Source organism: Macaca mulatta, chromosome 20 (genome assembly GCF_049350105.2).
Source record: "Macaca mulatta isolate MMU2019108-1 chromosome 20, T2T-MMU8v2.0, whole genome shotgun sequence".
NCBI classification, from domain to species: Eukaryota; Metazoa; Chordata; class Mammalia; order Primates; family Cercopithecidae; genus Macaca; species Macaca mulatta.
This window is the reverse complement of record NC_133425.1, coordinates 27936279-28002751: the sequence shown is the minus strand read 5'-3', so window position 1 is coordinate 28002751 and position 66473 is coordinate 27936279. Positions and strand designations below refer to the sequence as shown.

Below are 66473 nucleotides of genomic sequence, written 5' to 3'. Positions count from 1 at the left end.
CACCTCTCACTGCCTTCTCTCTCTGTCTCTCTCTCTCTGAGTCTTTGTCTCTATTTATCTCTGCCTTTGAGTCTCTCTCTCTCTCCCTCTCCTGGGTGTCTCTGCATTTGGTTCTGGGTCTCTTCCCAGGGGAGCTGTTCCGGTGGAATGTTTCGGACCTAGGTGGCCTGGGCTGTGGCCTGAAGAACAGGTCCTCAGAGGGCCCCAGCTCCCCTTCTGGGAAACTCAACAGCTCCCAACTGTATGTGTGGGCCAAAGACAGACCTGAGATGTGGGAGGGAGAGCCTGTGTGTGGCCCACCGAGGGACAGCCTGAACCAGAGCCTGAGCCAGGGTAAGGTGATGATTGGGGAGATGCCAGGAAGTGGGGGTCCAGAGACGGAGGGGAGGGGAAACTGAAGAGGTGTGAGACCCTGAGGATCAGGCTTTCCTCGTCTTATCTCTCCCTGCCCCAGACCTCACCATGGCCCCGGGCTCCACACTCTGGCTGTCCTGTGGGGTACCCCCTGACTCTGTGTCCAGGGGCCCCCTCTCCTGGACCCATGTGCGCCCCAAGGGGCCTAAGTCCTCATTGTTGAGCCTAGAGCTGAAGGACGATCGCCCAGACAGAGATATGTGGGTAGTGGACACGGGTCTGTTGTTGACCCGGGCCACAGCTCAAGACGCTGGAAAGTATTATTGTCACCGTGGCAACTGGACCAAGTCATTCTACCTGGAGATCACTGCTCGGCCAGGTAGAGTTTCTCTCAACTGGGAGGCATCTGTGTGGGGTGTACTGGCAAGAAGTGAAAGCCAGTCAATCTTAGGTTCCCCCAACCTGAGGGCTACTCCCAGCCTCACCCCAAATCCCAACTTCCACACAAAACATTGACTCCAAGTCTTTTTTTTTTTTTTTTTGACGGAGTCTTGCTCTGTCGCCTAGGCTGGAGTGCAGTGGTGCCATCTCGTCTTGGCTCACTGCAACCTCCGCCTCCCAGGTTCAAGCGATTCTCCTGCCTCAGCCTCCTGAATAGCTGGGATTACAGGTGCCCACCACCATACCTGGCTAATTTTTTTTTTTTTTGAGAGGAGTCTTTCACTGTCACCCAGGCTGGAGTGCAATGGTGCAATCTCAGCTCACTGCAACTTTCGCCTTCCAAGTTCAAGTGATTCTCCTGCCTCAGCCTCCCGAGTAGCTGGGATTACAGGCGCTCGCCACCATGCCTGGCTAATTTTTTTGTATTTTTTTTTTGTATTTTTTTTTTTTTGAGACGGAGTCTCACTCTGTCCCCCTTGCTGGAGTGCAGTGGCCGGATCTCAGCTCACTGCAAGCTCCGCCTCCCGGGTTCAGGCCATTCTCCTGCCTCAGCCTCCCGAGTAGCTGGGACTACAGGCGCCCGCCACCTCGCCCGGCTAGTTTTTTTGTATTTTTTAGTAGAGACGGGGTTTCACTGTGTTAGCCAGGATGGTCTCGATCTCCTGACCTCGTGATCCACCCGTCTCGGCCTCCCAAAGTGCTGGGATTACAGGCTTGAGCCACCGCGCCCGGCCTGTATTTTTTTTTTGAGATGGAGTCTTGCTCTGTCGCCCAGGCTAGAGTGCAGTGGCCGGATCTCAGCTCACTGCAAGCTCCGCCTTCTGGGTTTACGCCATTCTCCTGCCTCAGCCTCCCGAGTAGCTGGGACTATAGGCACCCGCCACCTCACCCGGCTAGTTTTTTGTATTTTTTAGTAGAGACGGTGTTTCACCGTGTTAGCCAGGATGGTCTCGATCTCCTGACCTCATGATCTGCCCATCTTGGCCTCCCGAAGTGCTGGGATTACAGGCTTGAGCCACTGTGCCCGGCCAATTTTTTGTATTTTTAGTAGAGACGGGGTTTCATTATGTTGGCCAGGTTGGTCTCGAACTCCTGACCTCGTGATCCACCCGTCTCGGCCTCCCAAAGTGCTGGGATTACAGGCATGAGCCACAGGGCAGGGTCAGGCCTAATTTTTGTATTTTTAGTAGAGATGGGGTTTCTCCATGTTGGACCAGGCTGGTCTTGAACTCCTAACTTCAGGTGATCCGCCTGCCTTGGCCTCCCAAAGTACTGGGATTATAGGCGTGAGCCACCACACCTGGCCTAGACTTCAAGTCTTTCTTCCCTCGCTTCCAATACACTACTTTTCTGGGTCTTCACCTACCATTGCTTGTGCTTGCCCACCAGCTTGGGTGGAGTCTTCCTTCCTCTCCAACTCCTCACTCTTGGAGCCCTGGGCCCTCTTCTTATCCCTGTCTGCACGCTTTCCCATTTGACCTTGACTCCCAATGGCTTTTTGGGTCACTATGCCTTGGTGACTCTATTCCAGGCTCCATATTCAGCCGTCCCCTGTGCCATTTGATGTCCTATGGACACCTCAGGCTCAACAGATACAAAATCAAACTCAATGTCTTCCCCAAGTATAGTCTTCTTGGTGGCCCTGTGCAAGCAGAGGGCACCACCACCTGCTCCCTTGCCCAGGCTAAGAACCTGGGCATCCTTCCTTTTCCTCACCCTGTCCAGCAAACTGGTCACAGTGTTCTGCCAGTTCTCTCTCTTTCATACAATCCTATCATGCTATCCTAACCGCAATTTACAAACTCAACCCCAACTTTCACTCAAAACTTGATCCAAGCAATGTGCTGGATCCCAACTGTAACCTTGAAAACTCAACTCTGCCCTTCACTTTGACTGTGACTGTCCTTAATTGCAGCAGGAAACTGATCATTATGCTCTCCTCAATCCACACATTGCCTCTAAATACAGCCATGGTTTGTCTGTGATTTACTCAAAAGACACTGCCCCATGTCATGTGCCAGGCTCTGTGACAATCCCTGACCTCCTGGGACATGACTCCTTAGAGAGAGAGAGAGAAAGGCTCATAGTTTCTCATAGTTTGGGACTTTGAGTCTGTCTTTTTTTTTTTCTCTTGAGACAGAGTTTCGCTCTTGTTGCCCAGGCTGGAGTGCAGTGATCTCCGCTCACTGAAATCTCCACTCCCGGGTTCAAGCGATACTCCTGCCTCAGCCTCCCAAGTAGCTGGGATTACAGGCGCCCGCCACCATACCTAGCTAATTTTTTTGTATTTTTAGTAGAGACAGGGTTTCACCATGTTGGCCAGGCTGGTCTCGAACTCCTGACCTCAGGTGATCCACCCGCCTTGGCCTCCCAAAGTGCTGGGATTACAGGCGTGGACCACTGCACCTCGCCAAGTCTGTGTCTTGCCTCTGTGCCCCAGACTTGCGGTTCTTTGAGATCTCGGGATTGGAACGTAAGATGCCAGCCTGGGGTCCTCATCTCATAGCCCCTTCCCCCTAGCACTATGGCACTGGCTGCTGAGGATTGGTGGCTGGAAGGTCCCAGCTGTGACTTTGACTTATCTGATCTTCTGCCTGTGTTCCCTTGTGGGCATTCTTCAACTTCAAAGAGGTGAGTCATGTCCCCAGTGGGTCTGTCCAAACCCTACACCATCTTCCCCAGGATAAGCCGGCTTTGGCCAGTCTGACAACCATCTTTCTTTCCTCCCATCCCTCCCTGCAAGACCCCAGAATCCTGTTCCCCCCAGTCTTCCTCTAGCCTCCCTCAAACTTCCCAAGCCTCTTGCATTTTTTTTTTTTTTTTTTTTGAGACAGGGTCTCATTCTGTCACCCCAGCTGGAGTGCAGTGGCACAATCTGAGCTCACTGTAACCTCTGCCTCCCAGGCTCAAGTGATTCTTGGGCCTCAGCCTCCTGAGTTGCTGGGACTACAAGTGTGTGCCGCCGCGCCCAGCCGATTTTTTATATTTTTAGTAGAGACAGGGTTTCGCCACATTGCCCACGCTGGTCTTGAACTCCTGAGCTTAGGCAATTCGCTGGCCTCATCTTCCTAAAGTGCTGGGAATATAGGCGTGAGCTACAGCGCCTGGCTCCCTCAAACTTTTTTTTTTTTTTTTTTTTTTTTTGAGATGGAGTTTTTGCTCTGTTGCCCATGTTGGAGTGCAATGGCATGATCTCTGCTCACTGCAACCTCCACCTCCTGGGTTCAAGCGATTCTCTTGCCTCAGCCTCCCTAGTAGCTAGGATCACAGGCGCCCACCACCACGTCCGGCTAATTTTTATATTTTTAGTAAAGACGAAGTTTCACCATGTTGGCCAGGCTGGTCTCGAACTCTTGACTTCAAATGATCCGCCCACCTCGGCCTCCCAAAGTGCTGGGGTTACAGGCACTAGCCACCGCGCCCGTCCCCCTTGCAATTTGAACTCCTGTCTTCTCTGTTGAACCAAGTGACCTCCGCAGTACCTGGCCCCACAAATCCTCACCCTGCCAAGCAGCGCCTCCTCTGATCACTCCCTTTAACTCCCACCAGCCCTGGTCCTGAGGAGGAAAAGAAAGCGAATGACTGACCCCACCAGGAGGTAATGCAACCAGTGCACCCCTCGGTAACACCCTCCACCTTCACTTTATGCCTTGCACTTACTGTTTCCTCTGCCCAGGGGTTCTTTGCTCCGTCTCTACTGTTTCAAATACTGCCCAACCTCAAAGCCCAGCTCCAAAGCTACCTCCTCTGTGAAGACCTCCTTGGAAATGATCATCTCAGACTCCTCTATTGGCTGTCCCAGCACAAGTGATCACGTTTAATCTCTGAAGGCCTGGACAGAATCTTGAGTGGGTCCGCCATTCCATTCCAAGTCGGCCCTCACCGTGCACTTCCCCTTCTCCCGCCAGGTTCTTCAAAGTGACGCCTCCCCCAGGAAGCGGGCCCCAGAACCAGTATGGGAACGTGCTATCTCTCCCCACACCCACCTCAGGCCTCGGTAAGAGGCACCGCCCCTCCAGCCTATAGCTCCGCCCCAGATCCAGGGCTCCACCCACACTGTCCTCATCCCTCCAATCCGCTGTGCGCCATGCCTTCTGGAGCTCGGAACTCCGCCACCGGGGAGGGTAGTCCCGCCCATCTATGAGCCCCACCCCTAGAACAATGCCCCGCCTCCAGGGCTCAGAGCCACGCCCCCAGGACCCAGAGCCTGAAGTCCAAATCAGAAGCAGAACCTCGCCCCAGAACTGAAGGCCTTGGCCCTAGATTTAGATCCCGCCCTATGGTTCAAGGCCAGGTGCCTAGACTCAGAGTCCATTCGCAGAGCCCAAAGCATTCTCTCCCCGTGCCCCGCCGCGCGGACCCTTAGCCTTGACCGCCCCCATCTCTTCTGACCCCGTGTTACAACGCCCGCCCCTCTCGCCAGGACGCGCCCAGCGTTGGGCCGCAGGCCTGGGGGGCACCGCCCCGTCTTATGGAAATCCAAGCAGCGACGTCCAGGTGGATGGAGCCGTGGGGTCCCGGAGCCCTCCGGGAGCGGGTGAATGATTGGGGGAGGGAAGGGTCGTTCCCCACATAGAGGGGGTTGGAGCGGTCTGTGGCCCAAATAGTGGACTGGGGCCTGGAGGAGAGGGGGCGTAACTCGGTTCCCCATCCCCATCCCGAAACCCCTAGGCCCAGAAGAAGAGGAAGGGGAGGGCTATGAGGAGCCCGACAGTGAGGAGGGCTCCGAGTTCTATGAGAACGACTCCAACTTTGGGCAGGACCAGCTCTCCCAGGGTAAGGCTGCCCTCCTCCGTGGTCCCCCGCCTCTCTGCGGTGGCCTGTGGACTCCCATGGACACCCCTCCTTCTCCACCAGATGGCAGCGGCTACGAGAACCCTGAGGACGAGCCCCTGGGTCCTGAGGATGAAGACTCTTTCTCTAACGGTAACTTGGGGCCATTGTGGGACCTCAGAGACTTAGGTGTAATTGCAGCGCTGTGACACCCCTAGAAGGGGTCCCTGGAGTTCTCTCTCTTCTGCCACAGCTGAGTCTTACGAGAACGAGGATGAAGAGCTGACCCAGCCGGTCGCCAGGACAATGGGTGTGTGTGAGGATGGCAACAATCTAGGGGGGAGGTGGAGGACGCCAGGAGGCCAGGAGGAATAGTAACCTCCCTCTTCCCTTTCCAGACTTCCTGAGCCCCCATGGGTCAGCCTGGGACCCCAGCCGGGAAGCAACTTCCCTGGGTGAGAGATACTTTCGACCAGACTGCCTTACCCAGCTTGGGTGACCTGGCCTGAGCTCTGACACCAGACCCAACTTTGACCTGACCTTGACCCCAAACCCGAACCCAATACTGACCTTGGATTTGACTCCTCTCACCTCAATACTAAGCCCCATCCCCCATCCTGACCCCCAATATTTACCCCCTCCCTAACTATGAATATCAACACTGATCCTGATCCAGTATCAAGCTGGACTTGACCTCCACCTCACCTCAGCCCCTCAGTGCAGACCTCAACTTGGACCCCAGCTCACTCTGCAGCTTCTTCATGACTCTGACTCCTTCCAGTTTTTTCTTTTTTCTCTTTTTTTTGAATTGGAGTCTCGCTCTGTTGCCCAGGCTGTAGTGCAGTTGCCACCTCTGCCTCCCAGGTTCAAGCGATTCTCATGCCTCAGCCTCCTGAGTAGCTGGGATTACAGATGTTTGCCACCACACCTGGCTAATTTTTGTATCTTCAGTAGAGACAGGGTTTCACCATGTTGGCCAGACTGGTCTCAGACTCCTTATCTCTAATGATCTGCCCGCCTCGGCCTCCCGAAGTGCCGGGATTACAGGTGTGAGCCACCATGCCCAGCCCAGTTCTGTTCGTGACCCCTTCTCTAGCCATAATCTAACCCATATCTAGCCGTGACTCTACAGCTAACCGGGGCCCCAAACCCGATGCTGACCGAATCACCCCTTCCCAGCACAGCATAGGTGATGCCCCTCACCTTCCTCTGCCCCTCATTCTTCCTCCTTACCATAGGCTGTACTTCCCGTGCCCTAGCCTCCAATTCTCCATCCCCCGCCCAAGCAGGGTCCCAGTCCTATGAGGATATGAGAGGGCTCCTGTATGCAGCCCCCCAGCTCCGCACCATTCGGGGCCAGCCTGGACCCAATCATGAGGAAGGTGGGTGCTTCTGCCGCTGTCCCCTGCTGTCCCCTGGGCTGACTTTGCCTCCCAGCCTACTTCCAGTGCCACCCGTGTTCTCCTCCCTGGTCCTATCCAGATGCAGACTCTTACGAGAACATGGATAATCCCGATGGGCCAGACCCAGCCTGGGGAGGAGGCGGCCGCATGGGCACCTGGAGTGCCAGGTGATCCTCAGGTGGCCAGGTGAGCTGGGACTGCCCCTAGGGAAAGGGGGGAGGGAGGGAGATAGGCACGAATGACAGTGGCTGCTGGCTCTCAGGGAGGGAGAGGGAACAGGGCTCCTAGGGCCTGGTGGGCAAGGGGAGGGCTGCTGGACCCCTCCCCATCACTGTTTCTTCTTCATAGCCTGGATCTCTTCAAGTCCCCAAGATCCACACCTGACTCTGAAATCTGAAGACCTCGAGCAGATGATGCCAACCTCTGGAGCAATGTTGCTTAGGATGTATGCATGTGTGTAAGTGTGTGTGTGTGGGTATACATGCCAGTGACACTTTCAGTCCCTTTTGTATTCCTTAAATAAACTCAATGAGCTCTTCCAATCCTATGAAGTTGTGCCCTTGTGTGGGAAGGGAAGGAAAGGCGTCTTAAATCCCATGGAGGAGGGAGGGCTGCCTTCTGCATGCAAAGGGCCTTTTCCCGGTGCGGTGGCCCACACTTGTAATCCCAGCACTTTGGGAGGCCAAGCAGGTGGATCATTTGAGGTCAGGAGTTCGAGACCAGCCTGGCCAACCTGGTGAAACCCCGTCTCTACTAAAAATACAAAAATTAGCCAGGTGTGGTGGCGAACCTGTAGTCCCAGCTACTCAGGAGGCTGAGGTTGGAGAATCACTGGAACCTGGGAGGTGGAGGTTGCAGTGAGCGGAGATGGTGCCACTACACTTCAGCCTGGGCGACAGAGCGAGACTCCATCTCAACAAAAAAGAAAAAGAAGAAGAAAACAAAGGGGCTTTCCCTTTCCATGGCCTAGCCTTCACCTACTGCCCTCTTTTGCCCACTGCCAATGGATCCCTCACTATCAGCCCCCTCCTACCATCCAGCTACCCAATTATCATTCATTCAGCAGTTGCACGCTGGGTGCCCAGTGGAGGAAAAACAGCCCAGGAATTAGCAGTCTAGTTAGAAGATGCTATTCGTTGTCACTGAGTACTTACTTATTGAGCATCTATTATATATATATATATATATATATATATTTTTTTTTTTTTTTTTTTTTTTTTTTTTTTTGAGACAGACTCTCGCTTTGTTGCCCAGGCTGGAGTGCAGTGGTGCAATCATGGCTCACTGCAGCCTCGACCTCCCAGGCTCAAGAGTTTCTCTCACCTCAGTCTCCCAAGTAGCTGGGCTACAGGTGTGCACCACTACGCCCAGCTCTATCTTTTTTTTTTTTTTTTTGAGATGGAGTCGCGTATTGTCCCCTGGGCTGGAGTTCAGTGGTGCGATCTCAGCTCACTGCAACCTCCGCCTCCCAGGTTCAAGCAATTCTCCTGCCTCAGCCTCCCGAGTAGCTGGGGTTACAGGTGCCTGCCACCACGCCCAGCTAATTTTTCATATTTTTAGTAGAGATGGGGTTTCACTATGCTGGCCAGGCTGGTGTTGAATACCTGGGCTCCAGTGATCCTACCAACCTTGGACTCCCAAAGTGCTGAGATTACAGGCGCCCACTACCACACCCAGCTAATTTTGTATTTTTAGTAGAGACGGGGTTTCCCCATGCTGGCCAGGTTGGTCTCGAACTCCTGACCTCAGGTGATCCACCTGCCTCAGCCTCCTAAAGTTCTGGGATTACAGGTGTGAGCCACAGAGTGCCTGACCTTACTATGTTCTAAGTACTAATATCAATGAGCAAATTTTATCCTTACAATAACTTCACAAAGATATTAAACACCTATTATGTGCCAGGATTGTATTCAAATATTTTATGTACATTTTATGGATATGTTATGTATGTTTGTGTATATTCATTCATTTTCTCTTTACCAACCCTATGAGGTAGGTATACTATAAATATTATTTTCACTATTTCTTTTCTTTTTTTTTTTTTTGAGACAGGGTCTCACTGTGTCACCCAGGCTGGAGTGGGTGGTGCCATCTCGGCTTACTGCAACCTCTGCCTCCTGGGTTCAAGTGATTCTCCTGCCTCAGTCTCCCAAGTAGCTGGAATTACAGGCCTGCGCTACCACGCCTGGCTAATTTTTGTATTTTTAGAAGAGATGGAGTTTCTCTATGTTGGCCAGGCTGGTCTCGATCTCCTGGTCCCCAGTTAACAGCCCCTGCCTCGGCCTCCCACCCTGTTTTTTTTTTTTTTTTTTTTTTTTTTGAGACGGAGTCTGGCTCTGTCGCCCAGGCTAGAGTGCAGTGGTGTGATCTCGGCTCACTGCAAGCTCCGTCCCCCGGGTTCATGCCATTCTCCTGCCTCAGCCCCCCGAGTAGCTGGGACTACAGGCACCTGCCACCACGCCTGGCTAATTTTTTGTATTTTTAGTAGAGACGGGGTTTCACCATGTTAGCCAGGATGGTGTCGATCTCCTGACCTCGTGATCCACCCGCCTCAGCCTCCCAAAGTGCTGGGATTACAGGCGTGAGCCACCGCACCCGGCCCCCACCCTGTTTTTGTTGTCGAGATTTCTTCTTTATCTCAGCATGTAAAACTTACTTCATTTTTTTTTTTTTTTTTTTTTTTTTGAGACAGAGTCTTGCTCTGTCACCCAGGCTGGAGTGCAGTGGCATCGTCTCGGCTCACTGCAACCTCTGTCTCCCCTATTCAAGCGATTCTCCTGCGTCTGCCTCCTGAGTAGCTGGGATTATAGGCACGTGCCACCACACTTGGCTAATTTTTGTATGTTTAGTAGAGACGTGGTTTCACCATGTTGGCCAGGCTGGTGTGGAACTCCTGACCTCAGGTGATCCGCCCGCCTCAGCCTCCCAAAGTGTTGGGTACAGGCGTGAGCCACTGCGCCCGGCCTATCTTTTTTTTTTTTTTTTTTAAGACAGAGTCTTGTTCTGTCACCCAGGCTGGAGTGCAGTGGCTTGATCATAGCTCACTGCAACTCCTGGGCTCAAGCTATCTGCCTACCTTGGCCTCCCAGGGTGCTGGGATTACAGGCACCCAGCCCCTAAAACTTCTTTTATCTGTATTAACATTACTACGATGGGCCAGGCATTGTACCATTCTCACTGGTGGCGACTCATTTTATCTTTACCACCGTCCTATGAGGAAAGTACACTAAAATTATTATTATTTCCCAGCTCAGGAGACTGGAGCACAGATAAATTAAATACATCAATTGCTAACTGACTTCAGGCAACTTAACCTGACCCTCCATGCCTCAGCTGTAAAATCCCATTAAGGCGGAGGCATGCTTTAGTTACTATTACCTTTACGTGGCGTGCAAAAGAAGCCAAAGAAACCTTCCATGGAGGCAGAGAGCAGTGGCTTATGTCTGTAATCCCAGCACTTTTGGAGGCCAAGGTGGGCGCGATCAACTGAGGTCAGGAGATCGAGACCAGTCTGGCCAACATGGTGAAACCCCGTCTCTACTAAAAATACAAAAATTAGCCAGGCGTGGTGTCACGTGCCTATAATTACAGCTACCCGGGAGGCTGAGGCAGGAGAATTGCTTGAATCTGGGAGGCGGACGTTGCAGTGAGCCGAGATGGCACTACTGCACTCCAGCCTGGGCAACAGAGCAAGACTCCCTCTCAAAACAATAACAACAACAACAACAACAATCTTCCATAGTGACCCCATGAGCCATGAGAATGGAAGTCCCCATGGAAAGTTTCTTTGATTTCGTGGAAGGTGTCTTTGACTTCTTTGTGTTTCTCCTGCCTGTGACCGCCTCATGGGTTCCTGGGGTCCCACTGACTACCCCGGGGCCGGCTTGCTTTGGCTCCTGCCACAGTCTTACAGGCTGCACAAGATTCTGACCATTTTATTTATGAGTTCCTCAGAACAGGTTTCTGCACCAGAGGTTTGGGCTAACTCCAAGCCTATACTTTGGTCAGCCTTGGGGTTCTGAGTGCCTGAATGGCTTTTTCCATCCACTCTCAGGTGGCTCGCTTCTACACTGTGTGGCAGGGCCTGGTGGATGGATTTTTTTTTTTTTTTTTAGATGAAGTCTTGCTCTGTTGCCCAGGCTGGAATGCAGTGATGCGCTCTCAGCTCACTGCAATCTCCACCTCCTGGGTTCAAGCGATTCTCCTGCCTCAGCCTCCTGAGTAGCTTGGATTACAGGTGCGTGCCACTACACCCACTAATTTTTGTATTTTTAGCAGAGACGAGGTTTCCTCCATGTTGGTCAGGCTGGTCTCGAACTCTTGGCCTCAAGTGATCCACCCGTCTCAGCCTCCCAAAGCCCCAAGTGCTGGGATTACAGTCCAGGCTGGAGTGTAGTGGTATGATCTCGGCTCACTGCAACTTCTGCCTCCTGGGTTTAAGTGATTTTCCTGCCTCAGCCTCCCGAGTAGCTTGGATTACAGGTGCCTGCCACCATGCCCGGCTAATTTTTTGTATTTTTAGGAGAGACGGGGGGTGGGGGTTTACACTATGTTGGCCAGTCTGGTCTTGAACTCCTGACCTCCTGATCCACCCACCTTGGCCTCCCAAAGTGCTGGGATTACAGGCGTGAGCCACCTTGCCCGGCCCCCATGTGGGTGTTAAAATGCCAGTCATAGGGGATTCCTGCATTCCCATAGGCAGCTTGACTTCACTGTCCCCACTGCACCCACCACTGTGGCTTTGATTTTCCTCCTTATTTCTGGAACCAATAAGATTCTGTCTTCCTTTTGAGCTTAGCTACCTATTAAAAAAAAAAGAAAAAAAAAAGCAAAAAAAAAAGCAGCACTCCTCATTATATTTTGCTTAGTGTATGCATGCATTTGGAATACAAACCTCTAGCACTTCTTCATGCTTGCATCTTGAACACAAGTTTCTGAGACTCTAAAAAAAAAAAAAAAAATTCCAGATCATGTGGTGCAGCATTGCTCTGCTCCCCACCAGCTGCTCGCATTGCCATAATCCCCTACCTTAACCTTCAGCTAAAATAAGCTCTCACATGGCTGTAATCCTTGCCGTTCCCTACTACCTTTCTCCCAGCCTGCTTCATTCATCTTGGTTTCCTGCCTGTCTGAAGCACCTGAGCCTGTGACTCTTGGTGAAAATATCCTGCTGGCCAGGCTTGGTGGCTCACGCCTGCGATCCCAGCACTTTGGGAGGCCGAGGCGGGTGGATCATGAGGTCAGGAGTTTGAGATCAGCCTGGCCAACATGGTGAAACCCCGTCTCTACTAAAAATACAAAAATTAGCCAGGCATGGTGGCTTGCACCTGTAGTCCCAGATACCTGGGAGGCTGAGGCATGAGAATTGCTGGAACCCAGGAGGCGGAGGTTGCAGTGAGCCGAGATCGTGCCATTGCACTCTAGCTTGGGCAACAGAGGGAGACTCCGTCTCAAAAAATAGAAAACAAAAAGAACACATCCTGTCTTGCTGGGGTCAGATCCACGTCCAAGTCATCTCTGTGCCCCTGCTCCCCAGCTGGGGGATGAGAAGGGTCAGGGAATGAGTGGGGAAGGAGGAGGAGGAGTGAATGAAGGGCTGTGGGAAGTGCTGTGATGCGTGCTTTATGCATTCAGGGTGCAGAGGAAGGAGACACCCTTGTGAGCTCTGCCACTCTGGGGAGTGAACAAAGGTGTGTTGCCTCCCACCAAGTGCCCTGGAATCAGACTAGCTGACTAGCTGTTTTTTTTTTTTTTTTTTTTTTTTTTTTGAGACGGAGTCTGGCTCTGTCGCCCAGGCTGGAGTACAGTGGTGCAATCTTGGCTCACTGCAACCTTCACTTCCCAGGTTCAAGCGATTCTCCTGCCTCAGCCTCCTGAGTAGCTGGGACTACAGGCACACACCACCATGTCCAGTTAGATTTTGTTTGTTTGTTTGTATTTTTAGTAGAGAGGGGGTTTCGTCATGTTGGCCAGACTGGTCTTGAACGCCTGACCTCAGATGATCCGCCTGCCTCAGCCTCCCAAAGTGGTGGGTTTACAGGCGTGAGCCACTGCACCTGGCCCAGACTAGCTGGGTTTATGTGAATCCCGGCTCCACCCCTTTCCAGCTACATGACAAGCTCTCTGAACTGCAGTTTCCTGGGCTGTAAAATAGACCATGAAATAGTAATTCAGAAAATGAGGACGTTATTAAAGAGTCTTAAATGACATGTAAAGCATACAGCATACAACAATGTCTTAGCAAGGACTCAAATATGAGTTTTTATTATTTGACATCTTTTTTTTTTTTTGAGATAGGGTCTCACTAGGCTAGGCTAGGCCAGGTTAGAGGGTAATGGCACAATCATAGCCCACCGTAACTTTGAACTCCTGGATTCAAGTAATTCTCCCGCCCCAGCCTCCCGAGTAGCTGCTACTATAGGCGTGCACCACCACACCCAGCTGGCTAACTTCTGTATTTTTGGGTAGAGAAGGGGTTTTGCCCTGTTGCCCAGGCTGGTCTCGAGCTCCTGGCCTCAAGTGATCCTCCCACCTCGGCCTCCCAAAGGGCTGGGATTACAGTCGTGAGCCACTGCGCCTGGCCAAAAAATACTTTTTTTTTTTTTTTTAAGAGATGAGGTCTCGACTGGGCACGGGGTAATCTTAGCACTTTGGGAGGCTGAGGGGGGGATAACGAAGTCAAGAGATCGAGACCATCCTGGCCAACATGGTGAAACCCCGCCTCTACTAAAAATATAAAAATTAGCTGGGCATGGTGGCACACGCCTGTAGTCCCCAGCTACTTGAGAGGCTGAGGCAGGAGAATCGCTTGAACCCAGGAGGCGGAGGTTGCAGTGAGCCGAGATCGCACCACTGTACTCCAGCCTGGCGACAGAGCAATACTCTGTCTCAAACAAAAACCAAAACCAAAACCAGAGATGAGGTCTCGCTATGTTTGCCCAGACTAGCCTTGAGCTCTTGGACTCAAGCAATCTTCCCATCTCACCGTTCCTAGTAGCTGGGACTTACAGGTGAACTTTCAGCTCTTGAACAAGGTTTGGGGAAAGGAGACTTGAAAATTTCAGACTCTCAGGGCCACCTCCTGCTTGCAGTTTGCAGTGGCTTCCCGGGGGCGCCCAAGGTTGGCCTGCAGCCTGGCTACCGAGAGGGGGCTGAAGGCCTCCTGGGGCTGGGAAGTCGGTGGAATCCAGGAGCCTCCGTTCCCTGGAAAACAGCTCCACCTGCTGGCTGTTGTGCGCCTGCAGTCTTGACCTTGGCCGAGTCTGCACGGGGAAGGGAAACGCGTGCTGGTCCAGCTCGGGGGCGCATGGAGGGGACATCGGTGCCGCGGTTGGGATGGAGGCGTATGGGATGGGACGAAGGCAGAGGTCGACATGCCGTTCTGCGTGGATGTATGAGGCGCGAGTTTTGTGAGCACCGTGGGTGTGCGAGCAGCATGTGGTATTGGGTGTGTGCCGTGTGGGTATCCTGCGCGACGTATGGCGTAGGACGTAAGTGTGAGGCGGCAGGGGGTTAGCGGTTGGAGGCAAAGTGGGAAGCGTGAAGTGTTGAAGGGGCGTGTTTGTGTTGTGTTGGGATATATGTTGTGCAAGAGTTGCCAACGCTGTGGATGCGTGGAGGGCGTGTAGTCTCTGAGGTGCACAATATTGTTGGTAGGAGGTGTTGGGGAGTGTGTTCGGAAAATATAATTTAGAAACAAAATATCTCAACCCAACAAACTTCTCCACATAGTAGAGACAGAAAACAATTTTGTTATTACTTTTGATTAAAAAGTTGTGAAATGGGCCGGGCGTGGTGGCTCATGCCTGTAATCCCAGCACTTTGGGAGGCAGAGGCAGGCGGATCACCTGAGGTCGGGAGTTCTAGACCAGCCTGACCAACATGGAGAAACCCCGTCTCTACTAAAAGTACAAAAAATTAGCCAGGCATGGTGGAGCATGTCTGTAATCCCAGCTCCTCAGGAGGCTGAGGCAGGAGAATCACTTGAACCCGGGAGGTAGAGGTTGCAGTGATCCGAGATTTGCGCCACTGCACTCCAGCCTGGGCAACAAAAGCAAAACTCCATCTCAAAAAAAAAAAGTTTTAAAATGTATTATTATTTTTCATACAGTTGGGGGTTTTACTATATTGCCCAGGTAGGTCTTAATGCTCAGCCTGAAGTGATCCTCCCACCTTGGCCTCCCAAAGTGCTGGGATTACAGATGTGAACCACTGTGCCTGGCCTTAAATTGTATGTATTTATTTATTTTTAGAGAGAGGGTCTTGCTCTGTTGCCCAGGCTAGAGTGCAGTGGTGAGATCATAGCTCACTGCAGCCTTGAACTCCTGGGCTCAATCAGCCTCCCAAGGACTACAGGTGTGCATCACCACACCCACTAATTATTATTACTTTTTGTAGAGACAGGGTCTTGCTATATTGCCCAGGCTGGCCTCGAACCCTAGACCTCTAGTGATCCTCCCACCTCAGGCTCCCAGTGCTGGGATTACAGGCATAAGCCACCGTGCCTGGGCTGGTTTTATTATTGAATAAGCATAATTTTTCTTTCTTTTTTGACATGGAGTTTCACTCTTGTTGCCCAGGCTGGAGTGCAATGGCACGATCTCAGCTCACTGGAACTTCCGCCTCCTGGGTTCAAGTGATCCTCCTGCCTCAGGCTCCCGAGTAGCTGGGATTACAGGTGCCAACCACAATGCCTGGCTAATTTTTTGTATTTTTAGTAGAAAAATACACCACCATATTGGCCAGGCTGGTCTCGAACTCCTGATCTCAGGTGATACACCCGCCTCAGCCTCCCAAAGTACTGGGATTACAGGTGTGAGCCACTGCGCCCAGCTTGAATAAGCATTAAGTTAGAATCATCACTGGCAATCTGCTAAAAGATTGCAAAGGCAGAAAGAAATATCTCATCCTTCATTACAGCCAAGCAGGTATAAACCATTATCCTGTTTTCAAGATAAAATTTCAAATTCCATACTGTTACAGGAGTTGCAGGTTCATATGCCCACTGTGTAGTCACAGCTCTGTGACTCTGAGACCGTGGGGACGCAGCAGAGAGAGTTTAATGATCGCAGGGTGCCGAGCGAGGTGATGGGAGGAGACCCTCAAATCTCTCTCCAAGGAGTTCTTGGCTGGGGCTTTTAAGGGGTTTGTGGAGGGTGATGGGCTGGAAAATTGGGGTCACTGATTGGTTGGGAAGGGGGATGAAATCGTCAGGGTGTAGAAGCTGCATTTTGAGGGGAGTCAGCTCCTTGTGGGGTCCTTCAGCTCAGCTGAGTCAGTAGTTCCATCAAGACCTGAAGGAATATCTCAAACGGAATACCTAACGTGATGTCCAAGCTGTGATTCGAGAGCAGTTAGGGGGAACTATAATCTTGTGACAGGGGCTATGTGACTGTGGGGCCACAGGCACCGGATGGCTTTGGGGAAGCAGGTCAGGGAGCAGCTGCCCTGAGATCAATGCTGAGTGCACTGCAAGCTTGGTTTCTTTACATTTCTCCTGCTCCCTTCTTCCCAAGTTTATAGGGGCGGTTGCAATACCATGTTTTCAAGATAAACAATGACTGGTCCTCAAGTAAGAGGACTTGACAACATCTTTAGTCAAACATAGTTCAGCCTTTTTTTTTTTTTTTTTCTGAGACGGAGTCTTGCGCTGTTGCCCAGGCTGGAGTGCAGTGGCATGATCTCAGCTCAGTGCAAGCTCCGCCTCCTGGGTTCACACCATTCTCCCGCCTCAGCCTCCCGAGTAGCTGGGACTATAGGTGCCCGCCACCTCGCCTGGCTAATTTTTTGTATTTTTAGTAGAGAAGGGGTTTCACTGTATTAGCCAGGATGGTCTCGATCTCCTGACCTCGTGAGCTGCCCGCCTCAGCCTTCCAAAGTGCTGGGATTACAGGCGTGAGCCACCGCGCCTGGCCTTATTTTTTTTTTTTAATTTTTTTTTTTTATTTTTTGCGACAGAGTCTGGCTCTGTCACCAAGGCTGGAGAGCAGTGGCTCGATCTCAGGTCACTGACACCTCCACCTCCCGGGTTCAAGCGATCCTCCTGTCTCAGCCTCCCAAGTAGCTGGGAATACAGGAGCACACCACCATGCCCAGCTAATTTTTTTTTTTTTTTTTTTTTTTTTTTGCATTTTAGTAGAAATGGGGTTTCACCATGTTGGCCAGGCTGGTCTCGAACTCCTGACTTCAGGTGATCCGCCCGCCTCGGCCTCCCAGAGTGCTGGGATTACAGGCGTGAGCCACCGCGCCCGGCCAGCCTTATTATTTCTTTAAAGCATTTTTGAAACAGGGTCTGGCTCTGTCACCCAGGCTGGGGTGCAGTGGTGCGATCTCCGCCTCCCGGGCTCCAGCGAAACTCCCACCTCAGCCTCCTGAGTAGTTGGGACCAGAGAGGGGTGCCACCACGCCGGGTAATTTTTGCATTCTTAGTAGAGACGCGGTTTCGCCACATTGGCCAGGCTGGTCTCAAACTCCTGAGCTCAATCAATCTGCCCGCCTCAGCCTCTCAAAGTACCGGGATTACAGGCGTGAGGCACCGCGCCTGGTTAAATCCGCGGTTTCCACAAGGAATTCCAGGCCGGTCTTCTTCCTCCCGGAAACCTTACCACTCGAGGACTACATTTCCCAGGATGCCCTGCCCCTAACCAAGCCGGAAGATGGGTGTCTTAGATGGGCGGGTCCGGGAGAGGCTAGGCTGTGGAGAGGAGGCCCAGCCAATGGGTGAGGCCGACTGAATCGAAACCTATGGTGATTGCTCCGAGGTGATTGGAATCTTTGGCGCCTTGGTTTCAGAGGTGGGAGCATGATGAGCGGGTACAGAGACCAATGAAAAGGCGGAAAGGCGGATACCGCGCGTGTGGGCGTGAAGAGGTGCTGACGAGCAGGCTGTTTGTCCAATGCAAGGCGAAAGTCGCTGAAGGGGGCAGGGCGAGGCGAGAGGAGGCGGGCGTGTGTTGTGGAGGAACGTGTGCTATGGCGGAGCCTGTGGGGAAGCGGGGCCGCTTGTCCCGAGGTAGCGGTGCGGGCCGAGGGGGTCGGGGCGGCTGGGGCGGTCGGGGCCGGCGTCCTCGGGCCCAGCGGTCTCCATCCCGGGGCACTCTGGACGTCGTGTCTGTGGACTTGGTCAGCGACAGCGATGAGGAAATTGTGGAGGTCACCAGTGCTCGCTGTGCCGCCGACGAGGTTGAGGTTGCACCCTCGGAGCCCCCGGGGCCGGTCGCGTCCCGGGATGACAGCGACAGTGACAGCGAAGGGGCGGACGCGCGGCCCGCAGGACCCCCGCGGGAGCCGGTCAGGCGGCGGCGGCGGCTGGTGCTGGATCCCGGGGAGGCGCCGCTGGTTCCGGTGTACTCGGGGAAGGTGCGTCGGGTCCCGGGGAGGGGACAGGCGGAAGGGCCAGGGGCTTGGCCTCCGGGGAGGGTAGGGCTGTAGGGGTGTTGAGGCTGGGGTTCTGGGGCTGGTCCTGGGGGGCTAGGGTGTTGGAGGCAGGGAGAGGCAGGGCTCCGGGACTTTCTGCAGACCGGGGTGGTGAAGGAGGGTGGGATGCGTTGGAAGTTTAGGATTTCTAGGAGCTAGAGTCTTGGGGGCACAAGGAGGCTGAAGAACTGGGGTTCTTGAGGGTTTGGAGAGGGACTGGGAGGACCTGGGGCCGTTGGATTTCGAGGTTGGGGCCCGTGGCAAATGAAGCCAGGGAGCTGGGGTATTGGGGGTTGGAGTCCATGCGGGTTCAGAGAGGACTGGGCAGCTCCAGGAGGCTGGGGTCCCCCGATGGTCGCGTGAGCTAGGGGGCTGAGAATCCCTAAGAGTCTGGGGTAGAGGGGCGACTAGTAACCTAGTTAAAAAGGACAAGGAAACACACATCTTCAGGGTGTCCTAGGCAGATGCAGGAAAGGGTGAAGGGTACTTCCATTCTGAATCCTGGGGAAGCTGGATTCCTAGGTTGCCAGGAGAGGGCCCAGGTGTCCACGATCTTAGGGAGGATTTGGGAGCTGGGTGTTAGGGAAGAATCACCCCCAGTTTTTTCCTTCTGTAAGGGGAGGACTTGGGTCTGACCCCTCTCCCTCCTTGTCTTTGCAGGTTAAAAGTAGCCTTTGCCTTATCCCAGATGACCTATCCCTCCTGAAACTCTACCCTCCAGGGGATGAGGAAGGTAAGGGAGGGCGTCCAGGGAGAGGCATGCAGCGCTGGCTTCTCTTAGGAGACTTCCTGTGGTTTATATTCCTGCAGTCAGTTGTCTCCTGAGGCTCAAGGGAAGGGTGTGGGAGAGGGGATTCCTGCATCCCAGCCACAGGAGCTGGATTGTTAACAAGCATAGAATGTATTAATGTATACATTTCTGGTGCCACCTAAAGAGATGCTGATTCCGTAGTCCTGGGCGGCGCAGGAGGCAGTGAGGTGTTGAGAATCTGTGACACCTTGTTACATCTATAGCAAGTTCCTTGGGAACACTGGAGCCAGCAGAGTGTTCTCTGAATCTTATCAGGGATGCCCTGTCTTTGTCCTCCCCCAGTGATGCATTTTTTGCAAACTCAAGGGCAGGGAATAGGAATGAAGTCTAAGAAGGAAATAATCCAGTGGGCAAATGGAGACCTTGGACCAAGACTCTTGTGCCATGAGGGAGTATGGTGGGGTGATTAAAAGCAGATAGGAGCCATCTGGCCTGTGTTTTTTTTTTTTTTTTTTTTTTTTTTTTTTTTTGAGACGGAGTCTCGCTGTGTCTCCCAGGCTGGAGTGCAGTGGCGTGATCTCGGCTCACTGCAAGCTCCGCCTCCCGGGTTCACGCCATTCTCCCGCCTCAGCCTCCCAAGTAGCTGAGACTACAGGCGCCCGCCACCACGCCCGGCTAGTTTTTTGTATTTTTAGTAGAGACGGGGTTTCACCATGTTAGCCAGGATAGTCTCGATCTCCTGACCTCGTGATCCACCCGCCTCGGCCTCCCAAAGTGCTGGGATTACAGGCTTGAGCCACCGCGCCCGGCCTGGCCTGTGTTTGAATCTCAGTTCTTGCTCTCTTTTTTTTTTTTTTGAGACAGTTTCGCTCTTGTTGCCCAAGCTGGAGTGCAATGGCGCGATCTCTGCTTCCTGGGTTCAAGCAATTCTCCTGCCCCAGCCTTCCCAGTAGCTGGGATTACAGGCGCGCACCACCACGCCTGGCTAATTTTTGGTATTTTTTAGTAGAGATGGAGTTTCACCATGTTGGCCTGGCTGGTCTTGAACTCCTGACCTTAGGTGATCCACCCATCTTGGCCTCCCAAAGTGCTGAGATTACAGGCGTGATCCACTGTGCCCAGCCTCAGCTCTATCTCTTAATAGCTGTGTGATCTTAGGCAAGTTTCTGTTTTCTTTTTTTTTTTTTTGAGACAGTCTCACTTTGTCACCCAGGCTGGAGTGTAGTGGCGCGATCTCAGCTCTCTGCAACCTCCATCTCCCAGGGTCAAGCCATTCTCCTGCCTCAACCTCCTGAGTAGCAGGGATTACAGGTGCCCACCACCATGTCTGGCTAATTTTTGTATTTTTAGTATAGATGGGGTTTCATCATGTTGGCCAGGCTGATCTCGAACTCCTGACCTTAGGTGATCTGTCCGCCTTGGCCTCCCAAAGTGCTGGGATTATAGGCGTGAGCCACCATGCCCGGCCTGGGCAAGTTTCTTAATTTCTCAATGCTTCAATTTCCTCATTATGAAAGTGGGGATAATAGCAGACCCCATTTTGGTGCAGATTTTGGTGAGAATTAACGAAAGGGAATATAGGGAGAGCTGCCTCTTGGCTAGATATATGCTTTAGGACAGTACCTAGGACATAGAAGTGCTATGCAAAAGGTACCCCTATGATACTCAAAACGTGGGCCCAGCTTGCTAGAAATGCAGAATCAGCTGGGCGCAGTGGCTCAAAGTGCTGTAATCCCAGCACTTTGGGAGGCTGAGATGGGAGGATTGCTGGAGCCCAGGAGTTCGAGACCAGCCTGCGCAATATGATGAGACCCTGTTTCTACAGAAAAATAAAAAACCAGGCATGGTGATGTGTACTTGTAGTCCTAGCTACTCAGGAGGCTGAGGTGGGAGAATCACCTGAGCTCAGGAAGTCGAAGCTGCAGTGAGCCATGATCATGCCACTGCACTCCAACCTGGGTGACACAGTAAGACCCGGTCTCAAAAAAAAAAAAGAAAAAAAGAAATGTAGAATCACAGGCCTCTCGCAGCTGCTATATTTAGTTAGGACAGGATTTCAGGACTTCAGCATTACTGGCATTTTTTGGACTGGAAAATTCTTTGGTGTTAGAAGCTGTCCTGTACATTGTAGAAAGTTTAGCGGCATCCTGACTTCCATCCCTGGGAAGTATTATACCTCAGCCCCCTCGCCCTCCACATTTTGATAACCAATATTGTCTCTAGACATTGCTACATGTCCCCTCAGAGGCAAAATTTTCCCTGGTTGAGAGCCACTGATCTAGGGTTTCTTATCATTTTTTAATTTTCACAGTATTTATTTTCGTGGTTTGTGATGATCTTTTATTGACAGTGGGCAAATAGAAATTTCTGTATTATAGAAAATAATACCTGGTTTCCTTTCATGAGAAATTTAAGTTAATTTTAAGTTAATATCAGCTATCTTTATACTAAATAGCAGTCTCATCCCCTGCCCCCTTTCCCAGTATTATCGTGTGGCCCTGTGTGTGCCAGGGGCTCCGTGGTCTCTTCCTTTCCTGGGATCTTCTTGAAGCCTCTGACTTGTTTCTTCTTGGCCTTCGGTGGCCTCCCTTGGATAACCTCCTTCTACCTTCTCTTCCTTTGCCCCCAGAGGTGGAGCTGGCAGATTCGAGTGGTCTCTACCATGAGGGCTCGCCATCACCAGGCTCTCCCTGGAAGACAAAGCTGAGGACTAAGGATAAAGAAGAGAAGAAAAAGACAGAGATTCTGTGAGTGAGGCCAGGGCCCTTGGGCCTTGGGAGCAGGAAGTGAGTTGGAGGGGTAAGCGAAGGCTTACCCTTGGGTGGCTCCTGAAAGGGTAAGAAGAAGGGATAGAAGGACTGTTGAGGTTCATGTGGGGAATGAAGTGCTTGGGAAAAGAGGTGGCTTACCCCGGGAGGTGACAGTGAACCCTTCAGGACCACCCTTGGGAGTGGATTCTGAGACCCTAGTAATGCGAGCTTACTCGCACAAGCGGATTGTGGTTCCAATCCGGCTTCCCTGTCCTCTCCATGCTTCTCTTTCTTCATCTGTAAAACCCCGTTTTACAGCCTGGGAAGCAGAGAGAGACCCTGTCTCTATAAAAAGTAAAATAAAAATTAGCCTGGTGTGGTGGCATACTCCTGTAATCCCAGCTGCTCAGGAGGCTGAGGTGGGAAGATCACTTGATCCCAGGAGTTGGAGGCTGCAGTGAGCCATGATCGTGCCACTATACTCCAGCCTGGGTGACAGAGTGAGACCCTGTCTCTAAAAAGGAAACAAACAGACAGACAAAAAAACCCCCCAAACCTGGGAATAATAGTGGCACTTGTGTCAATGAATTGCTAAGTCAATCAAGAGTTAACACTTGACTGGACACAATGGCTCTTGCCTGTAATCCCAGCACTTTGGGAGGCCAAGGGGAGTGAATCACTTGAGCCCAGGAGTTCAAGACCAGCCTGGGCAACACTGGACATATAGTAAGTACTTGCCGTCTGTCAGATATTATTGGACATTTTCCTGGGAAGTGACAATCTCAAAAGTGAGGCATTTTCTTCCCTAATATTCAGGTCATATAAATATAAAAATGATGCCTCAGGCTTTCCCTCTCCCCTACCCCTGCCTTCCAGTGAAATGGGGTTATTGGAAGCTGCTCCCTCTTTATTTTTTAAATGTATTTTTACATTTTTAGAGATAGAGCCTCACTCCATTGCCCAGGCTGGAGTGCAGTGGTGTGATCATAGCTTATTGCAGCCTCAAATTCCTGGGTTCAAGTGACCCTCCCACCTCAGCCTCCTGAGTAGCTGGGACTACAGCTGTGTTCCACTATGCCTGGCTAATTATGTAGAAATAGGGTCTCCCCATCTTGCCTAGCCTGGTCTTGGACCCCTGGGCTCGAGTGATTCTCCTGGCTCAGCCTCCCAAAGTGCTGGGATTACAGGTGTGATCCATTGTGTCCGATTGTGCTTCCTCTTGATTGTCCAACAATCTGGTTTTTAGGGATTTGTGGGGCCAGACTCCCTCCATTGCCTCCGTCCTACCGTCTCTTGCTTCTACAGGGATCTGGACAACTCTCCTCTGTCCCCACCTTCACCAAGGACCAAAAGCAGAAAGCATACTCGGGCACTCAAGAAATTAAGGTGCCAAGTGCAGGGGCTCTGGCTGGGATGGAAGAGGGCAATCCGGGAGGGTGGCTGACTCCAGTTGACCCAGAGTCCTGTCTGCACTGCAGTGAGGTGAACAAGCGCCTCCAGGATCTCCGTTCCTGCCTGAGCCCCAAGCCACCTCAGGGCCAAGAGCAGCAGGGCCAAGAGGACGAAGTGGTCTTGGTGGAAGGGCCCACCCTCCCAGAGACCCCCCGACTCTTCCCGCTCAAAATCCGTTGCCGGGCTGACCTGGTCAGATTGCCCCTCAGAATGGTGAGTGCCTGAGGCCCATGGGAGAAGGACCCAGGAGCTGCTTCTGGAGAGATGGTGGTATCCAGCAGGGGTGTCCTGGCAGAAGGGACTGTCATCCTTTTCCCATCCTGCTCTCTGGAGCTGCCCATCATTCTTTTCAGTCTGTCCTGCTTTCACACTTTCTCTTTCCTCCGTCTGCATTTTCCCAATGCTCCCCTCTCTTTCTGGCAAACTTTCTACCCATTCTTCAAGGCTCCTCATAAGCATCCTGTGTTTTTTTTTTTTTTTTTCCTTCAAAAAGTGGTCTCACTGTGTCCAGGCTGGTTCCAAAATTGTCCCTCATTGACCTCCCAAAGTGCTGGGATTCCAGGTGTGAAGCATCCTGTCAGTTCTCAGAAGCTTTTTTTGGGAGTCTCTCTTAGCTTCCTCCCTAGTAACCTGGGCTTCCCTCTTGGACTTACTCTCACTGCCCTGGACACAGCAGATGTCACTCAGTAACCCTGAGCTCCCCCAGCTTCCTGGCAAAGCCTGATACTTTTGTAAGGATAAACCTGTTTCAACACCAGGAATGATAACAGACGTTACCATTACTGATGCACTGTGCATCAGTCAAGCAACTAAGGCAGAGGTTGCAGACTGGCAGCCCATGGCTTTTTCAACCATATGTCTGCTTTCTTTGCCCTGTAGACTTATTTTATTTTATTACTTTTTATTATTTTTATTTTTTGAGACAGAGTCTCACTCTTGTTGCCTAGGCTGGAGTGCAGTGGCACGATCTTGGCTCACTGAAAACTTCACCTCCCAGGTTCAAGCGATTCTCCCACCTCAGCCTCCCAAGTAGCTGGGACTACAGGTGCCCCCACCATGCCCGACTAATTTTTGTATTTTTAGTAGAGGCAGGGCTTCACCATATTGGCCAGGCTGGTCTGGAACTCCTGATCTCAAGTGATCCCCTGAGTCGGCCTCCCAAAGTGTTGGGATTAGAGGCATAAGCCACTGTGCCTAGCCTATTTTATTTTTTAAACATAGAGATGGGGGCCAGGTATGGTGGCTCACTCCTGTAATCCCAGCACTTTGGAAGGCCAAGGTGAGAGGATCACTTAGAGGCCAGGAGTTCAAGACCAGCCTGGGCAAAATAGTGAGACCTTGTCTCTATTAAAAATAAAAAAATTAACCAGGCATGGTGGTGCAGACCTGTAGTCCCAGCAACTTGGGAGGCTGATGCAGGAGGATCTTCTGAGTCCAGGAGTTGGAGGCTACAGTGAGCTGTGATTGTGCCACTGCACTGCAGCCTGGGTGACAGAGCAAGACCCTGTCTCTAAAAAAAAAAAAAATGGAGGTAGGATCTTGCTTTGTTGCTCAGGCTGATCTTGAACTCCTGACCCCAAGCAAGCCTCCCGCCTCGGCCTCTCAAAATGCCGAGATTATAGGTGTGAGCCACCATGCCTGACCAAGTGCTTTAAAAATATACAAGTTTGTTGTCACCTTTTTGATGGGTGATTTCATACAAAGGTCCAGATTTCTGGCTGGGTGCGGTGCCTCACGCCTGTAATCCCAGCACTTTTGGGAGGCCAAGGCAGGCAGATCACCTGAGGTCAGGAGTTTGAGACCAGCCTGGCCAACGTGATGAAACCCCATCTTTACTAAAAATACAAAAATTAGCTGGGCGTGGTGGTGGGTGCGTGTAATTTCAGCAACTCGGAGGCTGAGGCAGGAGAATCACTGGAACCCAGGGGGAGGAGGTTTCAGTGAGCCAAGATTGCGCCACTACCCTCCAGCCTGGGTGAAAGAGCGAGACTCTGCCTCAGATTTCACTTGAGATCAGGAGTTCAAGACCAGCCTGGCCAATATGGTGAAGCCCGTCTCTACTAAAATTATACAAAGAAAGGAAAAAAAAAAAAAGGTCCAGATTTCGGGCTTCTCTTAAAAAACAGGAAGATGCGGCCAGGTGTGGTGGCTTACACCTGTAATCCCTGTACTTTGGGAGGCCGAGGCAGGTTGATCACCTGAATTCAAGAGTTCGAGACCAGCCTGGCAGGAGAATCACTTGAACCCGGGAGGCGGAGGTTGCAGTGAGCCGAGATTGCGCTACTACACTCCAACCTGGTTAACAAGAGTGAAACTCCCTCTTAAAAAAAAAGAAAAAAATAAGACGATGTCACACTGGCCCACGTTCCCACGCAGTGCCAATCAACTGGAGCTGTGTAACAGGCAGCCTATCTAGGTGGCATGTGAGTTCCAGTTTGCTACAATCCCCATCACCCCTTTCTTTGTCCTAACCCATGGCTGCTATATTTCTTTGTGTTACTTGCCTGTACCCCTTGCTGACACGATTTTATTCTATACCTTACTAGGTAAATATGATGAAACTCACAGCTGAGGAGCTTAGCAAGTAGCTAAGGCCAGAGCTTGTGTTTGGGTGGTGTGGGGGGCGGGTGTGTGGATTTCAAGGCAGGAAGACCTCTTTTGCTTCTTGTCCCCATCCCTAGTCGGAGCCCCTGCAGAGTGTGGTGGACCACATGGCCACCCACCTTGGGGTGTCCCCAAGCAGGATCCTTTTGCTTTTTGGAGAGACAGAGCTATCACCTACTGCCACTCCCAGGACCCTAAAGCTCGGAGTGGCTGACATCATTGGTGAGAGGAAGGCAGGGAGGTGGGGCCTTGAGGCATTTGCCAGGGGAAGGGGATACAGGGAGAGGTTCAGCACGGGCCCTGCTTCCAAGCCCCCATTTAGCCCTGATTCTGCCTCCCACAGACTGTGTGGTACTGGCAAGTTCTCCAGAGGCCACAGAGACATCCCGACAGCTCCAGCTCCGGGTGCAGGGGAAGGAGAAACACCAGACACTGGAAGTCTCACTGTCTCGAGTGAGTGGGAGAGATGGCTCTCCACGCCCTTCACCCTGTCCTCTGCTGCCTCTCGTCTCTCTTGTCAGTTAATGGAGGATGGATTCCCCTAATCTTGACTTGCAGGAGACACTGCCCTCTATGTTCTTGGGTTCCCAGCCATCCTAGGTAGTGGGAAAACCCATCGTTCAGCTTCCCTCCTCGCTACTGCTGGTACCGTCTGCCCTAGTCTGGGTGCCCCCTCAGTCTCCTGACTCCTTCTGATTAAAACAGAAAGGACCCTTGGACGGTAATCAGTAAAACCCATCAAAATAACAATGAAGGCCACATGGCTAAGTGCCAGTCCCTGTGCTGAGGATAATTTCCTCACGTTCAGGATCTTATTTAATTTCACAACAATCTGATGTGGGAAAGCACTGTTATCCTCATTTGGCAATAAGAAGACTGAGTTCTAGAGAGGTGGAATAAGCAACTTGGTGCAGTCACTTTTTTTTTTTTTTTTGGAAAGTCTCAGTCTGTTGCCCAGGCTGGAGTCTGGCACGATCTTGGCTCACTGCAACCTCCGCCTTCCGAGTTTCAAGTGATTCTCCTGCCTCAGCCTCCTGAGTAGCTGGGATTACAGATGCACGTGCTGGGCTAATTTTTGTATTTTTAGTACAGATGGGGTTTCACCATGTTGGCCAGGCTGGTCTCGAGCTCCTGACCTCAAGTGATCCACCTGCCTTGGCCTCCCAAAGTGTTGGGATTACAGGTGTGAGCCACCACGCCTGGCCTGCTGCATTCATTTCTTAAGTCTACTGTAATAAAATACACAAACTGGGTGGCTTAAAACAATAGAAACCTATTCCCTTACACTTCTGGAGGCTAGAAGTCTGAATTGAAGGTGTTGGCAGGGCCTGGTTCCATCTGAGAATCTGGGTGGAAACCTTCCTTACCTGTTTCTAGCTTCTGCTGGTGGCCAGAGTTCCTTGGCTTGCAGCTGTGTCACTCCAGTCTCTCCCTCTGTGATCACATGGTGTTCTCCGTGTGTCTCTGTGTTCATTTCTCTTCTTGGAAAGACATAGGTCATGTTGGGCTAGCCCCACCCTAACCAAGCACAACCTCATCTCAACTTGATTATATCTGCAAAGTCCCTACTTTCAAATAAGGTTACATTCATATTTACTAGGGGTTAGGACCGCAAAGTACCTTTTCAGGGGAATACAGTTCAATCCTTAACGCACTGTTCTCTAGCCCCCATCAAATTCATGGCCTTCCCATCTGCAAAATATATACATCCCATTCCAGTATCCCTGCAAGTCTTAACCCATCCCAGCATCAACTCTTAAGCCCAAAATCTCATTTAAATATAATCAATTCAAGAAGTCCTAATTTTATTTTCTAAATCATTAAATCAGTTTTGGATGAGACTTGGTATGGTCCATTCTAGGACAAAATTCCTCTCTCTCTGTGGACCCATGAAATCTAGAAAATAAGTTATTCACTTCTAAAATACAGTAATGGGACAGACATAGGATACACATTCCCATTTTAAAAGGGAGAAATTGGGCCAGCTGCGGTGGCTCACACCTGTAATCCCAACTCCTGTAGTCCTAGCTCCCCAGGTGGCTGTGGCAGGAGGATTGCTTGAGCCTGGGAGATCGAGGTTGTAGTGAGCCATGATTGCGCCACCTTTATCGGAAAGTTTTATTCCAGTTACCAATAACATATTCCTCATTTCCTCCAGAGACCTCACCAGAAACACCTTTAATATTCATACTTCTAGCAGCCTTCTGTTCATAACAATATATGCATCCTCTTAAGATGATAGGAGCTTTCTCTGCACCTCTCCTCTTTGTGAGTCTGCAGGGACATTCCCTTTAATGTCCATATTTCTACCAGCAGTTTCTTCAAGGCAGTCTAGGTTTTTTCTAACATGCATCTCAGAATTCTTCCAGCTTCAGCCAGGCGGGTGCGTCACATCTGTAATCCTAACACTTTGAGAGGCCAACATGGACAGATTGCTTGAGCTCAGGAGTTCAAGACCAGCCTGGGCAACATAGTGAAACCCTGCCTCTACAAAAAATACAAAAATTAGCCCAGCATGCTGGCGCATACCTATAGTTCCAGCTACCCAGGAGGCTGAGGTGTGAGGATCGCTTGTGCCTAAGAGATTGAGGCTGCAGTGAGCCAAGACTGGGCCACTGCACTCCAGCCTGGGAGACAGAGCAAGACCCTAGCTCAAAAAATTATTCCAGCCTTGATCCAATTCTAAATCCACTGTTACATTTAACTATTTATTCCAGCAGCACCCCACTTTTGTATTTTGGCTGTTGTAACAAAGTACCACAAATTGGGTGGCTTAAAACAACGCAAATTTATTCTCTCATTGTTCTGGAGGGTAGAAGTCTGAAATCAAGGTGTTAGCTGAGCCAGGGTCTCTGAAGATATGGGGGAAAAAAACAAACTCAGGATTTTTTTCTTTTTTTTTTTTTTAAAGGTATGTGTGCACCTGTAGTCCCAGCTACTCAGGAGACTGAGGCAGAAGAATCCCTTGAACCCGGGAGGCGGAGGTTGCAGTGTGCCAAGATCAAGCCACTGCACTCCAGCCTGGGCGACAAAACTAGACTTTGTCTCAACAACAAAAAAAGAGAGAGTGCCAGGGTCTTGCTCTGTTGCCTGGGCTGGAGTACAGTGGTGTGATCTTGGCTTACCACAGCCTCAAACTCCTGGGCTCAAGTGATCCTTCCACCTCAGCCTCCTGAGTAGCTGGGACTACAGGTGTGTGCCACTACCTTTGGTTAATTTTTTAATTTTTTTGTGTAGATGGGGTCTCACTGTGTTGCCTAGGCTGGACTCAAACTCCTGGGCTCGGCCCAGCATGGTGGGTCACGCCTGTAATCCCAGCACTTTGGGAGGCCGAGTCGGGTGGATCATGAGGTCAGGAGATCAAGACCATCCTGGCTAACATGGTGAAACCCTTTCTCTACTGAAAATACAAAAAATTAGCCGGGTGTGATGGCAGGCGCCTGTAGTCCCAGCTACTCGGGAGGCTGAGGCAGGAGAATGGCGTGAACCCGGGAAGCGGAGCTTGCAGTGAGCCGAAATAGAGCCACTGTACTCCAGCCTGGACAACAAAGCGAGACTCCATCTCAAAAAAAAAAAAAGAATAAAAAAAAACTTCTGGGCTCAACCGATCCTCCCACCTCGGCCTCCCAAAGTGTTGGGATTACAGGCATGAGCCACCGTACCTGGTCCCCTCCTTGGGTTTAATTTGCTAGAGCAGCTTACAGAACTCAGGGAGACACTTGCATTTACTGGTTTATTATAAAGGATGTTAACAAAGGATACAGATGAAGAGATGTGTAGGGCACAGCATGGGAAAAGGGTGCAGAGCTTCCATACCTTCCCTGGGCATCATTCTCCAGGAATCATCACATGTTCAACTATTGGGAAGTTCTCCAAACCCTGTCCTCTGGATTTTTATGGAAGCTTTGTTATATAGGCATGACTGATTAAACCACGGACTATTGGTGGTAGCTCAACCTTCACTCTCTCCCTCCTTCTTGGAGGTTAGGGGGTGGGAAAAAAGTCCCAACTCTCTTATCCTACCTTGGTCTTTCTAGTGACCATCACCGTTCCTGAAGCTCTTTAGGGGCTGCCAGCCACCAGTCAACTAATTAGCATGCAAAAAGATACTTAACTCTTTCCCAGGGATTTTAGGAATTTTATACCAGGAAACATACAAAGACCAAATATATATTTGACAACATCACACAGTCCCTCGGGGTCTCTCTGTGGAACCTGCCCTGTCTCCTGGTTCCTGCCAGTGGCCCGCAGTCCTTGGTGTTCTCGCTCTGTCATCATGCATGCTCTCCCCTCGTGTCTGTTTCTGTGTCTGTTTTGTGAGCATACCAGTCCCAGGCTGGGCGCAGGGGCTCACGCCTGTCATCCAGCACTTTGGGAGGCCAAAGTGGGTAGATCATCTGAACTCAGGAAGTTTGAGACCAGCCTGGGCAACGCAGAGAAACTGTCTCTACCAAAAATACAAAAACTTAACTGGGTGTGGTGGCCTGTGCCTATAGTCACAGCTACTCAGGAGGCTGAGGTGGGAGAATTGCTTGAACCCAGGAGGCAGAGGTTGCAGTGAGCTGTCTACCAGTCCCACAGCGTTAGCACTCATTCTAATCCAGTACAATCTCAACTTGATTGCATCTGCAAAGGCCCCATCTCCAAATCAGATCACATTCACACTTAACCAGGGGTTAAGACCACAAGGTGTCTTCTCTGGGGGACATAACCTGTAACATTTTTTTAAGGTCACACATCTAATAGGTGCGAGAGCCTGGACTCCAGCTTGGCTCATCCTTACTCTAGAATCTGGGCTCTCTTAGTCATTGGTACACACTTCTGTTTCATAGGGGAGGAGGCCGAGGCTGGGAGGACTTGCCTGACTCAGAGCCTACACCCCTAAGCCTTGGGCTTGTGGCCCCCGCCCTCTACCTGAGCAACTTGGAGCCCAGAGGGATGACAGGATTTGTCCCAGCTCCCAGAGAGGAGCCCGGCTGGGCTGGCTTCTTTGTCCTCTCTCCTTTCCCCACATGGGGCCCTGACTTTATTGTTTCCGCCCGTGTCCCAAGTTCCCTGTCTGTCCCTACAGGATCCCCACTCCCTTTCATGTTCTGATGTCCATTTTCATTTCTTTCCATCCAGGATTCCCCTCTAAAGACCCTCATGTCCCACTATGAGGAGGCCATGGGACTGTCGGGACGGAAGCTCTCCTTCTTCTTTGATGGGACAAAGCTTTCAGGCAGGGAGCTGCCAGCTGACCTGGGCATGGAATCTGGGGACCTCATTGAGGTCTGGGGCTGACACCCCACTCCCTGTTTGATGGCCCAGCCTGGACTTGGGGAGAATGACTCCCCGTTTTTTGCCCCATAAGGGCTAGCAGAAGCTGAGGTAGAACTTATCTTTAAGCTGCAGCAAAATCAAGGAGTGACTTTTGTCCCCTCCTGTTGACCCTGGTTTAGAGCCGTTAACCACTTGGTGAGTTGTGTGGGTGTTGTTGCCCTGGATGGCCTGTGGCTCGGTCCACAAGTCATGCTGAGTTCTGCAGCCTCTGTGACATGGAGATGTCCCCTCACCCCTCCCCTTTCACCATCATCCTCTTTTCCTCGTGGAAATGTCTGCTCTATGAAACTATGCACATATTGAAAGTGAACTGAAACAAATGAAGGTTGGGTGGGAGCTTCCAGGCCTGGGACTTACACCATGCCTAGCCTAGCAGAGGCCTTAGTCCCATTTGGGGCTTGGGAGTGACATTTACTTGAGGCTTATACACTGGTGTGGTTGCCTGGTTTGCAGGAAATGACCAAGCTCACACCTGCTGGCTGAAGTGTAAGCAGACAACTGGGGTACTCTTTTGAAGGATGAAGGTGGTGGATTCTCAGCCCTGGGGGTCTTCCTCACCCGAGGACCCTTCAGAGCCACCCTTTCTAGTTTATGTTTCCTGGTGCACACATTTAAGGCATAATAGCACATTCATCCCTTTGGTTTGGGATCTCAGGAATACAGTCCCATGCAAAGATTCTCTGGTTTTATGGCTTTTTTCCCTTTCTTTACACCATCCTCTCCCATAAGCACCCACATGTCTTTGAATATGAATGTATTTGTAAAATACCACGTTTCATGTGTGAATATATGCTTTTACTGTACATAGTGCTATTGTGCAATACGTCTTACGCCGTTTTCATTCAATGTGTGCTAAGATCTAGCCCCATTGCCTCTTCTAGAAATGCAGTATTGCTTTGACCTGCCACGTGGCACTCCACAATGTCAATTGCCACTTACACACATTGCCTCAAGTGGGGGACACCTGGGTGCCTCTGACCCCTCGGCACTGGATACAGGCCACGATAAACATCCTTTCGTGTGTTCCCTTCTGTGCTTGTGTGGCATGTGTACCCAGGGTGGGCTTATAGGTCACAGAGGTCAGTTTCTCTATGGGTTTCCAGATTTTCTTTAGAATGGTGACTGACCCCCATACTTAAGGCTGCCCTTTTCTCCTTATCCTTGCCAGCACTTGTATTGCCAGACTACCTAATTTTTGCCAGTCTGATAGGTAGATAGGGGTGCTGTGCTTTAATATACATTCATCTGATCAGCATTCATTTGGGGAATTTTTTCATTTAGCCTTTCTGGTTTCCTTTCCTGTGCATTGCCCATTTTCTCATGGAGTTTCTTACCTTTTTTGGTTTATCCTCAGGAGTTGCTTGTACATTCCTGGGCAATTGCAAATAATTCCAAGAATGCTCATTTGGGCTGGGTATGGAGGTTCACCAGTAATCTCAACACTTTGGGAGGCTGAAGCGGAAAGACTGCTTCAGCCCAGGAGTTCGAGACCAGCCTAGGCAACATAGCGAGACCTCGTTTCTACAAAAAAAATTAAAAAGGGGGCTTTGGGAGGCCGAGGCGGGTAGATCACGAGGTCAGGAGATTGAGACCATCCTGGCCAACAAAATTAGCTGGTCATGGTGGCACATACCTGTAGTCCCAGCTACTCTGGAGGCTGAGGCAGGGGAATCGCTTAAATTCTGGAGGTGGAGATTGCAGTGAGCCAAGGTTCTACCACTGCACTCCAGCCTGGCGACAGAGCAAGGCTCCGTCTCAAAAAAAAAAAAAAAAAAAAAAAATTTAAAGGGGAAAAAATTGAAATTTTCTTTGTATCTAGGGGTATCCTTCACTGAACAGAAATTCTTAATTTTGGCTAGGCGTGATGGCTCACGTCTGTAATCCCAGCACTTTTGGTGGCCGAGGTGGGTGGATCACTTGGGGCCAGGAGTTCAAGACCACCCTGACCAACTTGGTGAAATCCCATCTCTACTAAAAATACAAAAATTAGCTGGGCGTGGTGGTGCATGCTTGTAATCCCAGCTACTCGGGAGGCAGAGGGAGGAGAATCACTTGAACCCGGGAGGTGGAGGTTGCAATGAGCCGAGACAGCGCCACTGCTCTTCAGCCTGAGTGACAGAGAGAGACTCTATCTCAAAAAAAAAAAAAGAAAATTTTAATTTTAGTGTAGACAGTATTATGAACTATCTTGTTCTGCAGTTGGTTGCTTTTTAATTGCTTATTTGATAGAGTTGTTAAGATATTTTACATTTTCTCCTGTTAGCTGTTTAGCTTTTCCTTTCATATTGAGAACACTACACAGTGCTGAAGTCCAGCTGGTACACACAGGGGTGGCACCTTGGCTGCATCTGTTCTCAACAGTCAGACACTTCTGATTGGTTAATGCTGGGCTGTACTGGTTGCTAAATATTGAACATCATTTTAAAACTATTTGAGATGCACTTTTGTACTCAGGAGGCCAAGGTAGGAGGATTGCTGGAGCCCAGAAGTTTGAGACCAGCCTGGGCAACACAGTGAGACCTTGTCTCTTAAAAAAAAGAAAGAAAGAAATCAGCTGGGCATAGTTTCTTATGCCTTTAATCCCAGCACTTTGGGGGCTGAGGCGGTGGATCACCGGAGGTCGGGAGTTGAAGACCAGCCTGGCCAACATGGTGACGCCTTGTCTCTACTGAAAATACAAAAAAAAAAACCCCAAAAAACAAAAAACCTAAGTGTGGTGGCGCACCCCTTTAATCCCAGCTACGTCGGGAAGCTGAGGCAGGAGAATTGCTTGAACCCAGGAGGCAGAGGTTGCAGTGAGTCGAGATCGCACCATTGCACTCCAGCCTGGGCGACAAGAGTGAAACTCTGTCTGAAAAAAAAAAAAAAAAAAAAAAAAAAATCCAGTGAAATATACCTTTGTGTATGAGATCCAAGTTTCACTTTTTGTGATACAATAAGCCATTTTTTCAGTAATGTCTACTAAAAAAAAAAAGCCATTAACCTTTCTCTGACATTTGCATGATTTTAACAAAAGTATGTCAACTTCTTAAAATGTTTTGTTGGAATGTGGCATTTCTTTGAATTTTATAACATTAAAAGAATCCACGACATGGTACAGCTCTCCACTTTTTTAGCTTTTTAAATGTCCATTAATAAGTTTGAATATGTTAAAATTATACATTTAACCTCAACAGAATAAATGGCAGTATGTTCAACTTGTGTATACTGGAGGATTTTTGTCTTTGTGACCCTCATGTGACCCCCCACTAAGACCCTTGTGACAGAAACTGTTAGTCCTTCACGTCCATTTTTCCTCCTTCTGTGGTACTAGAACCCATGGTTTTTAGCAAGGCACAGAGACACTCAGAATAAAAACAGTGGCCGGGCGTGGGGGCACACACCTGGAATCCTACCTAGCACCCTGGGAGGCTGAGGTGGGAGGATCGCTTGAACCCAGGAGGTTGAGGTTGCAATGAGCTACGGTTGTGCCAACCCACTCCAGCCTGGGCAACAATCAAGATCCTGTCTCAAAAAAAAAAAAAAAAAAATTAAGACAGTACTTCCTGGCCTCCATTGTAGCTAGATGTAGCCAAGTGCCAATACAGGCTCCTGGGGTATAAGTGGAATGGAGTATCACTTCCCAGAAGCGTGCATAGCGGGCAGCTTGTCCCCTCTCCTTCGCTTGCCTCCTGCCTGCTTACCGGAAGTGGAGCAGCCCTGCTGACTTTAGGTGACCTCTGGAACAGAAGCCACATGGGCCAGGATGGTGAGAGAAGGCGCCTGGATCACAGCATCCTCATTGGCCTGGCAGTGCTGACCTCTGGGCTTTCACATGAAAGAGGGACTGCTGCCTCACTTTAAATCACTTACTTTAGGGTTTCTATCACTTATAACCAAACCTAGTTCTAATTCCAGCATGTAGCTATTGCAAGCAATGTAGTGTTCCCTTTGGGGTACCTGTGTGGGATTTTTCTCGGGGGTTTCCATCTGAGAGTGGAATCACTGGTCACTAATTCTTGAATACTATCAGATTGCTAACCAAAGTGCATGTACCTTTTTACGTATGCCCTAGCAAGTGCTGGAAGTCTCCAGTTTCCTCATGCCTTCCCCGACTTAATCTGGGAAGGATATGGGAAAGAGTACTTACTCATTGTAAAAGACTGCATTTCTTTATCTTTTATGATGAGAGTGTTCATCCTTTTACATGTCTAAAAGAATATCTAGGGTGATGTTTCCTTCTTTCTTTTTCCTTTTTTTTTTTTAAATAGGGTCTTGTTCTATCACCAGTCTGGAGTGCAGTGGTGTGATCTTGGCTCACTGCAACCTCTGCTGCCCGGGCTCAAGTGATCCTGCCACCTCAGCCTCCTGATTAGCTGGGACCACAGGTGCATGCCAACATGCCCACCTAATTTTTTTGTATCTTTTGTAGAGGGGGAATCTCACTATGTTGCCCAGGCTGATCTTGAACTGCTGAGCTCAAGCAGTCTGCCTCTGCCTCCCAAAGTGCTGGGATTATAGGTGTGAGCCATCGTTCCCTGCCTTGTTTTGTTTTCTTGAGATGGGGTCTTCTCTGTCACCTAGGCTGGAGTGTAGTGGTGCTATCATAGCTCACTGCAGCCTCGATCTTGTGGACTCAAGCAATCCTCCCACCTCAGTCTCCTGAGTAGCTGGGACTACAGGTGCATGACATTACACCTGCTAGTTGTTAAATTTTTGTGTAGAGATGGAATCTCCCTGGGTTTCCCAAGCTGGTCTGGAACTCCTGGCCTCAATCAATTTTCCTGCCTTGGCCTCCCAAAGGGCTGGGATTATAGGCGTGAACCACTGCACCTGGCTCTGGATGAGCTTCCTCAAACTCTCCTGATTAGAGACCTTTGAAACTTTAATGTGCCTTTACTCAGTGCCACATATCAACCTTGGCTCTTTTTATAACCTCATTCATCCTCGGAGCAATCCTGTGAGGTAGGTGTTCTTATTCCCATTTTACAGAAGAAAAACAGAAGCTTAGGGCCGGGCACAGTGGCTCATGCCTGTAATCCCAGCACTTTGGGAGGCTGAAGCGGATGGATCGTTTGAGGTCAGAAGTTCGAGACCACCCTGGCCAACATGGTGAACCCCTATCTCTACGAAAAAATAAAAATAACCAGATGTAGTAAGGCACACCTGTAATCCCAGCTACTCGGGAGGCTAAGGCAGGATAATTGCTTGAACCCGGGAGGCGGAGGTTGCAGTGAGCTGAGATTGTGCCACTGCACTCCAGCCTGGGCAACAGAGTAAGACTCTGTCTCAAAAAAGAAAAGAAAAACAGAAGCTTAGAAAGATGAATGAACCTGCTCCAGACCACAGGGCCTCCCATTGCACAGCCCAGTGTAGATGCAAGTGGGTCTGATGTATGGCTCAAAATTCTCAAGGAGACCAGAGACTGACTCGTCAGTGTGCACACAGGTTGCTGGGGACTTCGTTAGTGCAGATGCTGGATCGGCAGCTGGGGTGGGGCGTGAGATGCTGCATTTCCAGCAAGGTCCCAAGTGATGTGATGCAGCTGATCACACTTGAAGTAGCAAGATACCATTTTGCCTTTTTTCTCTATGCCTTTACAGTTTCCTACCTCCCTACCCCTGTCACCTCCTCCAACTCAGGGTCAGTTCCTCCGTAAGGCTCCTCATAGGACTGGTCACATTGTCTTTTGTGTGTCCCACCTCTGCTTGGATTCTGGCTTGGTACCCCCATCCACGTGTCCAGGTTTTGCTCCCCTATGGGACTATAAGCTCCCTGAAAAATAAGCTCTTGTTCTTAAAAATCTCTTGGCTGGGCCGCAGTGGCCAACACCTGTAATCCCAGCACTTCAGGGGGCTGAGGTGGGAGGATCACTTGAGGCCAGGAGTTCCAGACCAGCCTGGGCAATCTAGCGAGACCCCATCTCTACAAACATAAACAAATTAGCCAAGAGTGTGGTGCATGCCTGTAGTCCCAGCTACTCAGGAGGCTGAGGCAGGAGGATCGCTTGAGCCCAGGAGTTTGAGGCTGCAGTGAGCTGTGATTGTGCCACTGCACATCAGCCTGAGCAACAGAGCAAGACCCCCATCTCAAAAAAGTTTCTTGCTTGGTGTCTGACACCTTGACACAGTAGTATCCTAACAAATGTTTGCTGAATGATTGAACTCCTGTCTCAAAGAATCCTAGCACCATCCATCTCTGCATGAGCCAGAAAAGCTTCATTCTTGATCCCTCTTCATCCCCCACACCACTGCATCACCCATTCAACTTAACAGCCCAGCTCCCTCCCAAATCAGCTCCCTCTGCCCCTCTCGATGCTGTCCTAGGCCAACCCACCACTGCCTGCAGCCTAGGCTAGTGCCACAGTTGCTTCACGGGTGGCTATTTTCCCTCTGGCCTCTCAAAGCCATCTTCCTTGTTGCAGCCAGAATGATATTTTCTTTTCTTTTCTTTTTTGAGACGGAGTCTCAGTCTGTTGTCCAGGCTGGAGTGCAGTGGTACAATCTTGGCTCACTGCAACCTCTGCAGTGAGGTTCAAGCGATTTTCCTGCCTCAGCCTCCCAAGTAGTTAGGATTACAGGTGTTCACCACCACGCCTGGCTAATGTTTGTATTTTTAGTAGAGACAGGATTTCCCCATGTTGGCCAGGCTGGTCTTGAACTCCTGAACTCAAGTGAGCCACCACTCCTGGCCTATTGTAGTTTAATTAGTATACCTAAATATTGACTCATTTTAAACATACAGTTAAGTGAATTTTTTCAAAAAATTATTTATGTAGAGACAGGGTCTTGCTGTGTCACCCAGGCTGGCGTGCAGTGGTGCAATCATAGCTCACTGCAGCCTCAAACTCCTGACCTCAAACAGTCTTCCCATTTCAGCCTCCCTAAGCGCTGGAATTACAGGTGTGAGCCACCATGCCTGGTCTTCAGTGAGTTTTGGTAGATGTACAGGGTTGTGCAAAAGTTTCCTTTTCTTGCCCGTGACCCCAGGCAACCCCTAATCTGCTTTCTATCACCTTACTTTTGCCTTCTCTGGATGTTCATATAAATGAATAACACAGTATGCAGTGTTTTGTGTCTGGCTTCTTTCACTTAATACAATGTTTCTGAGTTTGTATCAGTAGTTCTGTTACAGGAAGGGGTCCCAATCCAGACCCCAAGTGAAGGTTCTTGGTTTTTGTTTTTTTTTTTTGAGATGGAGTCTCGCTCTGTCGCCCAGGCTGGAGTGCAGTGGCCGGATTTCAGCTCACTGCAAGCTCCGCCTCCTGGGTTCACGCCATTCTCCTGCCTCAGCCTCCCAAGTAGCTGGGACTACAGGCGCCCGCCACCTCGCCCGGCTAATTTTTTGTATTTTTTAGTAGAGACGGGGTTTCACCGTGTTAGCCAGCATGGTCTCGATCTCCTGACCTCGTGATCCGCCCATCTCGGCCTCCCAAAGTGCTGGGATTACAGGCTTGAGCCACCGCGCCCGGCCTTTTTTTTTTTGTTGAGACAGAGTCTCGCTTTGTCGCCAAGACTGGAGTGCAGTGGCTGGATCTCAGCTCACTGCAAGCTCCGCCTCCCGGGTTCACGCCATTCTCCTGCCTCAGCCTCCCAAGTAGCTGGGACTACAGACGCCCGCCACCTCGCCTGGCTAGGTTTTTGTATTTTTTAGTAGAGACAGGGTTTCACCGGGTTAGCCAGGATGGTCTCAATCTCCTGACCTCGTGATCCGCCCGTCTTGGCCTCCCAAAGTGCTGGAATTACAGGCTTGAGCCACTGCGCCCGGCCAGGTTCTTGGATCTTGCACAAGAAGGAATTTGGGGCTAGTCCGCAGTGTGAAGTAAAAGCAAGTTTATTAAGAAAGTAAACTGGGCCAGGCGCAGTGGCTAATGCCTGTAATCCTACCACTTTGGGAGGCCGAGGTGGGCTTATCACCTGAGGTCAGGAGTTCAAGACCAGCCTGGCCAACATGGCGAAACCCCATCTTTACTAAAAATACAAAAATTAGCTGGGCGAGGTGGTGGGGGCCTATAATGCCAGCTACTTGGGAGGCTGAGGCAGGAGACTCACTTGAACCCGGGAGGCAGAGGTTACAGTGAGCTGAGGTCATGCTATTGCACTGGGCTACAGAGTGAGACTCCATCTCAAAAAAAAAAAAAAAAAAAAAAAAAAGTAAACTGGTGAAAGTACAGCTACTCCATAGACAGAGTAGGACATTCCTGGAAGTAAGAGGAGGAAGGCATCCACCTTATGTACAAGACTCATACGTATGGGGAGATGTGCTCTGCTACAAGGGTTTGTGATAAAAGGATTTTTTTTTTTTTTTTTTTTTTGTGATGGAGTCTCACTCTGTTGACCAGACTGGAGTGCAGTGGCGTGATCTCGGCTCACTGCAACCTCCGCCTCCTGGGTCCCGATTCAAGCAATTCTCCTGCCTCAGCCTCCCAAGTAGCTGGGATTACAGGAATACCATGCCCAACTAATTTTTGTATTTTTAGTAGAGACGGGAGTTTCACCATGTTGGCCAGGCTGGTCTTGAACTCCTGACCTCATGATCCGCCTGCCTTGACCTCCCAAAGTGCTGGGATTACAGGCATGAGCCACTGCGCCCGGCTAATTTTCTTAATTACTATATTTAGCAAGAATCAATATTGTTATCTTTAAAGCAAAATTAGGAATGCCTTTGTTCTCCATATATTGGGATATCTGGACACTCCCAAGTCTGGGTCTGTTTAGTAAACATTATTATATTATTATTATTTGAGATGCAGCTTTGCTCTTGTTGCCTGGGCTGGAGTGCAATGGTGCTCTCTCAGCTCACTGCAACCTCCGCCTCCCAGGTTCAAGTGATTCTTCTGCCTCAGCCTCCTGAGTAGTTGGGATTATAGGTGTGTGCCACCATGCTCGGCTAATTTTTTTTTTTTTTTTTGAGTCTCACACGGTTGCCCAGGCTGGAGTGCAGTGGCATGATCTCGGCTCACTGCAGCCTCTGCCTCCTGGGTTCAAACAATTCTCTGCCTCAGCCTCCCAAGTAGCTGGGATTACAGGCACCCACCACCACGTCCGGCTAATTTTTTTTTTTTTTTTGTATTTTTAGTAGAGATGGGGTTTCACCATCTTGACCAGGCTGGTCTTGAACTCCTGACCTCGTGATCCACCCGCCTCAGCCTCCCAAAGTGTTGGGATTACAGGCGTGAGCCACCGCCCCCGGCTTAGTAAACGTTATTAATTTGTTCCCTTAACCATAAACATCTCGAGTCTAGGAATGCCTTACTTTCTGGAATTCAGTCCAGCAAGTCCTAGCCTTATTTTCCTAGCCCTCACTCAAAATGGAGTCACTCTGGTTCGAATGTCTCTGACAGTTCATTCCTTTTCATTGCTAAGCTATTCCCATTGTATGAATAGATTATGCCCCATTGATGGACATGTGGATTCTTTTCATTCTGGGGCTATTATGAATAATGCGTTTATGAATATTCATATACAGGTTTTTGTTTGGACACGTTTTCATTTCTCATTGATAGTTACCTAGGAGTGGAATTGCTGGGTCATATGGAAAATGTATATTTAATTTTAATTTTTTTAGTTTTTTGTAGAGATGAGTCTCGCTTTGTTGCCCAGGCTGATCTTGAACTCCTGGGCTGAAGTGATCCTCCCACCTCAGCTTCTCAAAGTGCTAGGATTACAGGCATGGGCCACTGTGCCTGGCCAAAAACACAATTTTTAAAATGGACAAAGAAGCCAGGTGCAGTGGTTCACACCTGTAGTCCTAGTATTTTGGGAGGATGAGGCAGGAGGATTGCTTGAGTTCAGGAGTTCCAGACTAGCCTGGACAACAGAGTGAGAACTCATCTCTACAAACATAAAAATTAAAATGACACTGGGCATGGTGGCTCACCCCTGTAATCCCAGCATGGTGGGAGGCCAAGGCGGGCAGACCACTTGAGGTCAGGAGTTCAAGACCAGCCTGGCCAACCTGGTGAAACCCCATCTCTACCAAAAATACAGAAAATTACCCAAGCGTGGTGGCGTGTGCCTGTTATCCCAGCTACTTGGGAGGCTGAGGCACAAGAATTGCTTGGACCTGGGAGGTGGAGGTTGCAGTGAGCCGAGATCCCGCCACTACACTCCAGCTCCAGCCTGGGTGACAGAGGAAGCCTCTGTCTCCAAAAAAAAAAAAAAAAAAAAAAAAAAAAAACGTTCTTTACATGGATGCAAGTCCTTTGGCAGATAGATGCTTTGTAAATATCTTCATTCAACCTGTGGCTTGCCCTTTCACTTCACAGGTGCAATTTACAACGTGTATCACTCTCTAGATACGCTCCACCAGGGAAGCGAGTAAGTCTGCCTTTCCCTGAAGCCTGGTAAAATGCCAGGCATGTAGATGTTCAATAATATTTTGTTGAGGGAATTAAATGGCTGCAACCTGAAGTTCCTGTCTGCCAGGGGAAACCCAAGCTTAAGGTTCTGAAACACGAGGCACCTAATATGGGGGGCAAAGCCGATTATGGGTATTCGGACTCGAAAGTTTCTAATAAGGCGTTTTGGGGTGGGGGGATGCTCTCCCCACGAGATTCCAGAATTTCAGTAGAGGGGCTTCAAGGGCTGGTTGAAAGCTGGGTCTTCAAGCTGTATTTGCACAGAACTATACTAATTTTATTTAGAGTGCCTGTTTATTAGATGTACCTTGGAGATTATAGGGTGCCACTAAAGAATCACTCCAAGTTATCCCTTTGACCCCAGTCCTGTAGCGGGAGTCTCCTTAGGCTCGGAGTCCCTTCCTGCCCTACAAAAGCCCACCGGAGGCTCCGCTGAAGGGCTGCAATCCCGACTGGAGTGAGGAAAAACATGCTCCAGGAGGGGCGGGTGGAGACGCTTCCTTTAATAGGTATTTAAGTGTCCACGGTGAAGGTTCAGGAGTTTACAAGGCTAGCAGGGTTGGAGAATCTCAACAAAGGGCGGGGCGCTGCTCAAGCTCCGTCCGTCCCTCCATCCCTCCATCCATCGCGCTGCTCAAGCTTCATCCATCCATCTATCCATCCATCCATCTTTTACTGAGCGTAAAAAGCCTCCAACCAGAGCCTGGGAGGAAGAGAGGATGGTTCCCGAGAACTAGGGCTGCTCCTTGGTTTTTAGAGGTATCTACTGCTTCCAAAACCTTTTGAGACCCCATTATCCCGTTTGATGAAGAAGCAGTCTGCCACGTGGGGGTTCCAGATAAGACAGCTGAAATTCGGAAGGGCAGGCGACTCCACCAAGTCACCGAGACGCCCTTTTTGACGCTCCAGGGACCGCAGGATCTGGGAAGACTCCTGGTTACTCCGGCGACCGTTTGGCCGCCACAGGACGTGAGAGCCCGGGCAGAACGCCCAAGAAGCTTCCGTAGTCGGATGGCAGGTCACGTGTCGAGGGCTTGCCCGTGGGGACCCCTCCACCCGGGCTCCCGCGTCACATGACCGGCTTTGAGCAACATGGCGGCTGCCGTGGTGCAGCGCCGGGGCTGAGCGACAGCAAGTGCAGCGGGCTCCTATCCCGGGTGAGGGGTGGCCTCAGCGCGGGATCGTGCCCTCCTCAGCCCGCTCCTGTCCCCAACTTCACGTGTATTCCGCACGTCCCCTCCGCGCTGTGTGTCTACTGAGACGGGGAGGCGTGAAAGGGCTCGGGTCCCTTCTCAGTCGTGCTCTGTGCTTCGGGGCAAGCTCCCCGTCTCCGGGCGCACTTCCCTCGCCTGGGTTCAGTCTATCCTCCTTTCTCCAGCCTCCTCCCCTCGCAGGTGGGATCGTCGGTGGGACCGGAGCGCGGGCGGGCGCGGCCCCCCGGGACCATGGCCGGGTCCGACACCGCGCCCTTCCTCAGCCAGGCGGATGACCCGGACGACGGGCCAGTGCCTGGCAACCCGGGGTTGCCAGGGTCCATGGGGAACCCGAAGTCCGAGGAGCCCGAGGTCCCGGACCAGGAGGGGCTGCAGCGCATCACCGGCCTGTCTCCTGGCCATTCGGCTCTCATAGTGGCGGTGCTGTGCTACATCAATCTCCTGAACTACATGGACCGCTTCACCGTGGCTGGTAGGGACTCACTTCTGGGAGGAAGGTAGTCTAGGAGAGGGGAGCCAGGGTCCCGAGGGTGGCGCTGCTTTGCCGGACCATCCTGAATTTTTTCCTTCTCAGGCGTCCTTCCCGATATCGAGCAGTTCTTCAACATCGGGGACAGTAGCTCTGGGCTTATCCAGACTGGTGAGTGGGGACACCTCCTGGTCACACAGCCGCTCCTCTTTCTGTTCTGTCCCAACTGGGACCACATGCTTTCCTGCCTGGGGGCTCATTAATGGAGGTTTTGTGGCCAGTGAGGGGAGGTGATGGCCCTGATGTCGCTCGGGGGTCAGCTGGGGCACTACATTTAAAGAGGGAGTCAGTTTAGTATAACTAAGTATAACTTCACCCAGGTGAAGACAGACCTGGGTTTAAATCTCAGCTCTTCCACTTCTTGTGTGATGGTAGGCAAGGCACTCAACCTCTCTAAGCCTCATTTTCCTTGTCTATAAGATGGAACGAGTAATAACACAAATCATCTTTTAGGACTGATGTGAAGATTAACTGAAAGATTGCCTGTGAAGGGCCTAGTGCAGTGTTTGGCAGATAGTAGATACCCAGTAAATAATGGCAGGAGGGTAGGGTGCGGTGACTCACGCCTGTAGTCCCAGCACTTTGGGAGGCCAAGATGAGTGGATCACTTGAAGTTAGGAGTTCAAGACCAGCCTGGCCAACATGACGAAACCCCATCTCTACTAAAAATACAAAAATTAGCCGGGCTTGGTGGCAGGCGCCTGTAATCCCAGCTACTTGGGAGGCTGAGGCATGAGAATTACTTGAACCCAGGAGGCAGAGGTTGCAGTGAGCCTAGATCGCACCACTGCACTCCAGCCTGGGTGACAGAGCGAGACTCCATCTCATAAATAAATAAATAAAGGCAGGAGAGGGTGTCTGGAATGGGGAGAGGTGCGTTTTACTTGTTCACAACTCTGGGGCTTGTGGGAGAGGCAAAGCTAGAGTCAAGCTCTCTTTTTCTTCCTTCCTTCCTTCATTTCTCAACCATTTCTGAGTACTCATTGTGTGCCAGGCCTGGAGGAAGTGATGATTACATCTGTAGGACTTTGCTAAGAACTTTTATGCTCCTTGTCTTCTAATCCTTCCATCAGCCAAAAACAGGTATTATTGTTCCTATTTTATAGAGGAAGGTAGGTAGTGATATCTACAGCTTATAAAGAAACTGAGGCTTGGAGAAGAGTTAAGACTTGCCCAGGGTCACACCACCAGTTGGAGGCGGAACAGGAATTTGAAACCAGGTCTTGCAGTGTTCTTTTCTTTACTCCAGGCCAATGAGGAACTGGAGGTATTTGAGGTGAAGTCTGGAGCAATGAGAATGGGATCATAGGGCAAGGTCTTCAAATCTCTGAAGAAGTGTTGAGTTAGAGCAGCAGCTCTTTCTAGGCAGCTGCATTTATTCACTTTTTAATTCAGCACATGCTTATTGAGCACCTATTTTGCACTAGGCTGTGTGTTAAATGAGTGAAAGAAGCACAGTCATGGCCAATACAGGCAAGGACCTTGCCTTGGGAGCTGATGGTATGCTATGCATGAGGGAGCAACAGTCAGTAAAACCCTAAACTAAAGTGGGACAGTTTTCCCATAGGGATAAGTATTATGTAACAGAAAATAGTCCAGGCACTGTGGCTCATGCCTGTAATCCCAGCACTTTGAGAGGCTGAGGCTGGCGGATCATGAGATCAGGAGATTGAGACCATCCTGACCAACATGGTAAAACATCATCTCTACTAAAAATACAAAAATTAGCTGGGCCTGGTGGCATGCCCCTGTAGTCCCAGCTGCTTGGGAGGCTGAGGCAGGAGAATCGCTTGAACCCAGGAGGCAGAGGTTGCAGTGAGCCGAGATCGCGCCACAGCACTCCAGCTTGGCAACAGAGCGAGACTTTGTCTAAAAAAAACAAGAGAAAACAGTAAATGTGAGAGTCGGGACTGGATGTATGCTCACCTGGGCATGCTTGACCCTTGGCCCTGGGCAAGTGTCTGAGCTGGAACCTGAAGGAACTATGCTCTGTGAAGTTTCAGGGGAGAGGAGAGAATGTCCTTGATAGAGGAGACAGCAGGTGCGCAAACCCCTAGTGGTATTGACCTTGACAATTGGGCCATTGGGATGCAGAGAGAGGAAGGGAAAAAGGCTGACCATGAGTTTGGAGAGGTAGGAGGGGCTAGATCGGACGGGGGCATTGTGAGCCATGGTATATATGGAGTTTGGAGCTTGTCTTGGCTAGGTGGGAGGAATTGACAAGTAGTGGGACCATCCATGTACAATGGGAAATTTGGAAAGGTGTTCAGGATGGAGCTGGAGTGTCCGCCTGGCAGGAAGCTCTGATGGGATTCAGGCTGGGATGTGGGGGTGTTGTGAATTCCGTGAGGAGAAGGTGGGCATCTCTTGTGCTTTAGTGGTTCCAGCTGGGGTGGGAGTGGGAGGTAGGGGTACCTGGACTGAGCTGTGACTCTCTCCTTCCCCCTAGTGTTCATCTCCAGTTACATGGTGTTGGCACCTGTGTTTGGCTACCTGGGTGACAGGTACAATCGGAAGTATCTCATGTGCGGGGGCATTGCCTTCTGGTCCCTGGTGACACTGGGGTCATCCTTCATCCCCGGAGAGGTGAGGCCCCGAGCTGGCTCCCGCTTCTGCCCACACCCACTCCCTGTCAGTCTCTGATGCTGCTCCTTGGAGCCATGGCAGACTGGGCCTCAGGGACTCCTGCAGTTTCCCTGGTCCATGCCATTTTATACCCTTCCTTGCCTGAGTTAACCTGCCCCACCCCATCCTCTCCCCTTTTCTTCCAGAGCGTTCTCTGTCCATCATCCCCTCTTCCCTTGACCACTGACTCCTTCTACTCCATACCTAAACACTCCAAACCCTACCTGGCCTGCCCTCTCTCCCTCCTCTCCTTCCTGATCAGACTTCCTGAAGGGCCCCAAGAGCGTGGCGCCAGTGTGGGTGAAAGAGCGGCTGGGGAGATGCCGTCACTCTGCCCGCACTTCCTCACGCCTGCTCACCCCTCGAGCGCTGCCGCTAACTTCTACTCCCACCACTCCATGGACCCTGCTCTTGCCAAAGTCAACAGTGGCCTCCTGGTTGCTAAACACAGCTCCAACTTCCTGGCCCTGTTCGTGCTAGGTCCCCTGGGAGCTTCTGGCGCTGTTGACCCATTCTTCCTTCCTGAAACTCTCCTACCTTTGCGATGCCACACTTTTCTGGTTTTCCTCCTGCCTCCCTGGCTGTTGCTTCTTTGTTCCTTTGAAGTCTCCTCTGCCTGTTCTCACTCCATCCTGGAACTCTGTCCTCAGCCCCAGGACCTACGTATTTTCCTTGGGTGACTGGACCCATCCTTAGCTTCAGGTGTCTTTGGTAGACACATAAACTGCCATCTAAGGTCATTATTCATTTAAAAAAAATTAAAAAACTTTCCCCTACCAGGCAAGCAGGGGTTGTCTTATTTAGATCTTTTATTGTCTAGTCCTTGCAATAACTCTGTGAAAAGTTGTTGTTATCCTCCTTTTGCAGATGAGGAAGCTGAGGCTCAGAGAGGTTAAGTTATTTTCCCCAAATCGCAGCTAGTAAGTGGTGGAGCCAGGATGCAAGCCCAGGTCTGTGTGATTCTAAAACCCAGGCGTCTCCCGCCATCCCTGCTGCCTCTCGGGAGCGGGCTGGTGAGGTGGCCCGGAGGCTGGCTGCAGGCTGGGGTGCCACCTCTCCCCGGTCTCTCTCCCCAGCATTTCTGGCTGCTCCTCCTGACCCGGGGCCTGGTGGGGGTCGGGGAGGCCAGTTATTCCACCATTGCGCCCACTCTCATCGCCGACCTCTTTGTGGCCGACCAGCGGAGCCGGATGCTCAGCATCTTCTACTTTGCCATTCCGGTGGGCAGGTGAGCAGGCCTGGGGCCTGGGGGAAGGCAGAAGGGCCTGGCGTGGAGGACTGGACTGACTGGCTGTCCCCACTTTTTCCCTTCTCTCCCTCCCATAGTGGTCTGGGCTACATTGCAGGCTCCAAAGTGAAGGATATGGCTGGGGACTGGCACTGGGCTCTGAGGGTGAGTCTGGTCTTGGCCTGGGGGTAGGTCAGTGACATTCTCACTGATCCCTGTTTCCTACCTTCAAACCCCTTCCCACTGCCCATTTTTCTTTTAAGAGACAGGGTCTTGTGTCATCCAGGCTGCAGTGCAGTGGTGCAGTCATAGCTCACTGTAGCCTGAACTCCTGAGCTCAAGTGATCCTCCCACTTCAGCCTCCCAAGTAGCTGGGACTATAGGTGCCCGTCACCATGCCTGGCTAATTAAAAAAACTTTTTCTTTTTGTAGGCTGGGTGTGGTGGCTAACACCTGTATCCCAGCACTTTCGGAGGCTGAGGCAGGTGGATTACTTGAGGTCAGGAATTCAAGATCAGCCTAGCCAACACGGTGAAACCCTGTCTCTACTAAAAATACAAAAATTAGCTGGGTGTGGTAGTGCATGCCTGTAATCCCAGCTACTCGGGGGGCTGAGGCAGGAGAATCACTTGAACCCAGGAGGCGGAGGTTGCAGCGAGCTGAGATTGCGCCACTGCACTCCAGCCTGGGCGACAGCGTGAGACTCCGTCTCAAAAAAAACAAAATTTTGCCAGGTGTGGTGGCTTGCGCCTGTAATCCCAGCACTTTGGGAGGCTGAGGTGGGTGGATCCCCTGAGGTCAGGAGTTTGAGGCCAGCTTGACCAACATGGCGAAACCCTGTCTCTACTAAAAATGCATAATTAGCTGGGCATGGTGACGCATGCCTGGAATCCCAGCTACTCGGGAGGCTGAGGCAGGAGAATCACTTGAACCTGGGAGGCAGAGGTTATAGTGAGCAGAGATCATGTCATTACACACACACACACACACACACACACACACACACACACATTTTTTTGTTGTTGTAGAGATGGAGTCTTTGTATGTTGCCCAGTTCAAGGTTGGTCTTGAACTCCTGGCCTCAAGCAATCCTCTTGCTTCAGCCTCCTAAAGTGCTGGGCTTACGGGTGTGAGCCATGCGCCTGGCTCCAAACACCCCTTTTTTGAGGCAGCACTCATTCTGCTGAGCCTGCAGGAGGCTGGCTGCCCTTACCTGGAAGCCATGTGCTAGACAGAATTCTTGCGTGCGGGTGACGGAAGCCCATTGTAAAACTGTAAGCCCCCTAAAGGGGCTGTCTTGACTTTCTTCCTGAAAGTCCCAGGTGAGCTTCAGTCAGGTAAAGCTGGATCTAGGGCTCCTACACTGCCGTTCTCTTCTGAGCTTTACTGTCCTCTGTGTTAACATCATTCTTAAGGACGTGAGAGCTCCAGATGGTTATCTTTCCATTTAGCAACATTGGCATCTTGGACCCTGGGGCCGTGTTTCCAGGATAGTGTCTGACTAGATGAACATGTGTCACATACCTCTGCAGAATCTGTCACCGAGGCTGGGGTGGTTAACAGTCTTCTTGTTGGCCAAGCCTGGGAACCTATTTAAACCAAGTGGATTGAGAGAAGTAGGGGTACTGGTTTCCCACAAGAAAATTACCAAAAAGGAAGCAAAGCTAGGCTTGCAAAAATAGGGTGGACCCTAGTGGCAGCCCCCATCCCCCAAATTGCAGGTTTGGCTTCTTAGAGCAGGCACTTAACTGGGTATTTTAGGTCTCAGGCTGGAGTTATTGCACCCCACACTCCCCCCCAGCCCAGGGCTTAAGTGTGTCTCTGCCTGTGCCTATCCTGAAGCCCTCTGTCTCCCAGGTGACACCGGGTCTAGGAGTGGTGGCCGTTCTGCTGCTGTTCCTGGTAGTGCGGGAGCCGCCAAGGGGAGCTGTGGAGCGCCACTCAGATTCGCCACCCCTGAACCCCACCTCGTGGTGGGCAGATCTGAGGGCTCTGGCAAGAAAGTGAGTTTATCCCCACCCTAGACCACCATCTGAGGCCCCCCTGGCGTCTGGTTTGAAGTTTAAGTGGGGATGTTCCTGTTCCTGGCCACACCCCAAGGCCAGGAATTCGGTCGTTACTGCCCCCTTGTGGCAGCTGCTTGAATTACAGGCCCAGATCCTGGGAGCCAGAACCGCCTCTGCACATGGTGGTGTGACCTTACTAAAATAAGCCAGGAAGGGAGAAGAGAGGTCCCCTCCGCCCTGGACACCTCCATGGGGTCTTACTCTCTCCCTCCCAACTATCTGCAGTCCTAGTTTCGTCCTGTCTTCCCTGGGCTTCACTGCTGTGGCCTTTGTCACGGGCTCCCTGGCTCTGTGGGCTCCGGCATTCCTGCTGCGTTCCCGCGTGGTCCTTGGGGAGACCCCACCCTGCCTTCCCGGAGACTCCTGCTCTTCCTCTGACAGGTGCCCAGATGGGGCTATGCAGGGGGGCCTGTGGGTGGCAGGGCTGGAGTGAAGAGCATCTGTGGCTCAGACCCAGGCAGGGAGTTTGACTCCTGACTTCACAAGCTGCCTGCTCTCCTGGAATCTCCTATTTCCTGGTCTGGGAAATAAGTGATGGGATGATGTCTGCCACTTAGGGCTATGCGAACCATGTGTCTGTAGGGACCTTGGTTGTGAGGGTGGCTAGGATGGACAGCATAGGGGGCTTGGCAGGCAGAGAGACAAACCCCCATTCCCTTCCCTCACCCTCAGCCTCATCTTTGGGCTCATCACCTGCCTCACCGGAGTCCTGGGCGTGGGCCTGGGCGTGGAGATCAGCCGCCGGCTCCGCCACTCCAATCCTCGGGCTGATCCCCTGGTCTGTGCCGCTGGCCTCCTGGGCTCTGCACCCTTCCTCTTCCTGTCCCTTGCCTGCGCCCGTGGTAGCATCGTGGCCACTTATGTGAGTAGCCAGCAGGTGTCAAGGGGAATGGCGTGGGTCCAGGGTGGAGGAGCAGTCAGTGTAATGGCCACTGGAATGCCTGGTTTTGAATCACAGCTTTGTCGCTTCCCAGCTGTGTGACATTGGACAAGTAACTTAACCTCTCTGTGCTCAGTTTCGTCATGTGTAAAATGGGAATATCAGTAGCACCTGTCTCACTGGGGTGTTGTGAGGATTAAATTAGTTAATAGATGAGCTGGGAACATGGTCAACTTTCCATGTGTTTGCCCTTACTGCCATGAACCCCCCACCCTCTCTCCACAGATTTTCATCTTCATTGGAGAGACCCTCCTGTCCATGAACTGGGCCATCGTGGCCGACATTCTGCTGGTGAGTCACTGGGCAGCTCCAGTGTCAGCCCAGAGGCTGATGAGAGCAGGGTTGGGGTCAGGAGTGTTGCCTTTACCCCTCAAAGCCCAGCCTCAACCTACCTTCTACAAAAAATAACATCTGTGGCAGACCCCTGGCCTGCCCTGTGACCTCAACCCCAGGCACACCTCTGACCCCGGCCTAGGCGGACCCTTGGTGGTCTCCTGCCCCCTGGAGCCCAGAGCACCCACTGAGCTCCACCAACTCCTCCATAGTACGTGGTGATCCCTACGCGACGCTCCACTGCCGAGGCCTTCCAGATCGTGCTGTCCCACCTGCTGGGCGACGCTGGGAGCCCCTACCTCATTGGCCTGGTGAGCATTGTTTCTTGGCTGGCACAGGGTAGGGGAACTTACATTTCCAGACCTGGCTGGTGGCCTGAGCCTGGACTGGATCAGACAGCCTGGCCCTAGTGAAGTGTCTGTGTCCTGTGTGCTGGGCACTTCTCACCTTCCATTGTCAACTGGAGGAGAAAGATTTTGTCTTTGAATATTTCTACCAGTAAGGCCAGGGACCTCACCCTGGTGGTCCAGACTCCCCCTTTCTTTTTTCTTTTTTTCCTGAGACAAGACCTCACTCTGTTGCCCAGGCTGCAGTGTAGTGGCACGATCACGGCTCACTGCAGCCTTGACCTCCTGGGCTCAAGCGATCCTCCTACCTCAGCCTCCCGAGTAGCTGGGATGATAGGCATGAGCCACTGCGTCTGGCTCAAACCTCCTTCCCTTTCCTGGGCTCCACTTGTCTTTTTTTTTTTTTTTTTTTTTTTTTTTTTTTTGAGACGGAGTCTCGCTCTGTCGCCCAGGCTGGAGTGCAGTGGCGCAATCTCGGCTCACTGCAAGCTCCGCCTCCCGGGTTCACGCCATTCTCCTGCCTCAGCCTCCCGAGTAGCTGGGACTACAGGCGCCCGCCCCTGCGCCCGGCTAATTTTTTCTATTTTTAGTAGAGACGGGGTTTCGCCATGGTCTCGATCTCCTGACCTTGTGATCCGCCCACCTCGGCCTCCCAAAGTGCTGGGATTACAGGCGTGAGCCACCGCGCCCGGCCTCCACTTGTCTTTCTCCCTGGAGCTCAGGGGCGTGCCCTCCCTGGCTCATCTGTGAGGCTGACTTCCCAGGCTTTCCTGTCTCCTCTCCCTGCAGATCTCTGACCGCCTGCGCCGGAACTGGCCACCCTCCTTCTTGTCCGAGTTCCGGGCTCTGCAGTTCTCGCTCATGCTCTGCGCGTTTGTCGGGGCACTGGGTGGCGCAGCCTTCCTGGGCACCGCCATCTTCATTGAGGGCGACCGCCGGCGGGCGCAGCTGCACGTGCAGGGTCAGTTAGGAGCTGTGCCTGGGCCAGCTTCTTGATCTGCCTGTCTGTCCGTCCATCTGTCTGCCCACTCCTGTGCACCCGGCAGCTAAGTCCACAGCTCTTGCCTTGTTTGGCCTCCAGTCTGCATCCACCCCTCGGGTGGCTCTGTGACTGCCCCATCCATTTCCCGCTGCCTGTTTGCCCTTCTCTGGCTTTGTCTGTCTGTCCGTCCAGCTCACCCTGGCTCTGACCCTCCCCCCGCAGGCCTGCTGCATGAAGCAGGGCCCACAGACGACCAGATTGTGGTGCCCCAGCGGGGCCGCTCCACCCGCGTGCCCGTGGCCAGCGTGCTCATCTGAGAGGCCGCCGCTCACCTGCCTGCACATCTGCCACAGCTGGCCCTGGGCCCACCCCACGAAGGGCCTGAGCCTAACCTCTTGGCCTGGCCCAGCTTCCAGTGGGACCCTGGGCCATGTCCCAGCTCCCAGACACTACATGGGCAGCTCAGGGGAGAAGGTGGGGGTCCAGGAGGGGGATCCCCCTCCACAGGGGCAGCCCCAGGGGCTCGGTGCTATTTGTAACGGAATAAAATTTGTAGCCAGACCCCAGGTGCCTGCTCTCGTCTTTCTCTGGGTGGCCTCTGATCTTGTACCCCGTCTTCATCCCGAAGATTGTGGGTCATTCCTTGGGACTCTGGGTGAGTCTCTGCCCTTCTAGGCTGAGTGACTGAGATGGGGGACTGCTCTCCTCCCAGTGAGCTGGCTCAGTGTGACTGTGAGTCACGCCCCTGCTTCTCTGGAGCCTGTCTCTTGCCCCGCAGGCCTGGCTGAGGTGGGGGTGGGCACTGCCCTTTGTACCCCAGAATTCCCGCTGTCAGGGCCTCCCTGCTTGCTGCCTCCCCGGGTCCTGGATGTGAAGGCCACGACTGCCAGCTGGCAGGTGGCTGTCCCCATCCGGGGGGGCCAGCAGACCCTTGGTGAGTGCCTGGGGTGGCTCCGGGCCTCCTCCTGCCCCCTCCCCACTGGTGGGGTGGGGTAGGAAGGGGGCGGGTGCAGCCGGCTGAGAGCTTGATGATTTCCTGCCCTCGCCCGGCGCTCACCACAGCTTCCTGCCGCAGGCGGGTGGGAGGGCGGGCACAGGGAGAGGCGGGCGCCGAGGAGGGGCAGGTAGGGCTGGGACGCAGGGGTGGCTGGATCCCTCGACTTCAGCGCAGGCCCTGGTCTGACCACCCTGGGAGCAGGGACTTTCCACAGCCAGCTGGACGCCCACTCAACCCAGTAAAAGAGGGGACCCATCCTGGGAGCCCCGGGGAGGGCACAGCCGCCTCCTCCTGGGCTCCCCCATCACCTGGTGCCTACCTTCCCCCTGCCCCCTGCTGGGCCTGGTCCTCACCCGGTCCTCACCCCATCTTTGTCTGGCCTTGGCTCTGCCCTTGAGGGGCCTGGGGTGCAGCCGGCCTGCTCCGAGCTCCCCTGCAGATGGAGGAGGCCATCCTTGTCCCCTGCGTGCTGGGGCTCCTGCTGCTGCCCATCCTGGCCGTGTTGATGGCACTGTGTGTGCACTGCCACAGATTGCCAGGTGAGTGGGAAACTGGTGGGGGTACCTGCGGCCCAGGCACACCGACGGGATCCTCATTCCACTCCCAGCCACTGTGTCTGTCCTGCTCTGTCCCTGCCTCCGTCCTGATCCCAGCACGTCTGAGAGTCCCCGGACCCCAGCACCTTCTGCCCTAAGCACCCCCTGTTCCTGCCTCACCAGCCCTGTCTTTCCCAGGCTCCTATGACAGCGCATCCTCAGATAGGTGAGTCCGCCCTGGCCGCCCTGGGTCTCCCTCCACATCCCATGGCGGGGCAGGGCTGGGGCTTCTCCCAGCCCCATCCCCAAGCTGTGTCTCCTTTACCAGTTTGTATCCAAGGGGCATCCAGATCAAACGGCCTCGTGAGTACAAGGAGGATTCCCTGCCTCAGGTTCCAGGGAGAGGGTCCCCTGGTGTGGAAGTGAGCGTGAACCTTCAGCCTTCCCCCACCGCCCTGGGGCTGCCCACATGGCCTTGACCTGAGCTGGGAGGAGGGGAGATGGCTCCCCCAGGCCTGTCCAGGGTGTGGGGGTTTCAGGGGCGTAGTCTGTTCTTTGAGGCCTTGACGATGTCTGGAGTCCTTCTTTCAACTTGGTTCTGTGTCCTCAGACACAGTCGCCCCCTGGCCACCTGCCTACCCGCCTGTCACCTCCTACCCACCCCTGAACCAGCCAGACCTGCTCCCCATCCCGTGAGTAGCTGCTCAGCCCTTATCCCTCCAAACTCTACTCTCCACCCCCTCACTTTTTTGGATTGGGGGCCCCTTTCCCTTTTGCAACTGCTGTGGCCCCCTGAGTCCCACCTCAGGCATGACCCCTCACCTTTGACTCCCAGAAGATCCCCGCAGCCCCTTGGGGGCTCCCACCGGACGCCATCTTCCAGGCGGGATTCCGATGGTGGTAAGTATGGGGAAGCACTCAGGAGGCCGGGGCTGGGCAGAAGATAGGCCTGGCCTAAGCTGACTCAGTCTCCCTCTCGCCCTCTTTTTGAAGCCAACAGTGTGGCGAGCTACGAGAACGAGGGTGCGTCTGGGATCCGAGGTGCCTGGGTTGGGTAGGGAGGCTGGGGCCCATCCTGGGCTAGGCTGACCCCTGTGTCGTTACCCCCAGAACCAGCCTGTGAGGATGCGGATGAGGATGAGGATGAGGACGACTATCACAATCCGGGCTACCTGTGAGTGGCCAAGTGGGAGGTGGGAGGTTAGGGCTAGCGGCCTCGCTTACCGGCCCTTTTCACTTCTTTTCAGGGTGGTGCTTCCCGACAGCACTCCGGCCGCTAGCACTGCCGCCCCATCAGCTACTGCACTCAGCACCCCTGGCCTCCGAGACAGTGCCTTCTCCAGTGAGTCAGGCATTTGTTTTTATTATTTAATTTTTTTAGGGATAGGCTGGAGTGCAGCGGTGCCATTGTAGCTCGCTGCAGCCTTGAACTCCTAGGCTCCAGTGATCCTCCCAAGTCAGCTACTCAGCCTCAGCCTCCCAAGTAGCTGAGATTACAGGCGCCTGCCACCACATCTAGCTTATTTAAAACATTTTTTTGTAGAGACAGGGTCTCGCTATGTTGCCCAGGCTGGCCTTAAACTCCTGGGCTCAAGTGATCCTCCCACCTTGGCCTCCCAAAGTGCTGGGATTACAGGTGTGAGCCACCATGCCCGGGCCTGTTCTGATTTTCTTAATTTTCTCTCCTTTTCTATCTCTGTATCCTTTCCTTTTATCATCTGGGAAATTTCCTTGACTTTATTCTTCAACCCTTCCACTGCAATTTTATTTCTGCTATCCAGAAGCTCTTTCTTGTTCTCTGACTGTTCTTTTTTTATAGCCTCTGTTCTTGTTTCACGGAGGCAATACCATCTTGTACATCTCTAAGGATATTAATTAGAGGCTGTCTTATGTGTCTGTGTGTGTTTGTCAGTTTTTTTCTGCTTCCTGCACTGCCCTGTTTCCTTTGAGCTGCTTTTCACCCTTCCTTATGGTCTCATCCTGCCTGTTCACATCCTCTGGGCTTTCCCCAATATCTGACATTCTTTAGATTTCTGTTGCTTTGTTCTCTCTGTGTATACTTGTCCTGGGCTATCACTTCTACACCCTGGCTTTGTTTGCCATCCAAATTCCCAGTTTGCTCTCTCCTGAGCTCCCGACTGTCTATCCAAGTACTTCTTTTCATTCATTCATTCATTCATTCATTCATTCATTCATTCATTCATTCATTCAGCGTTTACTGCGTGCCTCTGCTGGGCTACTGCTATGGATATAACAGTTAAGGAGACAGACTGTCCTGATAAAATAGCTGGCTGGGGCCGGGCGCGGTGGCTCAAGCCTGTAATCCCAGCACTTTGGGAGGCCGAGACGGGTGGATCACAACGTCAGGAGATCGAGACCATCCTGCCTAACACGGTGAAACCCCGTCTCTACTAAAAAATACAAAAAACTAGCCGGGCGAGGTGGTGGGTGCCTGTAGTCCCAGCTACTCGGGAAGCTGAGGCAGGAGAATGGCTTGAACCCGGGAGGCAGAGCTTGCAGTGAGCTGAGATCCGGCCACTGCACTCCAGCCTGGGCGACAGAGCAAGACTCCGTCTCAAAAAAAAAAAAAAAAAAAAAATAGCTGACTGGGCATGGTGGCTTACTCCTGTAATCCCAGCACTTTGGGAGGCCGAGGCGGGAGGATTGCTTGAGTCCAGGAGTTCAAGACCAGCCTGAGCAACATGGTTAAACCTCATCTTTACAAAACATAAAAAAAAAATTAACCAAGCGTGGTGGCACATGCCTGTAGTCCCAGCTGCTCAGGAGACTGAGATGGGCAGATCACCTGAGCCCGGGAAGCGGAAGTTGCAGTGAGCCGAGATCATGCCACTATGCTCCAGCCTGGGTAACAGAGTGTTTTAAAAAAAAAAAAAAAAGATAAAATAGCTAAGATTCACCGAGGGCCTCCTGCATGCCTTGCTGAGTCTGACATATGTTCACTCACTAACCTCACCGCCCTGGAGCTCCCGGGCCTGCCCTCGCCCTCCTGTGCTCCAATTGTCCCCCTTTGTGTGATGCAGGGTTTATCTGTTTAACAGCACTGTTATGTCACAGGTCCTATTTTACAGAGGAGAAAACTAGGGCACAGAGAGGTAAGGTCCCTTGGCTGAGGTTATGTGGTTGGTTAGTACTGGAGCTGGGATTGAACCGGGGCGGTCTTCAAAAACAAACATGAAACACATAAGAGAACCAAATAGGCTGGGCATGGTGGCTCACGCCTGTAATCCCAGCACTTTGGGAGGTGGGTGGATCACCTGAGGTCAGGAGTTCAAGACCGACCTGGCCAACATGGTGAAACCCCGTCTCTACTAAAAATACCAAAATTAGCAGGGCGTGGTGGCGGGCGCCTGTAATCCCAGCTACTCAGGAGGCTGAGGCAGGAGAATTGCTTGAACCGGGAGGCAGAGGTTGCAGTGAGCCAAGATCACACCACTGCCCTCCAGCCCTCTGGGCAACAGAGGGAGACTCCATCTCAAAAACAAATAAATAAATAAAAGAAAAGAACCAAATAACCAGGCATGGTAGCTGATACCTGTGATCCCAGGACTTTGGGAGGCTGAGGCGGGTGGGTCACTTGAACCCAGGAGTTCAAGACCAGCCTGGGCAGCATAAGGAGACCCTGTCTCTACAAAAAATCCAAAATTTAGCCTGGCCTGGTAGGAGCTGAGGTGGGAAGATCATCTGAGTCTGGGAGGTCAAGGCTGCAGTGAGCCGAGATTGCGCCACTGCATTCCAGCCTGGGCAACAGAGCGAGACCGTGTCTCAAGAAAAACAAAAACAAACAAAACCCCCAAATAACATGGATGGTGACAGGCGCCATGAGGGGCTGATATGGGAGTGGGACACAGGCAGTGGCTGGCAGGGGGCGGGCGGGGATGGGGGTCAGGGAGGAAGAGGTTCCTGCTGGGCCAAGTGTGTCATGTCCCCTCCACACATGCCACCAAACTCCTACTGCTCCAAGCCATACTCCGTCCCTGTTCCCCAGCCTAGGGGCTGTGCTGGGGCCTGACCCTTCGTGAACCCTCCTCAGTCCCGGTCAAGTGGACCTCCTCCCCCGCTCTCCACAGCCCTTGCCTTGTCTAGGCCACCATCACCATCACCAACACCATCCTTGCCAGCCTGGAGTGCCCGCTCTCCATTCTGTGGGGCTAATGGGGGTGGCTGTGTGGGGAGCCTCTGGGGTCTACTGTTGGGGGTGACTGAGGTTGGGGGTTCTCTGGGAACCTGTGGCCAAGGGTCTCTGGTCACAGTGCTGAGGTGGGGCTGGCTTTCCCACAGTGGAGTCCATTGATGATTACGTGAACGTTCCGGAGAGCGGGGAGAGCGCAGAAGCGTCTCTAGGTGAGTGACCAGTGCTCCTCGGTGCCTGCCCCTGCACCCCGCCACCCCACCATGCTCTCAATGTGACCAGACCCCACCCTGGGACTGCCCACACCCTCTGCCCCCTCTGTCTGGGCCTCCCCCTGCTCTCTTGCCCTCCTGACCCCTTTGCATGGCTGCCCCTCCTTCTGATCTGTCTCCACAGATGGCAGCCGGGAGTATGTGAATGTGTCCCAGGAGCTGCATCCCGGAGCGGCTAAGACTGAGCCTGGTGTGTGCTGCGGGAGGCGCAGGAGCTGGGGTAGCTGCCTTGGGCTTGGGGGGATAGCTTGCAAGCTGGAGACCAACCTCCCCTCCCCTACAGCCGCCCTGAGTTCCCAGAAGGCGGAGGAAGTGGAGGAAGAGGGGGCTCCAGATTACGAGAATCTGCAGGAGCTGAACTGAGGGCCTGGGTGAGAGGCCTGCCCTGTCCCCACCCTGTCCTGGGCCCGCAGCCTCTATTCCCTCCCTCCGGGACCCCTGCCCAACCCTACCTCCTGCTTGTCCCTCTGTCTCTGGGTACCTGCAGATCCCCATCAGCCTCCTGATCCATATCCCTCCCTGCCCTGGTGTGTTTCAGTGGAGGCCGAGTCTGTCCTGGAACCAAGCTTGTCTGGGACGGCTGGAGCTGGACAGCTGGAAGTGGCTCTGGGGTCCTCACATGGCGTCCTGCCCTTGCTCCAGCCTGACAACAGCCTGAGAAATCCCCCCGTAACTTATTACCACTTTGCGGTTCGGCCTGTGTCCCCCGAACACTCTGCACCTTCTGACGCAGCCTGACAACAATGACCTGCCCTGGCCCCAGCCCTGCTCTGTGTAATAGAATAAAGGCCTGCGTGTGTCTGTGTTGAGCGTGCATCTGTGTGTGCCCGTGTGTGAGTCTGAATCAGAGATTTGGAGATGTCTGTGTGTGTGTCTGTGTCTGTGTGTGTGTGTCTGTGGGTCTCCATCCTTCATGGGGGCTCAGCCAGGTGCTGTGAGTGACAGCAGACAGTGGCTGGGACACCCCCCTTCTGAATGAGGCCTTCTGACTTGGGCTGGCACTGCTGAGGCTCAGGACACATCGCCCCATGAGACAGTCCCAGGACGCGGCAGCTGCTGGCTGTGACAATGGTTTCGCCATCCGTAGGCCAAGGGATGGGACCTGATGACCTGGGAGGACTCTCTTAGTTCTTACCTTTTGTGGTTCTCAATAAAACAGAACTTAAAAAATCATCTAAGCAACTGAAAAAGTTAATATGCAGCACAGCACTTTTGAGACTTTGATGGGTAGGTGACTCACCAGCAGACTTTACTGTGGGGTGGGTTCTGACTCAGTTCGCCTAGGACGTGGCCTGCGACTTTGCATTTCTGAGCCGCTCCTGTGTGATTCTGATGCTGCTGGTCTGTGAACCTCATCTTGTGGAGCAAGGGCATGGTGAGCATCTATTGCCTTTACTTGACTGGGATCCATTTCCCTATTTTGGGAATTTCACCCTGGCTTTCCTCCGCGATTCACTCCTTTCCCAGTCTCATTTCATGTGGTTTTAGAGATTGTGTGTGTGTGTTTTTTTTTTTTTTTTGAAATGGGGTCTCCCTCTGTCACCCAGGCTGGAGTGCAGTGGCACGATCTTGGCTCACTGCAACCTCTACCTCCTGGGTTCAAGCAATTCTCTCGCCTCAGCCTCCTGAGTAGCTGGGATTACAGACCCCCACTACCACACCCGGCTAATTTTTGTATTTTTAGTAGAGATGGGTTTCAGCATGTTGGCTGGGCTGGTCTCAAACTCCTGACCTCAGGTGATCCCACCTGCCTCGGCCTCCCAAAGTGCTGGGATTACAGGGGTGAGCCACCGCACCTGGCCTGTTTTTTCTTTTTTGGAAATGAGGTCTCACTCTGTTGCCCAGGCTGGAATGCAGTAATGTAATCATGCCTCAGTGCAGCCTTGAACTCCTGGGCTCAAGTGACCCTCCCAGCTCAGCTTCCTGAGTAGCTGAGACTACAGATGCACACCCCCATGTCTGGCTAATGTTTTATTTTTTGTAGAGATGGGGGTCTCACTGTGTTGCCCAGGCTGGTCTTGAACTCCTGAGCTCAAGTGATCCTCCTGCTTTGGCCTCCCAAAGTGCTGGGATCACAGGCATGAGCCACTGTGCTCAGTGTCTCCCTGGGATTTAAGGTGAATGATCGCATCTGGCCTGGAGATTGTTGAACACATGACCTAGACCTGGGCCTAGGTCACCATTCTTTCCTTGACCATTGCGATTGGCTCAGGTATGGGCATGTGACCCGGCCTGGGCCAATGAGGAGCAGCCCTGGGATCCAGGCGGGAAGTGCTGGGCAGGAGAAGCTCCATCTCTTCCGGGCAGTGATTAAGCTGGATGGATGCAGGCCTGGAGCCACCACTTGGAGAGCCTACCTAGGAATGAAGCCAATGTGGAGGCGAGAGTGGCCCGGAGAGGGACAGAGCCAGCTTCCTAACGGTGTCATTAGAATTCCCGGAACTGGGCCCGGTGTGGTGGCTCCCGCCTGTAATCCCAGCACTTTGGGAGGCCGAGGCGGGTGGATTGCCTGAGGTCAGGAGCTCAAGACCAGCCTGGCCAACATGACGAAACCTCATCTCTACTAAAAATACAAAAATTAGCCAGGTGTGGTGGCGTGTGCCTGTAATCCCAGCTACTCAGGAGGCTGAGGAAGGAGAACCGCTTGAACCTGGGAGGTGGAGGTTGCAGTGAGCCGAGATCGTGCCACTGCACTCCAGCCTGAATGACAGAGTAAGACCGTCTCAAAAAAAAAAAGACTCCTGAATCTGGACATACCTGAAGCACTGCGTGGGCCTATAATGGCAGTTTTTCTTCAACCAGCTTTACTTGGGGTATCTGTCACTACAGCCAAAGTTGTTCTATGATGAAAAGTTGTTGGTGGTTCTCTATGGATTCCAAAGGTAATAACGGCGGCTCCATTCAAGGCCAGCCAGGTGCAGTGGCGCATGCCTGTGACAGTGACTCCTCAGGGAGCGCCCATTGCATCGCCATGCTCATTACATGCAGTCGTCATAACCCCTCTATTGTCAGTTACAGTTTAGTGTCCCCATTATGCAGGAGAGGAAACACAGGCTCAGAGAGGTGAAGTGACTTGCCCAAGGGCACACAGCTGAAGAGGTACACCTGGGATTAGATCTGTGGCTGTGGGTCCCGTCGGGTCACTGCTGCTCTGACTGGCAGCCTCCTCGTTCTGATGATGATGATGATGATTTTCTTGAGATGGAGTTTTGCTCTTGTCGCCCAGGCTGGAGTGCAATGGTGCAATCTTGGCTCACTGCAACCTCCGTCTCCTGGGTTGAAGCGATTCTCCTGCCTCAGCCTCCCAAGTAGCTGGGATTATTATTATCATTATTATTGTTTTGAGACAGAGTCTCATTCTGTGGCCCAGGCTGGAGTGCAGTGGCGGGATCTCAGCTCACTGCAACCTCCATCTCATGGGTTCAAATGATTCTCCTGCCTCAGCCTCCCAAGTAGCTGGGATTACAGGCGCCAGACACCCACCATCACGCCCGGCTAATTTTTATATTTTTAGTAGAGATGGGGCTTCGCCATATTGGCCAGGCTGGTCTCAAACTCCTGACCTCAGGTGATCCACCTGCCTCAGCCTCCCAAAGGGCTGGGATTACAGGCGTGAGCCACTGCGCCCGGACTTGTTCTGATTATTATATAAAGTGCTGACTGCCCTGAATGGGGAAGCTCAGAAAAGGCCCAGTTGGAGAAGATGGTGGGAGGGTCTGGGAAGGGGACTGGACAGTCTGGCCATCAACACGTGGAGTTAAATCCTTTTCTTTGGAAGAAATAGACATGAGCAGAGGCACCTTTGTGCCTGGGCTGATAGACGAAGAACAGTTGACCAACAAGGGCTGTTAGTGTAACCAATCTGGCAACATCTGGTGAAGCTGAAGCCATGTGTCTCCATTTACCTAACAAATTCCTGGGTATACACCTTCACCAACTCCAGGCTGGGCTCAGTGGTTCACGCCTGTAACCCCAGCACTTTGGGAGGCTGAGGTGGGCGGATCACTTGAGGTCAGGAGTTTGGCCAACATGGTGAAACCCTGACTCTACTAAAAATACAAAAATTAGCTGGGCTTGGTGGCGGGCGCCTGTTATCCCAGCTACTTGGGAGGCTGAGGCAAGAGAATCACTTGAACCCAGGAGGTGGAGGTTGCAGTGAGCCGAGATCACGCCACTGCACTCCAGCCCGGGTGACAAAGTGAGACTCCGTCTCAAGAAAAAAAATTCCTGGTTATAAACCTTTACCAACTCCAGCACATGGGCCAAAGTGGCAGATACAAGCAGACTGTGGCAGGGCAGCATTGTAATGACCGCAGCTGGAGACAGCTTAGACACCCACTGCTTAAGAGCAGACAGAGAAGTCACAGTGTGGCCAGGCATGGTGGCTCACATCTGTAATCCCAGCACTTTGGGAGGCCAACGTGAGTGGATCACCTGAGGTCAGGAGTTCAGGACCAGCCTGGCCAACATAGTGAAACCCAGTCTCTACTAAAAATACAAAAATTAGCTGGGTGTGGTGGCGGGAGCCTGTAGTCTGAGCTACTTGGAAGGCTGAGGCAGGAGAATTGCTTGAATCTGGGAGGTGGAGGTTAAGTGAGCCAAGACTGTGCCATTGCACTCCAGCCTGGGCGATAAGAGGGAAACTCCATCTCAAAAAAAAAAAAAAAAAAGAAGAAAAAAAAAGAAAGAAGGAAGGAAGGAAGGAAAGAAAGAAAAATCGCAGTACAGTCAGATGACAGCTGCCCAGCAGCTGATAAAATGAGGGAACTGCAGGCCAGGCACAGTGACTCATGCCTGTAATCCCAGTACTTTGGGAGGCCGAGGCGGGCGGATCACCTGAGGTTAGGAGTTCGAGACCAGCCTGGTTAACATGGCAAAACTCCATCTATACTAAAATTACAAAAATTAGCTGGATGTGGTGGTGCACGCCTGTATTCCTAGCTACTTGGGTGACTGAGGGAGAAGAATCGCTAAACCTGGGAGGCGAAGGTTGCAGTGAGCTGAGATTGTGCCACTGCACTCCCGCCTGGGTGATAGAGACTTTGACTCAAAAAATAAAAATAAAAAAAAAATGAAGGAACTGCAGCCAGGCCCATCACCACTGATGGATATCACCAACAGATTGTGGTGATATCACACATAGCAAACAAAACACACAAAGCAAGTCACGCATGTAAAGTTAAAAACATGTACATGAGACAGGGCGTGGTGGCTCACGCCTGTAATCCCAGCACTTTGAGAGGCCAAGGTGAGAGGATCATTTGAGTCCAGAAGTTTAAGACCAGTCTGGGTAACATAGTGAAATCCTATATATATATAGGGTTGAACCCAGGAGGCGGAGGTTGCAGTAAGCCAAGATTGCACTACTGCACTCCAGCCTGGGCAACAGGGTGAGACTCCATCTCAAAAAAAAAAAAAAATCCTGCTTATAAACCTCTACCAACTCCAGGACGTGGGCCAAAGTGGCAGGTACGAGCAGACTGTGACAGTGCAGCATTGTAATGACTGCAGCTGGAGACAGCTGACACCCACCACTTAAGAGCAGACAGAGAAGTCGCAGTGTGGCCGGGCATGGTGGCTCATGCGTGTAATTCCAGCACTTTGGGAGGCTGAGGCGGGTTGTATGTATGTGTATTATACATATTATATATTATATATAACACATATATACACACATATATACATATACACACACATATATACATATGTACACATATATACATATATATGCGTGTGTGTGTGTGTGTGTATATATATATACACAACCATTTACATGATTACACCACTGCAGTGCAGCCTGGGCGACAGAGACCTGTCTCAAAAAAAACCAAAAACCAAAAAACCCTATGTACAAATGCTGTATATTGTTCAGGGATGTGCATTCATGTAAAAGTATCAAGATAGCGCCAGGTGCCAGAGTTGGCTCACGCCTGTAATCCCAGCACTTTGGGAGGCCGAGGCAGGCGGATCACCTGAGGTCAGGAGTTCGAGACCAGCCTGAGCAACATGGAGAAACCCTGTCTCTACTAAAAATACAAAATTAGCCAGGGGTGGTGGCGCATGCCTGTAATCCCAGCTACTCAGGAGGCTGAGGCAGGAGAATTGCTTGAACCCAGAAGGTGGAGGTTGCAGTGAGCTGAGATGGTGCCATTGTACTCCAGCCTGGGCAACAAGAGCGAAACTCCATCTCAAATAAAGAAAAAAGTATCAAGACAGGCGTAGGAGTGAGGAATTCCCAATTCAGGACAGTGGTCACCCTGGGTGGAGGCAGAGGCAGAGGCAGGAGACTGGGGACAAGTTCGAGGAAGGCTTCAGTGAGATGTACAATGTTCTATTCTTTTTTTTTTTTTTTTTGAGACAGAATCTCATTCTGTCATCCAGGCTGGAATGCAGTGGCGTGATTTCGGCTCACTGCAAACTCCGCCTCCTGGGTTCAAACGATTCTCATGCCTCAGCCTCCCGAGTAGCTGGGGTCACAGGTGTGCACCACCATGCCAGGTTAATTTTTGCATTTTTAGTAGAGATGAGGTTTCACCATGTTGGCCATGCTGGTCTCGAACTCCTGGCCTGCAGTGATCCACCAGCTTTGGCCTTCCAAAGTGCTGGGATTATAGGCATAAGCCGCCTTGCCCAGTTGCATTATTATTATTATTATTATTTTGAGATAGGGTCTCATTCTGTGGCCCAGGCTGGAGTGCAGTGGCACAGTCTCGGCTCACTGCAACCTCCACCTCTCAGGCTCAAGCGATCCTTCCACCTTAGCCCAAGTAGCAGGGACTACAGGCATGCACCACCATGCCCACTTAATTATTTGTATTTTCCGTAAAGGTGGAGTCTCCCCATATTGCCCAGGCTGGTCTTGAACTCCTGAGCTCAAGCAATCCACCTGCCTTGGCCTCCAAAAGTGCCAGGATTCCAGGCGTGAGCCACTGTGCTCGGCCAGACACAGTCTTCTCTCTCTCTCTTTTTTTTTGAAATGGAGTCTCCCTCTGTAGCCCAGCCTGGAGTGCAGTAGCATTGTCCCGGCTCACTGCAACCTCCACTTCCCGAGTTCAAGCGATTCTCCTGCCTCAGCCTCCCGAGTAGCTGGGATTACAGGCGCCTGCCATCACACCCGGCTAATTTTTGTATTTGGTTGTATTTGTAGTAGAGACGGGGTTTCACCACGTTGGCCAGGCTGGTCTCAGACTCCTGACCTCGTGATCTGCCCGCCTCGGCCTCCCAAGGTGCTGGGATTCCAGGTGTGAACCACCGCACCTGGCCAAAACACAGTTTTCTTTAAGTGTCTGCAGATCTGAATGATTTCATAATAACCAAGCGAGATCAAGGCCCAAGGAGGGGATGAACTGGGGTGGAAGGGTGGGGCATAAACAGCTTTAGGAGACAGTGAACAGTGGGCCAGGCGTCACTAGCTGGTTTGTGCCAAGTGGATACATCGCATATGGCATTCCAGGCCTCAGGAAGCGCATCCCCAAAGGCCCTGCAGTGTGTTTGAGGAATTGAGAGAAGTTCCCATGTTATGGGGTTCGAGAAAGCACCACTTTGGGAAACTGAGGCAGGAGGCTTTCTTGAGCCTGAGAGTTGAAGGCTGCAGTGAGCTATGATTGTGCCATTGCACCCAAGTCTGGGTGAAAGAGTGACTCTGTCTCAGAAAAACAAAAACAAAAAACAGAAAACAGACTCTATCCCGAGACCCATGAGCTGCCCTGGAGGCTTTGGAGCAGAGGATAACATGAGATTTGGGTCTAGCAAATATCCCTGGCTTGGTTCATGTGGAGGATGGATGGCAAGAGTGGTTAGACTACAGGCAGGGAGACGGTGGAATAATCCATGCTGGAATAAACTGAGTGAGACAAGGTGGTGGGCTGGTTAACGAAGGGGCAGGGGCCATGGAGAGGAGTGGTAGAATCAGGAGATGTTTGGGAGGTGGAGTCATGGGAGCATGGTGGGCTGTGCCACACAGGGAGGGCCCACGAGACTCTGGTTGTTGCCTTGGTGGAGGGGTGTGAGGGCCTTCTTCAAGGTGCTAAGCAGTTTCCCAGCTGTGTTTCTTGGACCCAGTCAGGGGATGTGGCTTTCATCAGCCAATGAACCAGGCAGAACAAACAGAGCAACCACTGCAATGAGATCTCCGGGACTGGGGCAGGGATTTCTTGGCGCATTGGGATGGTCGGTGGGGAGACTCCCTACGGATGGAAGCTGCAGAGCAGAAAGACACCTCCCTTCCCTTCCATTTTCCTTTCCCTTTCTCCCTTTTTTCTCCCTTTCTCCCTTTCTTCTCTTCTCTCTTTCTCCTGCCCTTCCTCCCTCTCTCTCTCCCTCCCTCTCTCCCTCCCTCCTCTCCCCTCCCTTCCCTCCCTCCCTCCTTTCCTTCCTTCCTTCCTTCCTTCCTTCCTTCCTTCCTTCCTTCCTCCCTCCCTCCTTTCCTTCCTTCCTTCCTTCTTTCCTTCCTTCCTTCCTTCCTCCCTCCCTCCTTTCCTTCCTTCCTTCCTTCCTTTTTTCTTTTTTCTTTCTTTCTCTTTCTTCTTTCTCTGTCTTTCTTCTTTCCCTCCCTCCTTCCCTCCCTCCCTTCCTCCCTCCCTCCCTCCTTTCCTTCCTTCCTTTTTTCTTTTTTCTTTCTTTCTCTTTCTTCTTTCTCTCTCTTTCTTCT

General features: G+C 51.8%; 4 protein-coding genes and 3 long non-coding RNA genes across 34 annotated transcripts in view; 4 read left to right on the top strand and 3 right to left on the bottom strand.

The window, feature by feature from the left end:
• The window catches only part of CD19 (CD19 molecule), an 8395-nt gene extending 882 nt beyond the window's left edge, over window positions 1-7513 (top strand). For 2 of the 4 annotated variants that reach the window (XM_001103043.5, XM_077985811.1), the window contains 13 exons: window positions 130-333; window positions 455-733; window positions 3316-3426; window positions 4345-4393; window positions 4704-4792; window positions 5219-5332; window positions 5467-5571; window positions 5653-5721; window positions 5822-5878; window positions 5967-6023; window positions 6858-6950; window positions 7051-7157; window positions 7320-7513. In XM_001103043.5, the coding sequence (XP_001103043.1) occupies window positions 130-333; window positions 455-733; window positions 3316-3426; window positions 4345-4393; window positions 4704-4792; window positions 5219-5332; window positions 5467-5571; window positions 5653-5721; window positions 5822-5878; window positions 5967-6023; window positions 6858-6950; window positions 7051-7142 (1319 nt within the window). In that variant the 3' untranslated portion in view covers window positions 7143-7157; window positions 7320-7513. Of the gene's footprint in view, window positions 1-129; window positions 334-454; window positions 734-3315; window positions 3427-4344; window positions 4394-4703; window positions 4793-5218; window positions 5333-5466; window positions 5572-5652; window positions 5722-5821; window positions 5879-5966; window positions 6024-6806; window positions 6951-7050; window positions 7158-7319 lie in introns of all 4 variants that reach the window. The other 2 variants (XM_015125853.3, XM_015125852.3) reach the window with 2 other exon arrangements.
• Window positions 7514-17918: 10405 nt separating this feature from the next.
• NFATC2IP (nuclear factor of activated T cells 2 interacting protein) lies at window positions 17919-34465 on the top strand. 10 transcript variants are annotated; one of them, XR_013411630.1, is made up of 8 exons: window positions 17919-18329; window positions 19047-19119; window positions 21767-21884; window positions 23193-23273; window positions 23366-23552; window positions 26021-26165; window positions 26287-26955; window positions 34027-34465. XR_013411630.1 is itself a non-coding variant. In XM_001102777.5 (8 exons), exons 1-8 carry the CDS (start codon window positions 17943-17945, stop codon window positions 31224-31226), a joined length of 1260 nt encoding a protein of 419 aa, XP_001102777.4. In that variant the 5' UTR covers window positions 17919-17942; the 3' UTR covers window positions 31227-32066. The 10 variants fall into 10 exon arrangements, 4 of the variants coding, with proteins under 4 accessions (XP_001102777.4, XP_077841961.1, XP_028696860.2 ...); XR_013411633.1 differs by lacking the exon at window positions 34027-34465 and adding an exon at window positions 33337-33418 and having other exon boundaries at window positions 26287-26851; XR_013411631.1 differs by lacking the exon at window positions 34027-34465 and adding an exon at window positions 33337-33418 and having other exon boundaries at window positions 26287-26907.
• LOC144337987 (uncharacterized) lies at window positions 29192-33042 on the bottom strand. Its single transcript, XR_013411694.1, has 2 exons — window positions 29588-33042; window positions 29192-29249 (listed from the first exon to the last, which is right to left on the bottom strand). It is a non-coding gene; the product is annotated as an uncharacterized LOC144337987 (long non-coding RNA).
• An 8218-nt stretch (window positions 34466-42683) lies between the features above and the next one.
• SPNS1 (SPNS lysolipid transporter 1, lysophospholipid) lies at window positions 42684-52802 on the top strand. Of its 7 annotated transcripts, XR_003725468.2 has the most exons (14): window positions 42684-42761; window positions 42999-43290; window positions 43393-43458; window positions 45797-45933; window positions 47049-47200; window positions 47299-47365; window positions 49058-49203; window positions 49492-49647; window positions 49939-50128; window positions 50432-50497; window positions 50752-50850; window positions 51676-51847; window positions 52091-52342; window positions 52425-52802. XR_003725468.2 is itself a non-coding variant. In XM_001102328.5 (13 exons), exons 2-13 carry the CDS (start codon window positions 43050-43052, stop codon window positions 52183-52185), a joined length of 1587 nt encoding a protein of 528 aa, XP_001102328.3. In that variant the 5' UTR covers window positions 42684-42761; window positions 42999-43049; the 3' UTR covers window positions 52186-52429. The 7 variants fall into 7 exon arrangements, 6 of the variants coding, with proteins under 6 accessions (XP_001102328.3, XP_014981334.1, XP_077841940.1 ...); XM_001102328.5 differs by having other exon boundaries at window positions 52091-52429; XM_015125848.3 differs by having other exon boundaries at window positions 42983-43290; window positions 52091-52429.
• Window positions 51078-51720, bottom strand: LOC144337966 (uncharacterized). The gene is made up of 2 exons (XR_013411672.1): window positions 51580-51720; window positions 51078-51268 (listed from the first exon to the last, which is right to left on the bottom strand). It is a non-coding gene; the product is annotated as an uncharacterized LOC144337966 (long non-coding RNA).
• Window positions 52622-58996, top strand: LAT (linker for activation of T cells). Of its 10 annotated transcripts, none has more exons than XM_077985882.1 (13): window positions 52622-52802; window positions 53264-53404; window positions 53600-53627; window positions 53730-53764; window positions 54012-54093; window positions 54240-54301; window positions 54395-54424; window positions 54512-54575; window positions 54649-54743; window positions 57701-57763; window positions 57948-58013; window positions 58107-58194; window positions 58362-58996. In XM_077985882.1, the coding sequence occupies exons 2-12, from the start codon at window positions 53305-53307 to the stop codon at window positions 58184-58186; spliced, it is 705 nt and encodes a 234-aa protein (XP_077842008.1). In that variant the 5' UTR covers window positions 52622-52802; window positions 53264-53304; the 3' UTR covers window positions 58187-58194; window positions 58362-58996. The 10 variants fall into 10 exon arrangements, with proteins under 10 accessions (XP_077842008.1, XP_077842013.1, XP_077842006.1 ...); XM_077985887.1 differs by having other exon boundaries at window positions 54237-54301; XM_077985880.1 differs by lacking the exon at window positions 53600-53627 and having other exon boundaries at window positions 53699-53764; window positions 54237-54301.
• LOC144337977 (uncharacterized) lies at window positions 53027-56002 on the bottom strand. The gene is made up of 2 exons (XR_013411683.1): window positions 55734-56002; window positions 53027-55008 (listed from the first exon to the last, which is right to left on the bottom strand). It is a non-coding gene; the product is annotated as an uncharacterized LOC144337977 (long non-coding RNA).
• Window positions 58997-66473: the final 7477 nt, after the last annotated feature.

Bases quoted from the DNA above. Each gene is read 5' to 3' on its own strand.
- NFATC2IP (XM_001102777.5), top strand. From the start codon at position 17,943: ATGGCGGAGCCTGTGGGGAAGCGGGGCCGCTTGTCCCGAGGTAGCGGT. The intron at 19,120-21,766 runs GTAAGGGAGGGC...CTTTGCCCCCAG, and splicing joins CCCTCCAGGGGATGAGGAAG to AGGTGGAGCTGGCAGATTCG. The intron at 23,274-23,365 runs GTGCCAAGTGCA...TCTGCACTGCAG, and splicing joins CGGGCACTCAAGAAATTAAG to TGAGGTGAACAAGCGCCTCC.
- SPNS1 (XM_001102328.5), top strand. From the start codon at position 43,050: ATGGCCGGGTCCGACACCGCGCCCTTCCTCAGCCAGGCGGATGACCCG. The intron at 47,201-47,298 runs GTGAGCAGGCCT...TCCCTCCCATAG, and splicing joins TTTGCCATTCCGGTGGGCAG to TGGTCTGGGCTACATTGCAG. The intron at 49,204-49,491 runs GTGAGTTTATCC...AACTATCTGCAG, and splicing joins CTGAGGGCTCTGGCAAGAAA to TCCTAGTTTCGTCCTGTCTT.
- LAT (XM_077985879.1), top strand. From the start codon at position 53,902: ATGGCTCCCCCAGGCCTGTCCAGGGTGTGGGGGTTTCAGGGGCGTAGT. The intron at 54,425-54,511 runs GTGCGTCTGGGA...CGTTACCCCCAG, and splicing joins GGCGAGCTACGAGAACGAGG to AACCAGCCTGTGAGGATGCG. The intron at 54,576-54,648 runs GTGAGTGGCCAA...ACTTCTTTTCAG, and splicing joins TATCACAATCCGGGCTACCT to GGTGGTGCTTCCCGACAGCA.